Source organism: Notechis scutatus, chromosome 2, assembly GCF_049901735.1.
Source record: "Notechis scutatus isolate UNSWTSFEM ecotype Mainland chromosome 2, rNotScu1.2, whole genome shotgun sequence".
Taxonomy (NCBI): Eukaryota; Metazoa; Chordata; class Lepidosauria; order Squamata; family Elapidae; genus Notechis; species Notechis scutatus.
In genome coordinates, this window is record NC_142010.1 from 19,678,272 (window position 1) to 19,747,774 (window position 69,503).

A 69,503-nucleotide genomic window follows, 5' to 3' on the forward strand; every position below is an offset into this window, starting at 1 on the left:
GAAGAAAAAGGGCTTGAAGCTGAAATTCTCTGATAAAGACTTATTGGAAAAGCAGACTGACCCCAAGTGACTTTGACGTAAGATTTCACGTGATCTAGTCTAATGCCATGTTGCAAATGTGCATTTGAGTTTTCATTCCGAATATTGTTAGAGATGGGTTTGCACATTAAAAGGATGTGCTTATGTTGAAGGAGTGGGTAAAAGCATTTCAGGCAGGAATTTGGAATGAGGAAGAGAATATATTTTAGATCAAATTGAAAGAAAAATCGTATTCATAGTCTTGAATCTAAGTGGATTTGGAGTGGGGAGGAATTGCTGAGTTTTAGAATATAAACTCTTGAACTTGTAGATGGGAGCCAAAACTTGAACTGTAGAATGTATTATCAAGAAACATAACATTGTAGAGGGAGGCTTATGTATCAGACTTTGTTTTAGTTTTTATTTTATTAAATTTGGAGGCTGCCCAAACAGCTCTGAGCAGCTTCCAATTAAGAATAAGGGGGAATCCAAAATACATAAAACCAAATTTTTAAAAAGAGAACCATGTATGTCCAGCATACAATATAACCAGGCAGATCATCAAAGCCGTAAACCAGAAGTTCATTTTTTTATTCAAAAAAGTCCATAAGGGTTTCCAGGCATCAAATAAATGTAGATAAACATGTTTACCTTTTGCCTAAGCAAAGAAATTTATAAATCAGCAAAATCGGTCCGTTTCATCAACCATTCTTCCATGGCGGGTGGCCTCCAAACTTTTCATCTGGAAGCAATCATGTTTCATACTTTCGATCATTTGAATTGCTTGATGCCTTACCAAGGTGCCAAATCTCAAGGTGATTATGATGCAGTTACTGAGTGGGGAGAATCTTGCAAAATTTTGCTGGATCAGAAGGAAGAAAGCTTAAGGCTAGGATGGAGAAACACACCTGTACTTTTTAAAAAGGTAGGCAGGAGGTGCCTTACTCTCTCTGGGTGTCATGTTTTCTGGCCCAAGGGCCAGGTTTATCCTTTAACCGGTATTCTTCAAAAGCATGTTATTTATATTTACATTTCATTAAAATAAAATATAATTAATATGATGACGCACCCGGTAGGTGTTTGATCCTTTTCTCCTATCACCTTCAAAATTGTGCATTGGTAACAATGCCTGAAGCTCTTAAATCCATGGGCAGCTAACCTTGAGGGCCTGAATGGCAAATCTTTCTCCCAGAACAAATACAGTCCGTAAATTTCCAATTCTGAAAAATCTAAAATTTGTCAGAGAATTGGGACCAAAAAAGGGACATTTCTGCCCTTTAGAGTGGCCTAAAGAAAATAATTATTACACATTTAAAATATTAAAAAGATATATCCTCTGGAGAGATTAAAAGTATATAGCAAAAATTCTTAAATATATCTAAGGAGTCTTACAAGATTAAATTGAAACTGACTTACGGGCTTTTTTTTTTTTTTTTTTTAAATTTAGTGCAATGGCACACAAGTAGCTCCAAAGACTTCTAACTTAATTCATATTGATTTCTACATATTAGGAAGCCTGGATGTAACCTGTTGCATTGACTGTTCTAACTACTGCAATCTGATCTTCTCTTAGTGGCAGCTAGCCATTAAGTCAGACAGGTTTTTAGGCCGGATTTGGCATTTTTATCTACCTTTTGAGTCCTTCCCAAGGACCTGCAAGAGGCTGCTATTGATGATTGATGTTGCTGAAGTTATCACTGCAGGATGTTAACTGTTCCTAGTGTTGGAAGAAATATCTATCTGGTTCAGTTCCAAGTGGGGAGAAAGGCACTGGAAACATGGAGGCTGATTGGAAAGATGGTTTATTGATGAACAGGACCAGATGGGTTTGAGGTCCTGGGCTCAGCTGACCACATGGAGTGGAGAGTGAGGGTTATTTATACCCTCTCTTGGGCCTTTGCCCTTGAGCTTCCTGTTCCTGGGCAAAAAAAAAAATGTATTCTGTTGGTTGTTGTAAGGGTCACTGCTAACTTTGTAGGCTGTCTGAGTCCCAGGCTTGGTTGAAGCTTGCTGGGTGATGCAATGAAGGGGCTTGTTGTACCATATGGTGAGCTCTGCTGCTAGATGGTAGAGGGCTAATCCTATTAGGTCCTGAGGACTTATGGACATACTAGGAGTTGAAGGTCTTTTATTTTGTAGATAGACTGGTCCAGTCCTGCTGGGGCTATTAAGAAGGTGGGGGCTGCTTTCCAAGAGCATGTTTCTCCTTTAGGGAAATATAATATTCTGCTTTTTTTAATATTTCCCAAAACATTTCATTCTTTTAGGAGAGAGGTGGGTGCTAATTTTTTACACTAGTAAAGGTGGTTGGTTTTTTTTGTTTTTGTTTTTGCAATTGATTGTGATTTAGTTAATGCTAATTACTAATGGTACTATCTTTGCTTTCTTTTGCCAAAGTCATTTTATTTTTATTTGCAGGTCTAATAGCAGTCAATTATGAGGTTACAATTGCCATTTTAACCTTTTTTTGACACAACACTTTTGATTTACGTGCATCATAGATGTGGCCAACAGAAGGAGGCCGGTCTTCAACTGTATGTCCGGAGCTGCTGTCTTGACTTTCTTGCCCTCCCATGTATTACTTATGTATTCTTTATCATATTTGCTTGCTGCCTCATTGGGTGATGATTTTTTGGAGTGCCTTTGAGTCAGTAGTGACTTCTGGCAACTTTCTGAACAAGTCCCTACAAGTGGCCATTGCTTCCTTCCTAAGGCTGAAAGAGAGTGATGGGCTCAAGGTCACCCAGCTGGCTTTGTGCCTCAGGTGGGATTAGAACTCATGGTCCCTGAGTTCTAGTTTGATCCCTTAGCCACTACAGTACACCAAACTGGCTCTCCCAGTAGCTATACTAGCTTTCCTTAGTCAGCAAATGGTTGGCTATTCTGTACACGGCTTATAGCTTTTAAAATATCTTAGGTACAGAGAATTGCAATAATCTTGCTAACTAAGGGATGAATTATGGTCACAGGTTGAACACCTCTGCTATTCTCTCCTTCTGCTTCAGCCAAGAAAAATAAAAGATCTCTGTTTAGGTTTCTTTTTTTTTTTCATGAACACAGGTAGTCCTCCACTTACACAATTTGTTTAGAGACCATTCCAAGTTACAATAGTACTGAAAAACATGACTTATAATCCAGAGGTGGCATTCAGCAGGTTCTGACCAGTTCTGGAGAACCAGTAGCAGAAATTTTGAGTAGTCTGGAGAACCAACATATCCCACCTCTGATTGGCCCCGCCCCCATCTATTCTCTGCCTCCCAAGTCCCAGCTGATTGGCTGAGTCTTCTTTGGTTGCCCTGCACAGGAGAACAGAGCTGGAAAGCAGGTTAGTGGTGTGGGGAGGGAATGGGGATTTTGCAGTATCCTTTCCCTGCCACGCCCACCAAGCCACACCCACAGAACCGGTAGCAAAAAGTTTTGAATCCCACCACTGTTATGATTGTTTTTCAAAGTTACGACCTTTGCAGAATCCCTATGATCATGTGATCAAAATTTGGATGCTTGGAAACTGGATCATATTTATGACTGTTGTTGTGTCCTGGGGTCATATGATCGTCTTTTGGAATCTTCTGACAAGCAAAGTCAATGGGGAAGCCAGATTCACTTAACAGCCGTGTTACTAACTTGCCAACTGTAGTGATTCACTTAACAACGGTGGCAAGAAAGGGCATAAAATGGGGCAAAACTCACATGTCTCACTTAACAACAAATCTTGGACTCAATTGTGATCGTAAGTCGAGGACTACCTGTAATTACAATGCCAAAAAAAAGGTAAATTCCATTTTTGGTACAAAGGGACCAACTTATTTTAGTTGTGGTGGTGGAAGTGCTACCCCCCTTGCCCTCTCCAATATAGATAAACGATGCTTCTGTGATAATGCTACTATTCTATATTATTTCATACTCTGGGTATTATATCAAGTTTTGGTATGTGAAAGAAATACAGAGTTAAGAATCTTTTTCATTCCAGGGGTTAACATTTGATCATGAAAACATTTGGGTTGAAGATCCAACAATTGTCCTTGTCACCGTTCAACAAACTTGATGAATCACAAATCAGGGTTCAGCTCCCATCAGCGAGAAGAATTTCCTTCATTTTTCAATATTTTTGTCTCCGTGTTCAAAACAGGGAACAAGATTCCAGCGAAAGACTAAGCCTTGACCTAGAAAATATTCTTCTGGAACAAAGCAAAATGATAGCAAGGGAAACAGTTGAATTTCAAATCCAGAATGTAACGGGAAATCCTAACTTGCAAGTCAAAGAATAAACCCAATTAAGGCAGTTATTTCCTATGAAAGCAGAAGTGCCCCAGAGAGGGTTGAATCTCCAAATGTTGCAGAACTCAACTTCCTTGTAAGTGAAGAATGCTGGGAGTGAGTTGTAGTTTAGCAACATGTGGTAGTCCCACAATTAAATAATATGTCACCATTTTATTATAAGGTCTAGATTTGTATAGTACAAGGTGAAATATTGATAAAAACAAAACCACTCCATTTAAATCCATTGAGCGGACCACCCTGCTGTATCTATTTGTCTGCCAGTGGAAACACAAAGATTAGCCTGACTTCTAGTGGCTGGGAGCTCCAAAGCCTAAAAGCATGAGAAGGCCTGACTTTGTAATTCCTGCTAAATAATAAAAATAATGACTATTATTCATTTTTATATGCAATCTGATGCGTGGAAATTCAGAATGGCTATTAGCTCTGCTAACAGAACTAATAATTACTTCTGGAGAAGTGGGAAATTGAAATAATAGGAATTGCTCGCTCCTAATCTTGCGCTTTCCCTAGTGTGCTGCCTGCTTCACTTAATAGTTTCATGGCTTGTTTACACCACGTTGCTTTTTGTCATCTGCTCCAGAGAAAGCAGGTCAAGAGGTCTAGTGCATAAATAAATAAACAATATTATCTGGTCAGGTTTACTAACCTGTAATATTAGAAGTCATACATACAAAAGGGAGAGATAGATAGTCCTTGATTAAAGGTAAAGGTAAAGGTTCCGTTCGCGCATATGTGCTACTTGTTTCCGGCTCTACAAAGCTGAAGAGCCAGCGCTGTCATCTCTGTGGTCATGTGGCCGGCATGAATAAATGCTGAAGGTGCATGGAACACTGTTACCTTCCCACCAAAGTGGTCCGTATTTTTCTACTTGTATTTTTTGACATGCTTTCGAACGGCTAGGTTGGCAGAAGGTGGGACAAGTAACAGGAGCTCACTCCATTGTGCGGTGCTAGGGATTCGAACCGCCGAACTGCTGACCTTTCTGATTGACAAGCTCAGCATCTTAGCCACTGAACCACTGTGTCAATGACCACTCATTCAGGGACTGGTCAAAGATATGGTAGTGTTGGTTCTCGTGATTGCAGGGGTGTTATGACAGGCAACCATGACTGTGGTTTGGGTGACTGAAACCAGCTTACAATCAAATTTTGTCTGTCTGTCTCCCATCCATCCATCCATCCATATATTATCTATCTATCTATCTATCTATCTATCTATCTATCTATCTATCTATCTATCTATCATCTATCTATCTATCTATCTATCTATCTATCTATCATCACATCTTTGGACCACCCATCTCCCTCAGAAGTCATGGTGTTCGACACATCCCACAGTTATGTGATCATTATGTGAGAGCTTCCCTGCTAAGCTTCCTACAAGCAAAATCAATGGGGAAGACATCAGGAAGTCATGGGTGGTGATCATGTGATGTTGTACCTAATGACTGGCAGAATTCGCCTAACAATTGCAATGGAAACAGCTGGAATTGTGGTAAGTCAGCACAGTCAGGTCGTGCTGTATGACTGTGACATTTCGTGTTGATTGTTTCTGGCCCCAATTACCATCATCAGCCAAGGACAACTTGTATTACTATCAGGCTACACTCTGGTTTATGTCTCATAAATTTGAACACTGGCTCTGTATCAATCCATGAAGAACCTCCCATTGATCTGAGGAACGTTGGCTCTCCCGACTTACTTTCCAGAGGAAACAGCACCCAACATATCCTCCAATGAAGAATCCAGACACGGTTAAGCAGATGAGAATGATGGCCCAGAATGTCAGTGGTCGCCTTCCTGGATCTTGTGTTGTTGTCCCTATTAGCAGAAAATGAACACGAAGATTTCATTGAACTGGGTTGAGGAAGAGTAGAATGTAATTTTATTTTATTTTATTTAGTTCTATCATACCCAGCATGGTGATGTTGGCTCCCGTTGTACTGACTGCAGCTGTACTGGGACCACCTGAGCCTAATGAATGAGTGCTGTTGGTTGTCAGCAATGAAGCTGTAAGAACAAAACAAGACCTGTGTAAAATTTTGCCCAATGCCTACCTTTTCTGCAACGATATTTTTGTACCTGCTTTTGTACAGACAGCTTCTCCTCAAGTTACGACTGTAATGGCACCTGCCCGTTATAACTTGTGATGATTGTAAAACAGATCAGTCATGTGACCCAATTTTACAACCTTTTTTTGGCAGGCATTAAATAAAAGAAGGCACATGGTTTTGCCAAAAACAAAAAACAAAAACCCAGGAGTAGAAGTCAGGTTTTGGCAAAGCCTTCATAAAACACAGTCATGTGACTGTGAGACGCTGCAAGGTTGAGAAACATTTCAATAAACTAACCAGCTAGTTGGGTTTGTGTAGGAAAAGAAGAGGCTGAGCTAGCAGACGGGGTTAAATGTGTCACCAGTCATTGTGTTGTCACAAAAGACCTAAATCCAGCCTTCCCCACCTCCTGAACACTGTTGATCCTTATCTAGTGCCATTTTAGCTTTGACCATTAGTGACTTGTATTAGAGGTAGCAACAACAAGTTCTTCTTTGTGTTTGAATCCAACAAATGCTCTTAACTGATTACACCTGATTGTTTATACATTTGAACCGAAGACTCATGGGGAGGGCAAGGGCAGTGTGTGTGTGTGTTTGGGGAGATCTGTTATTATTCAATTGACCACCTCCATTGCACTGTTCCCTCATTAGGACACCAAGCTGACTAGCACAGCCACATCTTTAGGCCCTTGCAGAAACATAGGAGGGTTTGGACCAACCTCACACAGCTATCAGTAACCTACTTGATGGAGCAGCAGTTATTCTGCTGTGGTTTCCAGGGGTTGTACTGGTGATGTTGGATGTTCCAGGAACAGCAATCTTGATGGTCACTGTTGCTGATTCTTCTCTTGTTCCATTGGAGATGCTTGTGATGCTGACTGTTGGCATAGAGAGGTTCCTTGGGACCATTAAGGTGCTCCCCCTGAAGGGCAGCACTGTAGCGGCAGATGTATTAGTACCTCTAGCTGGTAATGAGAAGAGAAAAGGTATCCTTAGTACCAAGAGCAACCAAATATCAATAGCAACAGCACTTAGACTTATATACTGCTTTACAGTGCTTTACATCCCTCTCTAAGCGGTTTGCAGAGCCAGCCTATTGACCCCAACAATCTGGGCCCTCATTTTACCCACCTCGGAAGGACGGAAGGCTGAGTCAACCTGGTGAGATTCGAACTGCCAAATTGCAGGCAACCAGCAGTCAGCAGAAGTAGCCTGCAGTACTGCATTCTAACCACTGCGCCACCGCGGTTCATGGGGCTAATCATATCTTTCCAAGCATGGCTTATTTATATATTTAGCATATGACAAAAATGTTAAAAAGCACCTGACGATTTCATTCTCACTGAGCAAATATGCAACTATTTCCTCTGTTTACAGATCCCAAGGTAGACTATTTATATAGTCAATACATGATGGAGTTGTATGCAGCAGCGGTTCCACACTTTACAACTCGGTGGACCGATGGAGGTGGTGATGGAGGTGGATGGGAAGAGGGAGAGGGGATGTTTTTGTGCATGCAGGCATGCTGCTTTCACAAATGCGGCTTCACACACAACATGTATGTGCTCGCCCATCACTTCTGCAGCCCAGTTTCATATGGGCTGTGGCCCGGCATTGGGCCACGGACCGGGGGTGGTGGTTGGGGACCCTGGTATATAGAAAGTCTCTGGGGTTTTCTTAACATGCACTCAGCCAGGGCACTGTTTCACAATATGTAACACTCAGAGGTGATATTCAGCCAATTCTGACAGGTTCTGGAGAACTGGTAGCAGAAATTTTGAGTAGTTCGGAGAATCGGTAAATACCAACTATGACTGGCCCTGCCCTCATCTATTTACTGCCTCCCGAGTCCCAGCCGATTGGAGTCCCAGCTGATTGGCTGGATCTTCTTTTGTTGCCCTGCACAGGAGAACAGAGCTGGAAAGCAGGTTAGTGGGGTGAGGTGGGGAAGGAATGCGGATTTTACAGTATATCCTTCCTCTGGAGTGGCGTGGAAATGGAGATTTTACAGTATCCTTCCCCTGCCATGCCCAGCAAGCCACGCCCAGCAAGCCACAGCATACCCACCAAGCCATGCCCACAGAACCAATAGTAAAAAAAAAAATTGGTCACACTGCTCACACTGTTTGCTTTGGGGCACCCCAGATGCATTCTGAAGAGGAGACCTTGCCCCATTTATGGAGGAGACCAGCATACCTGCCATGTTGAGTCCTAATCCTATTGAGGATTGACCAAGTCTTACAGGGTAGATAGATTGAATCCTTTCGGTTCAGTTGAAAAGCAGGCAATATTGGGACACTCTGGAGAAGCAGTAGAGGACCCTCCTTCCGAGCATGGAAAAATGGCTTAAGAGCTTCTCATTCTACACTGATCTCTATTGGGATCATTCCCCTGCTTGATGTCCAACAATTTACTTCAGATACTAAATCTTTTCATCCCTGTATGTGCATACAGAGTTTAGCTCCATTTAAGACCCTTTTAAGAAATGAAAATTATCATATATTTATGTCTCTACACAGAATTGTCCTCTTTCTCTGACAACTCCTTTAATCTCAAACTAAACATTATTGACCTCACCCCATTCCTAAGAGGTCTGTAAGGGGCGTGCATAAGTGCACCATCGTGCCTCCCGTCCCTGTCCTATTGTCCCCATTTATTTGTACCTATTTCCTGTATTCTTACTCATGTTTATACTTATACCTATTATCTTGTAAGCGACTGACAATTCAAATAAATGAATAAATAAATAAAATGTTATCTAACTTAACCTTCTGAAGGACAGAAGAAGTCTGGGTATTTTTCAGACTTAAACGTTTTGTTTAAAAAGCCTAAACTATTATGCATTACAGCTCCACATCTTTTTTGGACAGCCATTTGTCTGGAATGGTATAGGATAGAGGTGCCAAACTGGATTTCATTGAGGGCTGCACATCAGGGTTGTGTTTGACCTTGGGGGCCTGGGGTGGGCGTGGCCAGGGTGGGCGTGGCCAGCTCAACACCACTTGTGTCGGGGGCGCCTGTGGTGGCCAAGCACTGAGGCTGGACTTCCCTCAGACCCTTCCTCACTCTCATTATAATCTCCTTCCTTCCTTCCTTCCTTCCTTCCTTCCTTCCTTCCTTCCTTCCTTCCTTCCTTCCTTCCCTTCCTTCCTTCCTTCCTTCCTTCCTTCCTCCCTCCCTCCCTCCCTTCCTTCCTTCCTTGCTTCTCTTCTCTTCTTTTTCCTTCCCTCTTCCTCCCACTCTTTCCTTTTTTTTTCTTCCTTGCTCTCTTCCCATCTTCCCTCCTTTTGCCTTGTCTTTCCTCTTTCTCTTTCTCCTTTCCTATCCCTGCTTACATGCTGAAAAGCAAAAGGGGAAATATTTCTCCTTTTTTTGGTTTTGTTTTGAGTTTGCTTTGCTAGCCCTCTGCCAGCAAAAATGGAGCTTGGTGGGGCCACGCACGGCCCTCCTGAGCTCCATTTTCACTGGCGGAGGCACCGTGGGCAGGTCCTTTGCTGCTTCCAGGGTGGCCCCACAGGACAGATCTGAGCACTCCACGGGCCGGATTAGCCCACGGGCCTTGAGTTTGACACCCCTGGTATAGGATCTCCTGCTCAAGCAGAGGATTGGACAAGAAAAGACATCTGAAGTTCCTTCCAATCCTGTTATTCTCCGTTCTCTGTTCCTTTTATGGTGCATAGAGAGACTGGGCTGGTTTAGGATTTGAACTGAGATGAGAGAGGGGATAGAAGAATAGAAAGCCTTGGATTTGTCTGAGCAAATCATCCTCTGGACAGCTGAGAAGCATAAGCCAATGAGTCTTCTGGTTACAGCCTTTTTTTTAATTATTATGCAGGTGTATCTAGTCAAGTCCATTTTATATTCTTTTCTGATAACTTTCTCCCTCTTTTTGGGCTGTTTAGTTTCTATTTTGATTTTTTTTTTGGCAGGGTCACCTCTAAAAGCTGGAATCCTATAGGGAGTAGCTTGGGAGCACATTCCATTCGGTAAAATGAGACTTAAGTCCAGATAAACACACATACTTTATCAGGTGACTTTGAGCCAATCCCTGAGTTGTCTCACAGGTTTTTCTATCAGAAGAAAACGTTTAGGGTAAGCCAACTGAAAAATGTGTAAATGAAATGTGCTCAAATTTTAAAATAAATTCTAAGTATTCTTATCTGAACTGTGAAGTAGTTAAATATGGATCAGCATAAATTATGCTTTATCTTAGTCCTGGGCTGGTTTATTTGGAAATGAGTACTGCTGAACTCACTTGGATTTACTTCCAGAACTGTACAGTCTCCAGAACTGTAAATCAGTCTTAGTGTGGCATGTATTGTAAGCCACAGATAAATCATTCTGTTATATAAACAAGCCCAATAAGGCAAAAGTGAATTAGTGGAATGGCTTGCATTAAGAAGTTCTGGGTGTTGAATCACTGGAGATTTTAAAGAAGAGATTGGATAACCATTTGTCTGAAATGGTATAGGGTCTCCTGCTTGAGCAGAGGGTTGGACTAGACGACCTCCAAAGTCCCTTCCAACTCTGTTATTCTGTTCTGTTATTAACCAGTTTGGTGTGGGGGTTAAGGCATCAGGCTAGAAACCATGAGAGCATGAATTCTAGTCAGGTCTGAGGCTCCATTCCAGCTGGGTAACCTTAGGCCAATCAATTTCTCAGCTCTAGGAAGGAGGCACTTCTGAAAATCTTGCCAAGCAAACTACAGGGACTAGTCCAAGCAATTGTCAGGAGTCAAAAATGACTCAAGGGCACAAAATAAAAGAAAAACACAAAATACAAACACCAGCAAAAAAAAATAAAAAATAGAATGACTGTGGCAAAAGAAAGCAAAGATAATACCAACTGTAACAGGTGTCTAGGGTCCAACCCCAAAATATCTGGAGCACCACGTGAACACCATTGGCATTGATTAAATCACCACCAATCAATTGCAAAAGGCAGCTTGACTTGGAACAACTTACATCCTGCGACTCACCTTTAACACCATCAGACAACAACTGCTTCTCCCAGGTCCCTGGGAAGGACTCGATAGGTGGATAAAAATGCCAAACCCAGTCTAAACATTTAGCTGATTGTGCAACCAATAATAATAATAATAATAATAATAATAATAATAATAATAATAATAATAATAATAATAATAATAAACAACAACAACAATAATAATAATAATAATAATAATAATAATAATAATAATAATAATAATAATAATAATAATAATAATAATACCGGGTCTAAAGGGCTATCTCGCTATTTGAAAATTCTGAATTTATCAGACTTGAATACCCTGATTCTACAAAAAACCCACCCTACTTGGAACAGCTTGTGTCTTCGGACGCTACCTGAACAGTTCCTGGTTCCTTGGTTAGGACTCAAGCTGTTGAGCTACCAACCAGCCCCAAAGGCTGTGAATCTCACCAAAGATTAACCATCATCACCACCACAACAATAATAATAATAATAATAGCAAAATACAGATTTACTTCAAACAGCTCACATCCTACAGTGATATTTATATGTTATATTATTATAAACAACATGTCCCAGGTTATTGGAAATGATCCAATAGCTGTACAGAAATATCCAATCTGGTCTAAACATCTGGCTGACCGTGCTCCAGCCATAATAGTAATTCATGTAAGTCTTTTCTGATGAGTGGAAGGAATCTTTATCTCTACTTAATTATTCCAAGGTTGACATCAGTTGGGGGGAGAGAGTATATAGGAATACATAGAGTCTAGGAAATATAAAGAGCAGAGACTATGTATTTGAGATGTTTTTGCAAGCTGCTATTCCTCCTTACTTCCTCTCATCAGGAATATTTGGATTTTTTTTAAAGATACTTGATAGGCATACCATTTCTGTTCTGCAAAATCCCATATGACCGTAGAGGGCAGCAAAGACATGCAGAAAACTCCCCCAGCTTTAATGGTCACCTGAAGGCCATTCAGCTCTTAGCAGCCAAGACATGGTACCCCTAAATTTTGAGTTTATTACAGAAAAAAAGTTAAAGCAGGGCAAACCGCTTTGGGTGTCCTCTCCCCTTGATTTTTTTTTCCCCCAGATAAAACTCACTGCTGCTCACTACAAAGAGGCTCAAAGTCAAATGGCCTTACCTGCTAGTAAGAAGACTGAAAGCAGCAGGAAGATTAAGCAATGGATGCCTGACTCCAAAATCCAAAGAAATTTCATTTTGCAGCTCTAAAGGTGTTGCCGTATCCACTCAGTTACAAATCCTCTCCAACTAAGGCAGCAGTGCCTGGGTTCTTCGATGCCTGCTCATGAGGGCTCGGCCCACATACTTTCAACCACTTGCCTCTCCTCAGGTGTGGCCCCTCCATGATGGATGCCAATTTTTTCCTTTTTTTTTTTTAATGTCAAGAACACATTGCGTCATCTCCCATCTAGAAAGGGATTTCTCTGCATGGAATGGTCTGTTCTGAGCTGTGATGTGACCACAGTAGGCAATGGTTGAGTGGAAGTGAGGCATGTTTGGCTCCCTCTGAAAAACACAGAAGACGGAGCTTGTTTTCTGGGGGTGTATGGCCTAGGAGAGAGGCTGAAGGGGAGGGAATAATGCCTTTAGTCCCCTGTGTCATTACTGACTCACAGAAAATTGTGAGGATGGCAGAAGTTACAGAAATGGCTAAATTAACTTGTCTGATTAGGGAAGGAGCAGTAACTATTTTTGTAAAAGACTGGAAAGCTTTTGTGGACATTTTATTGTAATTGGACAAAAATGAATGAATCAATCAAACGTTTATTGTCAATGCACAACATGTGTACAATGAAATTGAACTGGTGACTTCTGGAGTTGCATATGAGAAGAAGGGAACTATGTTTTGTAGTTTGGGAAAGTAGAAACAGTATTAACTAAATTTGTAAGTGCTACAAGATTGGAATTTTCCTTTCCTTTCCTTCTTCCCTCCCCTCCCACCCTCCCTCTCTTCTTTCTTCCTTCCTTTCTTTCTTTTTCTCTCTCTGTTTTCTCTCTCTCTTTTCTTTTCTCTTTCTCTCTCTCTCATATTCTCTTACTTGTTTTCTTTCTTTTCTTTCTTTCTTTTTCTTTCTTTCTTTCTTTCTTTCTTTCTTTCTTTCTTTCTTTCTTTCTTTCTTTCTTTCTTTCTTTCTTTCTTTCTTTCTTTCTTTCTTTCTCTCTCTCTCTCTCTCTCTCTCTCTCTCTCTCTTTAAAAATATATTTTAAACATTTTCCATATTCTTTTTTGTTTTTCTGTAACTTTTCACTTCGTAAAAAAATTCTTCAATAACAATTATATTAAAACAAAGAAAAGAAAATCTGAGTATGCCCCAAATTCTTCTACACTTCCTCCTCCTATTCCTTCATTTTCCTGGGTGGGTCACAGCCACTCACCTTTTCAACCTGAGCAGGAATATAGATTTGAAATTTTGTGTACCTGCCAAGCACAAACTTGCCTTCTCAATGAAAAAGGAAGAAAGAGATATAACAGGAAGAAGCTTCTAACTGGAAAATCAAGTTACATTAACAGCAGGTTTATCTTGCCAGCCCTGGGCCCAATCCATCGTACAAGCCTCCTCTGATCTGGATGTCCTCCAGTTGGGTGGATTTGCTTTCCAGTGAACATCCATTTACTGAGAAGTTTGGGAAGTAAAAGCCCACAGAACAGAAGGAGATCCACCCAGGGAAGACTGACCTAGAGCAAGAGAAAAAGGAGATTAAAGAGACCTGTAATTATCCAAAAGGTGCAGGACACAGAATTTAAGAGTAGCCACGTCTGAAAGAAGATTCTATTTCTTTTAGTGAAACTAAGGCAACTTTCTCATGTGGGACCCTTGTTACTCTCTGAGAGCTAGACTGATGTTGTTACCTACTTTGGGTAATGAAATATCTGCAAGATAACAACCCAGCCCAGAGGACCCCTCCTGTCAACTCGGAACTACAAATATTCTCCTTTATTAGCAACTTTCTCTGCTGAATGATAAATTACTAGGGGCAGGAGAGAGAATCTAGACTTAATGTCAGGTAAACATAGCAATTACGTAAAAAGTAAGGAACAAAAAGGAATTCCCGTCCCACTACCTCAGGGAAACCTTAAACACTCAAAGAGCCATTTGGACCCATTTCCCACCGAAAAGAAAACACTGGGAGCCAATAATTTAACAACCGGTGTGACTGGGTGGGCATGCCAACTCAATGTCACTCACTCCCACCCAGTCACCTGCTGCTCTGGAATATGGAGCGAGTTTCCATTCCCCTGCCATCACCCTTACCTTCTCAAGCCAGGTGAGGAGTCACGGGGAGGGGGGCAGCCAGTGGTGGGATCAGCTGATAGGGAGCCGCAGCAGAGGGCCAAAAGAGCCACATGTGGCTCCAGAGCTGCAGGTTGCAAACCCCTGCACTACCTGCTTCCTTTTAGTTTTTCTTCTTTTGCCAGTTGTATTTTGTTCTTCAGAGAGTTGTTCTTGCAGAGGTTTGTACAGAAGCATATAATTTAGAAAGCTTTGGCTTTCTCTGTCATTCAGCCCCTCCCTTCGTTTTGTTTCTTTGCTCCTTCTGGTTGATCTAGCCTTGTCTTATTTAGGTGCTCCAATGCCCAGAACTCTCTAGCATGGAAATCGCTGAGAATTCTGGGAGCTGAAGTTCATACAACCTTTTGGAATGCCAAAACCGGGGAAGGCCGATGCAGCCTCTTCACCTCAGCTCTCCTATGAAGATGGGGAATTGTTCACTTTGAGATTTGTTCTCATCTAAGCCCCTGTTCTTTTGGATATCACATTAATTGTTGTCAAATGCTTCATGGGATTTTCTGAGGATTGGTCTCTTGAACCGGTGAGCAGAATTTTCCTTTCCTTTTTCTTGGGCCAAAGTAAGCAACATGGGTGTCAAGCTTTGCAGGCTGCTTTCACTTTTGCTGCCTCTGCCAATGAACTATGGGGGGAAGGGAAGGAGAAATTGGAATGTGAGTTTTGAACATCCAGCAGTCCGCCTGTGAGAACCAAGGTCACTGCAGCAGGTGTTGGTCAGACTTTCAAGACATCTTCTTACAACAATATTGTGACACTGAATTGGGCAATGTGACCTCCACTAATAGGAGGGAGGGAGGATTCTATTCTTTAATTCTATTCAATTGCGTGGGAATGAGCCAGAGCTGGTTTTGCTTTCATTCTGTGCTGAAATGATGTACTCAATAAAGTTTTGCATTAAGAGATTGGATCATCTCGCCGGTGCTTGCTGGGTTGGGTTCGTCAGTCAGAACCTTGACTATGGGCTTGTACATCTTAAACGCAAAACCTGGCTTAGCAGATAATCAACCAGGCTATTTGAAGGACCACCTCTCCCCAATTCCATCCACCCACCCCATTGGGATGGGAAGAATGAACATATTGCAGGTCTGATTTGTTAGGGATGTACATCTGATGGAACCACAAAAAAGGTTCTTCTCAGTGGTGGCCCTTTCTCTATGGAACATCATCCCTGAAAGCCCCTGAAGATGGGGTCTTGTCAATGGGCCTGGGGATCATGAATGGAGATAGAGCTGATCAAGTGGTTGATTTGATTGCATCGCTGCTATCATGGGAGTGGATGGGTGGGAGGGCAGGGGCTATTTAGGAGTTTTTAAAGTTGCAGGTTTTTAATATTATATGCTGCCAGGAATCACCTATATGTGAGTTGGGCAGCTACGGTATATGCATTTGTTTAATAAATAAAAGAAAAATCATTGCTGCATATGCATAAAATATGTCATGAACACAGAAAAAAAAATTGTAATGCGATTGCTCAGCTCACACAACTTGTACAGACAATACCCAAGGTACTGCCGTGTGTGTGATGAACCATAAAGTACTTCATTCTGATGTATAATCTGCATGTTGTACAAATCCAACTTTTCTTAGTCATAAATTAACTTGGCTTTTGGTCGCTCCATTACAATAAGATTTGTTTTTCTTTTGAACACACAAAGTGCTGGTGTAGCCATCAGATACTGGATCTTTTAACTGCCTTCCGGGCAGGTGGCTTGGCAGTACCTAGTCAATTTTGGCTGCTCTCAAAAAATTAAGAAGGATCAAGCTGGTATTTCAATGGAAATCTACCAGGAAATCTGAGAGTTGAAAGCTAGACTAGGAAACTGAAAAAACACCGCAACAGGAAACCACTTCCAATCTGTAGCCCCCCAAAATTGCAAGGCCCTGATTTTGTTATCATAAGGAGCTGAGTTTGACTCAACCTTATAAGGGCATCTTAAATCCCAGGGCTTCAACATTTAGCTGTCATCTTTGGAAATCACCTGCTACACCTGGAGTGTCTTTCCTCCCTTCAGGCTCAGTATCTATCATCACTTTAACGCATTTGTATCACACCAGGGAAAGGAAACCTTTTAGAATGCATACTACTCCAGGGCACTAATTGCACACAACGAGGACTAATACTAATAGAGTACTTATTACTCTCCTCTGGGTAGTTTGACAAAGAGAAGAGAGATAAAAATGAGGCATGCTGGACAAGAAAATTCCACCTTTCTGCCCTGATCATAAAAATCCCAAGACTACGGTCATCTATGTGAGGAAGAAAGAAAGTTTCTTCACATCAGTGTGAACACCCAATTAACTTGCAATGAATATGCTACTGGGCCACAGCACATTTACATGAAGACCCCTGATGTCAGGCCACAAGAACAGAGAACAACACAGGGGGGAGGTGAGAGAAATGGAGCAGAGGCTGAAGATCTGAGGCAGAGGTGGTATTCAGCAGGTTCTGACCAGTTCTGGAGAACCGGTAGCGGAAATTTTGAGTAGTTTGGAATACCACCTCTGACTGGCCCCACTCCCATCTCTTCTCTGCCTCTGGAGTCCCAGCTGATCAACTGGGTCTTCTTTTATTTATTTTATTTATTTATTTTATTTGCCAATTGTTTACAAGATAATAAGTATAAGTGTATACATAGTTGTGAATACATGAAATGGGTACATATAAGAAAAATAAAGAAGAATAAGAGAAACAATAGGACAGGGACGGTAGGCACGTTGGTGCGCTTATGCACGCCCACAGACCTCTTAGGAAAGGGTGAGGTCAATAGTAGACAGTCTAAGGTTAAAGTTTTTGGGGTTTGGGAAGAAACTACAGAGTCAGGTAGAGTATTCCAGACATTGACCACTCTGTTGCTGAAGTCGTATTTCCTGCAATCAAGTTTGGTGCGGTTAACCTTGAGTTTGTATCTATTGTGTGCTCTTGTGTTGTTATGGTTGAAGCTGAAGTATTCATTGACAGGTAGGACATTGCAATGTATGATTTTATATACCATGCTTAAATCAGACTGAAGACGGCGTAATTCAAGGTTTTCTAGTTTTCTAGTATAAATTTTGTTGCCCTGCACAGGAGAACGGAGCTGGAAAGCAGGTTATTGGGGTGGGGAGAGAGGATTTTGCAGTAATCTTCCCCCTGGAGTGAGGAGGGAATGGGGTTTTTTCAATAATCTTCCTCTGCCATGCCCACCAAGCCACACTACCAAGCCACGCCCACAGAACCGGTAGTGAAAATATTTGAATTCTACCTCTGATCTGAGGTCTGTTCTTGCAGTTCACTAGAGCAGTTCCTTTCCACGCATTGAAGGGAGCTAAACTTCTCCAGCAGGGTGGAGAAGTGGAGCTCAGATTCTGAAGATCCGAGCTCTGTTTCTGTAGCCCAAGGGGTCGGCAGCCTTAAGCATTCAAAGAACCACAAAGAAGCCCCCCCCCCATTCAACTCTGGAGCCGACCAGAAGTCAGGTTCCCCCCACCATAGAGTCTTCTCCTAGCACGGCATCTTTTTTCCTCTACCTGTCCTAACCGAAAGCCCTATCAATTGTGGAGTCAACCGGCAACAGGGAGCCTCAGCAGAGGGATATAAAAGAGCCACATGCAGCTCCAGAGCTGTAACTTGATGGATTAGATTAGTTCCCTTCTGTGCACGGAGGGGGGCTGACCTTGTAGGCAGCTTTTTCATTCCTTCTGCTTAACCACCTAAGAGATCATTTAATGACTGCAACCAGGGAATGCTGGGATTGTAGTTGTGGAATAAAGCAGGCACATGAATGTCTCGCTTAATGACCACACAATGATTGAGATCATTGTGGTTGTAAAGTTGAGGACTACCTGTGTTGCTCAACTTTGGTCATTAAAAGAAGTGCATGGGCCAGAGTTTACATATAACTTTTCTACAAATTGCTGTAGGAAGGAATGCATTCCCAAAATTCCTTTTTTTTTTAAAATTTATTATGAGTAGTCACAAATACAATTGCACTATTAACCTCTCATTTCTCTGGGATGTCCCAGTATAGCAAGAACATCAAGTATAAAATGGTACACAATGGCAAAAACAGTTGAGAACACCAAAATAAAACCATCTGGAATGGCTGAAAAGCAAAATAGGACCGAATAAGCCCTAGCCTTGACCACAAAATTAAATAGTGCAAAGAGGTAAAAGCACTTTGAAAAGAAAGCACACATTTTTAATAATAATCTTTATGTTCATGGAAAAAAACCTATGTCTATAATATGGAACCCAGGCAAATATGGATACAGAAGATACTCTACAAGTTTAATTATTATTTATTCTTTCTTTAGCCATAAAAAGGCTCTTGCCTAATCTATAAGGAATAGCTGTGGACACCTAGATATGGGAAGAGATAATGTTAATATTACAGCTGCAAACGTTTTACAGTTTTCAAGGCTAAAACAAGTATTTTGAGAAGGCATTAAAAAGGGATAGATAATCAGTGCTGGTGGCTTTACCATCATTTGCTTCCAAACGATGACATAGAGAAGCAATCTGGCTAATTGTTTCAGATAAAAATTCCTGGATCATTTTTAAAGGCAAGCCTTATGTATCTCCACATAGCAATGGATAATTTCCCAGGAGGTTATGAAAACATTAGCAGAGACTAATGTTCAGGGGAATCATAAAAAAACAAGATATCATCTGTAATGGCATATTTATAGCTCACCCTGTTTTGATGTGCATTGCAGGGCTTTTGACAGTGTGGCTGCAGCCATCGATAGCTTTTTTTATCATCTATCAGTGGTGGTTTAATTTCATCAGAGTGGCAGCATGTATTGGATGCTGTGACTGTTGAATAGAGATGATGATTGATTTGTATTATTTCAGTTTGCAAATGTAACTAATATTTTTTTTGGAGTAGGATGTGAGAATAACCTTGAGGAAGTGTTGCAGACCATGGTTGGATAAGAGAAATCTGAGTTCAGAATAGAAAGGTAGCATTAGAAAGTGGATCAGATTTGACTCTTCTTAGTTCTCTTGAACCCAAAGGCAAGGGAATCTTAGTATTCCAGTGTTTGAGGGGCTGCCACAAAGAAGAGGGGCCCAACCTATTTTCCAAAGCACCACAGGGCAGGATAAGAAACAATGGATGGAAACTAATCAAAGAGAGAAGCAGCCTGGAATTAAGGACTAATTTTCTAACAGTGAGGACAATCAACCATTGGAACAGCTTTGCCTTCAGAAGTTGTAGGGGCTTCATCACTGGAAATTTTAAGAAAGGGATTGGAAAGCCATTTGTCTCAAATTTTATAGGATCGCCTACTTGAGCAGGGGGCTGGACTAGAAGACCTCCAAATTCCATTCCAGCTCTATTCTGATTGATTGAAGGGAGTGGAGAAGCACATTCAGACTTGCAAGATTCTGTTACTGCAACCGATACCAAAATTATTATTAGCTTTGATACCTTTGGCTTCCTGGTTTGGACTGCCTTGAAGGGCTGATTAATACTTAACTGACTCAGGATGAGCCAATATACTTAATGGCTAAGCAAGGATTTGAACCATAGTTTCCCAAGTTCTCAACTGGTATCTTCCTATCTCCACAATCTCATTGAGCTTATGCTTATCTCACAGTGCATGGTCCTAATTGTCTTTATTAGTTTGAAACAACAGAGGGAACCAAAGCATAATATATAAATTGGAATATATGAATCCACAACTATCTTCACTATTCCATGGTTGTCACCCAAACAAGAGGAAGGCTACAGCAGTTCTATCCTGAGGAAGAGCAAGTTGTCAAGAAGACCAGGAACAATTTCAAGAAGCTTATCGTAAGTTGGTGTAAGACTAAGATCAAGAAGATTGTTTCCTTCATCGACAGGAACTTTGGGGAATGTTGTGGGTCTGGTACATAGGGAAGCAGACAGGACTGGTGTTCCCTTGTCGTAAACAATAACAAAGCTACAGGAGAGATAGAAGGAAACAAGATGTGAGTGAGTTTAAGGGTAAAACAGAAATAACAGTATATACAATTCAAACTTCAGTCACAACTCTTCTGCAAATAGAGCTGGTTTCTCTCAAACACGTACATTTTAGTTTCTTATATATTGATCCTCCTGGTGGAAAAGAAGGATAAATTGATCCTGGGAAGATCACAGATACAGAGAGATCTGAAGACCCTCATCACAGGTCAACTATAGTTTGTGGACTTTCTTCTGTGCGGTTCCCAAGCTCCACAGTTATGTTCCACCCTGCCCTTTCTATGTTCTTGCAAGGAATTAAGAGACATTTCTTCTCTGCTGCTCCAAGCTGTCAGTAGAATTGTCAAAAGAGCTGGAAAAAATGGAATCATTCAACACCACGACTTTCAGTTTCCAGAACAGCTTTGTTTGGAATGACAAACTGTTTCCACTCTTCCCCAGGGATGCTGCAACAGGGCATCGCATGCCAAAACAATTAGATGCAGAGACAGATTTTTTTCCCCTCATGCAATCATTCTGCTGAACACCTCATTCCCACAGGGCTGTTTTATGTCTAAATATATTTAGCCATGTAGTATGGCTGTATTACTATTATCCTTCTCATGTAGTCCATTATTTTCTCTTATTGGTATCATTATTATGATTAGCATTACTTTGTTTATGCACCAGGGACAAATTCTAATCTAATCATACTAGGCCATTCTCTTCTCTTCTCTTCTCTTCTCTTCTCTTCTCTTCTCTTCTCTTCTCTTCTCTTCTCTTCTCTTCTCTTCTCTTCTTCTCTTCTCTTCTCTTCTCTTCCCTTCCCCTCCCCTCCCCTCCCTTCTCTTCTCTTCCATTCCATTCCATTCCATTCCATTCCATTCCATTCCATTCCATACCCTTCCCTTCCCTCCCCTTCCCTCCCATTCCCTTCCCTTCCCTTCCCCTCCCTTCCCCTCCCTTCCCTTCCCTTCCCTTCCCTTCCCTTCCCTTCCATTCCATTCCATTCCATGTCATGTCATTGCAGTATTTGGACAATTCTTAGGCTTTTGGAGAAAACCTGAATTGATCCTAAATCACAATGTAAATCACATTTACTGGCCATTTTTTAAGAAAAGATGATGATGATTTGATAGTGGTGGTGGTGGTGATGATGATAGTCTCATTTCATTTCTAACAGACAGCAACTGTTGTGGCTACACAACTGGACCATTCAGAGTCAATTCCAGAGGCTGTGCCACATGACAAAGTCATGGACAACAGGTCATTCCCCTAGCTGCAAGGTACACCTGGGGACTTTCCAGCAAACCCCTCCCCCCACAACCTCCTTCATATCCAGTTTCCAACTCTTTCCAACTCTTGGACAGAAATTTTCCCCAATCCCCCATTTCTTACCAAGTAACTGAAGCAAAGCATTAAAAGGACAGCTCCAACGCAGACTACGCAAATCAGAATAATAATCCAATAGGTGAGACCCGTTTCATCTCCAGGTTTAACGGAAACTATGGGGAACGTAAAAGGTTTCTGAGTTTAGTAAATCATGTTATGAAGATGTTAGGACAAGGAAATACATAGCAAGCATTCTCTATCTATATTGGAGATGAATATCTTGAATTCTTGGAATAAAAGTGACTGAATTCAAGTCAGCAGTGTGAGTGGCTACAGAAAAGGCAATATAATTTCAAGATACATCAACAAAAATATATTTGCCAAATTGTTGGCAAAATGATGGAACTTGCAGAGATGGTTAAATTAACTGCTTTCAGTAGAGAAAGAAAATTTTCTACATTTATGGTTGACTGGAAACCTCTTATAGATGATTTTCATGAAGCAGGGAAAATGCACTTATAATCTATGGTTTTGAGGTTTAGAAAAAAAAAAGGATAATAGAAAAAAGTGAGTTTTTAAATATAATCATATAGTAATTTTGTACTTGTGCTTATATTTGCTGCAAAGGATATCTTCTATTTTTTCCTTTTTAATATTTTTCCTTCATTTTTGTCTTCATCCTCTATTCTTCATTATTTCTGCTCTTTATTACTTCGTGTTAGTTTTTATGAGTTTTATAAACTTTAATTTAAAAAAATGTTTTAAAGTGTATTTATTTTTACTCATCCCATTTCTTCTATGCTGCCAATCTCACCTAAGTAATCAAGGTGGATTGGCTTTGCCAAATCAAGAGAGATCATATTTGCATTGTATTATTATGCATCAGCAAATATCCCAAATATTATGTCCAATCTGGAGCACCATTTTTAAACTAGGATTCAGACAAGCAGGTTCAAGGAAGGGCGATGAGGACTAGAAACAAAGCCCACCAAAGACAAATTGAAATTGGTGGGAATCAATAAAAGACAAATATTTGTAGCTCAGGATTGAGCTGTGGTAATGAACCTTTCGTTACCAAACTCAGTAATATCATGATGATGTTACTTAGTTTGGTTATTAAATGTCTGTAATAAAACAGCCAAGCTCAGAGAGCACCAAGTACCCCACATGGGTGAGAATGTTTATCACTGGCAGAATATGTGATAGCTGTTTTAAAAGATATGGAAGTTTGTCCTACAGAAGGTCAATATTTTTCTTTGTCCTTGCAGTCTATAGAATCCTTGATTTAAATTATTGGAAACAGATTCCAGCTGAATATCAGGGGGGGAAAAAATCTAACAGTAAAGGGAATTTAACAATGGATTCTTTGTAAACCAGAAATATTGTAGGCTCCTCTTTATTCAAAGGAAGCTAAAAATACAATTATTGGGAAAGCCTTAATTTGGGTTTCCTCTCCTCACTCCTTCTGGACAGAAAGCAAACCTTTATACAAATAGTCTAAGCAGCACTTTTATAGGCAACGCTGCTAACTTAATGAATATGGGATCACATCTGAAGGCATTTTTGTTTTGTAAGTTTAAATATGGTGGTATAAAGAAACAAACCTACCTGTGCTGTTAGATGTGGATCCTGTGGGTCCTGAACTTGAAGACCCGGTAGAGCCAGGTGAGTTGGTAGAAGTTGTAATGCTGGAACTAGGCTCGGGCAAAGGAGATATGGTGGTGCTTGACCCAGATGGACTTTGGGAAGGGTAGCTAGGTAATGTGGGAGGAGTGGAGAAAGTATTCACTGGAGAATTGTTTGTAGAAGTGCTAATTGGGTAAGAGGATGGACCTGAGTAAGTGGAACCAGAACTGGAAGACACACCAGGAAAAATTCCTGAGGTCGGGATGCTTGTTTGGAAGTTGGTCAAGCCAGAGTTCAAGGATACTGAATTGGTCAAGCCAGGATGGGTGGACAATACTGAGACAGGGACGCTGGGATTGGAGGAAATTGGGCCGATTGAACCAGGATTGACAGATAGGCCAGGAGAAATTCCTACGGTCGGGATGGTTGTTTGGACGTTGGTGTAAACTGGGTTCAAAGGTACTGAATTGGTCAAGCCAGGATGGGTGGACAATACTGAGACAGGGACGCTGGGATTGGAGGAAATTGGGCCGATTGAACCAGGATTGACAGATAGGCCAGGAGAAATTCCTAAGGTCGGGATGGTTGTTTGGACGTTGGTGGAAACTGGGTTCAAAGGTACTGAATTGGTCAAGCCAGGATGGGTGGACAATACTGAGACAGGGATGCTGGGATTGGAGGAAATTGGGCCGATTGAACCAGGATTGACAGATAGGCCAGGAGAAATTCCTAAGGTCGGGATGGTTGTTTGGACATTGGTGGAAACTGGGTTCAAAGGTACTGAATTGGTCAAGCCAGGATGGGTGGACAATACTGAGACAGGGACGCTGGGATTGGAGGAAATTGGACTGATTGAACCAGGATTGACAGATAGGCCAGGAGAAATTCCTAAGGTCGGGATGGTTGTTTGGACGTTGGTGGAAACTGGGTTCAAAGGTATTGAATTGGTCAAGCCAGGATGGGTGGACAATACTGAGACAGGGACGCTGGGATTGGAGGAAATTGGGCCGATTGAACCAGGATTGACAGATAGGCCAGGAGAAATTCCTATGGTCGGGATGCTTGTTTGGACGTTGGTGGAAACTGGGTTCAAAGGTACTGAATTGGTCAAGCCAGGATGGGTGGACAATACTGAGACAGGGACGCTGGGATTGGAGGAAATTGGGCCGATTGAACCAGGATTGACAGATAGGCCAGGAGAAGTTCCTACGGTCGGTATGGTTGTTTTGATAGAGCTGAGGTGAGTAGCTGTTGGGCTGCTGGAGATTGGATTGGTGCGAAATACTGAGCTGGTGGGGGAACCGAAGGATGACCTGGACGTCCTGTTTGATAACGTTGTTTCAGGGCTTCCTGTTGGAATGGCAAGAGATGAACCTGAAAATGGAGAAAATAGAAACATTTAGAAATAAGCAGCGGTATTGTTCAGATGGTGCAGGCATGATAGCAGGCCTCATCTTAGAAGACGAATCCCTGGCTATGTGAGGGAGAAAGAGGAATATGGCTGCTAAGATGAGATAGCCTGTATAGGTAGTCCTCAACTTACGACCACAGTTGAGCCCAAAATTCTGTTGTTAAGTGAGACATTTGTCAATTGAGTTTTGCCCCATTTTATGACTTTTCTTGCCACAGCTGTTAACTGAATCACTGCAGTTGATAAGTTAGTAACTTGGTTAATAAATGAATCTGGCTTTCCTGTTGACTTTGCTTGTCAGAAGATCGCAATAGGGCATGGGTGTCAAACTGGATTTCTTTGAGGGCCACATCAGTATTGTAGTTCTCCTCCATGGGGGTGGGTGGATGTGGGAGACAGGACGGATCGGATGCCTCCTACAACACCCTGCCAGCTGAAAATGGGATTGGGGGGGGCATGTGAGCCCCTCCCCCCCGTGGCCCATTTTCAGCCTCCGTGGCCTCATGCAGAACTCTGCTGGCTGAAAACGGGCCACGGGGCGGGGCATGCGAGGCCTCCCCACGGACCATTTTCGGCTGGCAGAGTGTTGCACAAGGCCATGGAGGCTGAAACGGGCGAGGCCCCCACACGGCCCATTTTCAGCCAGCAGGGTCACTGCGGGATGGTCCTTTGAAATTTCCAGGCCAGCCCCATGGGCCCGATCTGAGCACCCCACGGGCTGGATCTGGCCTGCAGGCCTTGAGTTTGACACCCCTGCAATAGGGGATCAAATGACCCAGGGACACTGCAACCGTCATAAAGATGAGTTAGTTGCCCTCCTGCACGGAGATACTGGCAAAAAGTCAGATTATGGTTAGAGGAAATAATGAAACAGAGAGTGAAATTTAAACCAGAAATCTTCTTATTAGGAATGTTAGAACCTAACATGTACAGAAAACACCAATATTTGATGCTCCATATCATAACGGCAGCCAGAATTTCTTTCGCCCAAAATTGGAAGCAAGCTACAACCCCTACAGAAGCCACAATTATTAATATTATATCAATGCACAGAGATGGATAGATTAACAAAATTATTGAAGGATAAAAAAGAAGGAGAATATTATAAAATATGGGATGTTTGGTACGAATGGATAAGAATAAGACACAAAAGCGTCAAATTAACTATGTAATACTTTAAAACTACAAAACTATAAGGTTTTTGTGTACATAAATATAAATAAAAATGTATATATGTATAAAATGCCTAGAATGACAAAGAATCAAATACAGAGAAGTATAACATGTCAGTAGAAGATACTTACAATGTAAACACTGCTATAGTAATGTTGTAAAGTGCAGCAATTTGTTTTTAAATATTAAAACGTTGAATAAATAATTTTTTTTTTAAAAAAAGATGAGTCAGTTGCTAAGTGTCTGAATTTTAATCATATGATCATGGGGATGCTGCGAAGGTCGTAATTGTGAAAAATGGTCATAAGTCACATTTTTCAATGCTGTTGCAACTTTGAACAGTCAATAAACAAACTGTTGTAAGTCAAGGACTACCTGTATAGGTTTTTAAAAAATATGTGTATTTAGGAATATATTTCATATCAATACATCTGCTATTTAATTAATCTGAGGGTTTTAAAAAATCAATCTAAAATGATTTAACTCATCAATTAATAGTACTTTTGATAATTATAACAATAGCATTTAGGCATATATACTGCCCCATAGCGCTTTACAGAACTCTGGAAAGTTTACAATGTCAGCATTATTTGCATATTGCCCCCAACAGTCCTTATTTTACCAACATGGGATGCATGGAAGACTGAGACAATCTTGAGCCAGTCAGGATTGAACTCCAAAGTGGGCAGAGTTTGCTTACAGTACTGCACCTTAACCACTGCACCATCAGGGGTCCTATTTTGGCACATATATTGGATTATGACTCAAGTTTCAATCCACACCCAGCCCATTGCTATGGAGTTAATATTTTTCACTGTTGCTTCCTCTTTCTTCCTTTATCGGTCACCCAACTCCAGTAGGATGTTGTTTGGAGGGTAAAATGGGTAGAGAGATTACTATGGATTTCACTTTGAGTGGAGAGCTTGAATATAAAGATAATGAATTGACACAAATCATTGATTAAATAATACAACCATAGTGTAAATTACATTGATCTGAACTTCATTGAACAGTGTATACTATCCCATAGCAGGGCTTCAAATTTGATTCTCAAAAAGTGAAGCTGTGTAAACATACTATATGTTTGTTTCTGAAAGGGGCTTATTATTTTACAGATTGTACTTCGCAGTACAATATAACACGATATAAATAGTGTTTTTACATTCATATTATGCCAAGCACGCAATTATTCTAGTATAGACTTTGAAATTATGATGTTTAGCCTCAGAACAGTCCCTGGACAGTCACAATCAAAGTTACATGAGACCCCAGGTCATCATTCTGCCCATCCTGGCCATTACTAGAAGGCTTTGGACTCTCCAGCTCCTCACATCTCTAACCAAAATGGAAACTCTGTGATCTATAGAATCGTAATATCTAGAGTGGGTCATGATGGGAAAGTTGCACAGTTGAATTTGAGAGTGATACAAGAGGACCTTTGAATTAAAATTGTGGAGATGCTGCCTAGTCATTTTCTACTCCCACATTTCCCATGTACAAGAGGCCAACTAAAGGATGAATGTAAGGAAAATGGGCTAAATAAAATTTCAGTCATAGTCCAGATGACATCTTCAATGTGTTTAGGACTCCAACTTATAGGGACATGAAATTGCATTCAACTGCATCTACTTAACAATAATTGTCTTTCAGGTAAGGTTGGGAAGACGGTGGGAATAGAATACAAAATAACAGACCTTGGAAGGGACCTTGGAGATCTTCTAGTCCAACCTTCTGCTCAAGCAGGAGATCCTATGCCATTACAAACAAATAGCTGTCCAATATCTTATTAAAAACCTCCAGTAATGCACCCACAGCTTCTGAAGGCAATCCAATTGTTCTTACTATTGGGAAATTTCTCCTTCGTTCTAGGTAGCTTCTCTCCTTGATGAGCTTCCATTTGTTATTTCTTGTCCTGCCCTCAGGTGCTTTGGAGAATAGCTTGACTCCCTCTTCTTTGTGGCAGCCCCTGAGATATTGGAAGTCTGCTATAGGCTGGTGCATGCAATCAGAGCTCGGTTCAGTTATGCATATTTAAATAGGGATGTACCAATAACTTCCTTGTAATTTTTCAGAGTTTTTTTTTTCTCTAACTACAAAAATAGCCTTCTGCTTTTCTGTCATGTTCTCACATGTTCTGGTATTTGGGAATCCCTTTCAATTTTCATGCATTCATATAACTCAGAGAAAGATCACCACACATGCCAGCCATCTGAACTTCATCAAAATTCTCTTCAAACTTCGAACTACACTTATGAAGTATAATAAAGGTAAAGGTTTTCCCTGTCCAGTTGTGTCTGATTCTAGGAGGTGTATGTGTGCTCATCGTGCTGCTTCTTAGTCGAGGGAGCCATGTTGTCCAAAGATATTTCCATGGTCACGTAGCTAGCACGATGATATACTAAGATGCAAGGAATGCTGTTACCTTCCCTCTGAAGTGGTACCAATTTATCTACTTGCATTTGCCTGCTTTCAAACTGCTACTAGAGGTGGACAGGAGCTCAGACAAGAAATGGGATCTCACCTTTTTGTGCAGCGCTGCGGTCTCGAACCTGGGCTGTCAGTTTTCCAGCTGACAAGCTGGACTGTCAGTTTTCCAGATGACAAGCCATTGTGCCCCCATAAAGCATATAATCTTTCACCAAATGAAGTAAATTAGAACCTTCCCCTTGTTTATCCTTTCTTGAGACTATGATCCTGACTCTCTTACCCTCCAACTGATATTACCTCTGAGATCAAATCTCCATTGAGTAAAGGAAGAAGGGGAAAGTTTGTGTAGTCTCCCACCCTTGATCTCAATTTCTCCATATGGAACTAACTCGTTATCCATAGGAATGATAAGCAAAGGACCTGATCTCTAAGTGACTTGAAGAATGGAAGGCAAAAGTCCTTACCTGTCAAGTGAAGGCACAAGGGCAATATAATCCATAAGAAATGTTTAGGTCTTAGTGCCCAGCTGTCCATTGTGGCTATACCAGGTCTAGTCAAGAGTGATAGTTCCTGGAAGTTCTCTTCCTACTTTTTATAGCTAGTTACCAAATGAGAAACCTTTATCTGACACCTGCAGGCATAATTATTAGACAGTCATATCTATAATAGTGGGTGAGGGCAACTAGGCCTCTTTGGATCAGGAAGGTGTGTCACAGTTTATTCAAGTTAATGGACCACAGAACATGGGCAGGGCTGAGTATGAGTGCTTCAAAGAGCGAATATGATTAATCACCTCTTCACTGTTTCATGTTGAAGATACAGAAACATTCCTCTTGACAAAAAAGGCAGATTAGTGGCTTAGCTTCCTAAAGCTAAGAAAATCCTCAGAAATAACTAACACAAACACATGCATAATAGACATAATCTCATGAGAAATGAAATGTCAGAGGCCTCAACCAACGCAAGCTACATACCAGGATGGAGACATCAGAAGAGAGAAGTGAAAGAATTTACCAAGATTGAAGGCTAGGCAAATCTATTTTGTCTTTAGTTTCATTACTACGTGAGCTCACCTTTTCTGTTTCACATGCACGTGTATTTGTGCACCCAACAGTATCCAGGGGCGATTTTAAAAAAAAGTCAGTTTTGGTTATGTCGCATTCTTTACACACTTATAGTAAGGTTTCGATCCTGTAGTAATCCTTGGCAACTTGACTTCCTGTGGACGATCCTATATTACCCTATGTATACAATCTGCTGTGCCTCTGGATTCCTTTAGATTCCAGGTAGAAATTAAATTTCCGTGGGATTGTGATCCTACTCATGCTACACAACCTTTTGGCGTAATTTTAGACTGGTTTTCCACACAGTCAAATACTCTCCACACTGAAGTTTCGGATTCTTGTCTGTAATAATGAATAATGAATTCCATAATAATGAATAATGGAATAATGAATTCCATAATAAAGATAAAGCATATTCCAAGCAAAGCAATATGTATTAAATTATGAAATGAATAAAGGCATCCAAGCAAAGCCAGAATGAACTCCCAAAGCTAAGTAGCAGATAGATCTTTCATATATATTTGAAACCTGAACACTTCTCCAAGATGTTGAATGGGATTAAAAAATATATATTGCATTATAAAATGATATCTTTTTATATGTTTGGCTGGGATATGTGTATTGCAGAAATAGTCATTCTGGTTCTATGTTGCTAACCTAAGTTGCAGGAATATCTTGGTAAATACATTTTTAGCAAGACAAATACGTTATTTCTCAGTTCTCTGCAAAAGATTTTTTGTTAAAGTCTTTACCTCATTCCTTATGTGCTTGTAATTTTCTACCTTAATTTATGGCAGTTTGTTGTTAAACCATTTCTAATCAACTGTTAATTCTAAGCATATATTTCTCATAACAAATACTTTCTAAAAATGTTAAAGTCTATTATTCTATTGTCTGAATTTTTTCTAGATGTGTAAAATATGTCCATATAAACTGACTATTGCCTAACTTTCTTACTTATTGTAAGCCCTTTGACAGCAAGACACATTATAGCACAACTGAAGAAGAAAATTGGCAAATTGGACTATTTCATCAATATTGAATGTGGACAATCTCAAAAGTCTCTTGTTATCCAGCAGGTTATCTGCATGGATCAACTTCTGCTTACGTTTCCGAGATAGTTTTAAATATAAATACAGATTCTTGTTTAGATAGCATATTAACATGCTCACAGATTTTTCTTTAATAAAATTTATTGAAAGAATAAGGAATAGATTATAGGTAAAGATAAAGGTTCCCCTCGCACATATGTGCGAGTTGTTTCCGGCTCTAGGGGGCAGTGCTCATCTCTGTTACAAAGCTGAAGAGCCAGCACTGTCTGAAGACATCTCCGTGGTCATGTGGACGGCTGACTAAATACCAAAGGCGCACAGAATACTGTTACTTTCCCACCAAAGTGGTCCCTATTTTTCTACTTGCATTTTTACATGCTTTCGAACTGCTAGGTTGGCAGAAGCTGGGAGAAGTAACAGGAGCTCATTCCATTACGCAGTGCTAGGGATTCGAACCGGCGAACTGCTGGCCTGATCGACAAGCCAGTGAGCCATCACGTTATAGGGTTGTAGAGATCTCAGCAATTGTATTCCTTTCACTTAAAAGTCACTTTCTCTTTCAGTTTGTTAGGGAAAACTTTAACAACATTTTTCATATTAGATTTCTTTTCAACCAGGAAGGTGGCTGCTCTTTTCCTAGATAATTGAAGAATATGCAGGTGGTTGTTTTATAAACCATCTCCAGAATTTTTATGAGGCTCCGAACAGACCATTATAGATACAGCAAAAGGATTCTGTAGCCAAAGGGAGGAGAAATTTATAAGATTATATTGTAGTAAAAATTTCAAATGTAACCTAATTCAGCAGTTTGAATCAAATATAATGTGCATGGATATACACAATTATATTTGATTAAAAAATAGAATACAATATACACTATATACACATATATATCTTATTTGATTTAAAATGTGTGTATTTGTGTGTGTGTGTATTATACAGGGGCAATACATAAAAATATCACGCACGCATGTACCACATAAGGGAAATACTGTATATGCCTAAAGTAAATAGGAATATTAGAAGAAATTTTCACCAACTCAGGGATACCCCAAATTATTATTATGTTGGTTTCAGGTAAATCAAAATGAACAGGCTTCTCACTTTATAGAATACCTTATTTGGCCAAGTGTGATTAAACACACATGGAATTTGTTTCCAATGTAGAAGCTCTCAGTGTACAGTAAGTAAGTATACAAATAAAATATTGAATTAAAGAAATAACAATTGACTAAAATATACTGAAGCTTACCATGAGTCTTCATTTCACTGTGCCTTCTTTTGTATTTTTTGAAAAACACAATTATATGTAGTGTATTTGGAATGGATCCAACATGTATTTTCAAGCCAAGGTGTCTTAGGATTTTGGCAACATTTATTTTAAAAGCTTCTGTGTTTCATGGTAATGGCAAAGTATACTATAACCAGCAATTAATAAAAATGGCTAAGAAGGAATCTAAGAACAGAATGGAGGTAGAGACTGCTCTTAATCTTAATTAAACAAGCAACAGCAACATAAAGATTAGGATAAATCTCTACCTCCATTCTGTTGTATATTGGTTCTTTCTTAGCCATTTTTATGAATGTTAATATTTATCGTTTTCATGTATTGTGGTTTTAATCTTCTTATAAGCCATCTAGAGTTGCTTGATGATGAGATGGGCAACATTTTAAATAAAAATATCATCCGGGGGTTTTTATTTATTTTTATTTTTTTTTTGTTTGCCAACAAAAAGTAGTTTAGTGGATACGAAGGGAAAGAAGGGGGGGGGGGGGGGGGGGGGGGGGGGGGGGGGGGGGGGGGAAAAAAAAAAAAGAGAAACAATAGGACAGGGAGGGGGGGGGGGGGGGGGGGGGGGGGGGGGGGGGGGGGGGGGGGGGGGGGGGGGGGGGGGGGGGGGGGGGGGGGGGGCGGGGGGGGGGGGGGGGGGGGGGGGGGGGGGGGGGGGGGGGTTTGGGGGGGGGGGGGTATGGCGTCGGGGGGGGGGGGGGGGGGGGGGGGGGGGGGGGGGGGGGGGGGGGGGGGGGGGGGGGGGGGGGGGGGGGGTGTGGTAAGGGGTTTGTTGGCTCTTCCTGCAATAAGGGCGGGGGGGGCATCTATTGAGTTGTGCTTTGTGTGATGGTGAAGATGGGCAGGACATGATATACATTTAATAAATAAATAAATATCATCAGGGTTATCAAACCTTCAAGGTGGAGGATGCACATGTACAAAAGAGGTGGGGTTTTGTCTTGACATCATGCCCGCCACTTGCAGATTTTCACATATACACAACTTTGCTGGATGCTCCTGGCTACATCCCAGCAAAATTTATGTGAATTAGAACGGTGAAGGTAGCAGACCTTCACCTACCTATAAGGGTTAGAAGTTCATTTTTTTTTTTTTTTAGAAAAGAGAGGTCACTCAGGAAACAAGCCTAATTAAACGTTGGCATGATTATTGCCTCACAGAATTGGGTGCCACCGAGGAGGCATGCCAGGTTTCTAAGGGGAAGTATATGCTATACATACTATGGTATGGTATTTTCCTTCTGTTCTGTAACTAGCTTGTCCTGATTTTTCTCATTTCAGCTTCTGACTCTTCTTGAAAGTTCTCCTTTGATGGTCAATCTGTTTGTCCTGTTTTACTACTTAAGCAAGGAAAAAGTTTCTCTCCGTGCACCAGTTTTCCGGTTCTTCAAATGTATGCCTTTTAATCAAATTTGTTAGCTGAAAGCTATTAGGTTGTTTCTGACTTTTTTTTTTACCATTAGATTAATATGGGTCTTCTACAATAGGGAGAAAGAGAGTGGAACACAACACCTAGTCAGCTTTCTTTGTCTATTTGCTCTTACCAGATGAATTTTTTTAATGATTGCTGAATTTTACTATACTATAATTTAATTATATTATAAATTATATAATTTCATTGTTTCTGCTTTAAGATGTTAGTAACAAGAATTGACAGTTTTCCAGTGTTTTCCATAAAGATTCTGAGAATCTTTTTTTTTGAATTAGAATAACAGAGTTGGAAGGGACCATGGAGGTCTTCTAGTCCAACCCACTGCCTAGGCAGGAAACCCTACTGGTGTAGGGACAAATGGTTATCCAACATCTTCTTAAAAACTTCCAGTGTTGGAGCATTCACAACTTCTGGAGGCAAGTTGTTCCACTAATTCATTGTTTTGTCAGGAAATTTCTCCTTAGTTCTAAGTTGCTTCTCTCCTTGATTAGTTTCTATCCATTGCTTCTTGTCCTGCCCTCAGGTGCTTTGGAGAATATTTTGATTCCCTCTTCTTTGTGGCAACCCCTGAGATATTTATGTTATTTGTGCCTATGTATTCAATATGGTTCATTCAAAGTAGCAGATCTTATAGTCTGGATGTATTGTAAGGGTTAGTATCCTGTACTAATTTATCTTTTGAAGGGAATTTTTGATGGAGAGAATCTCAACATTCAATTTAGCTAGCATGGTGCTTCCTGGGATACTGGGAAGCCCATGGTGCCCTTTAAGTAGTTTAGTACATTAGTCATATGTGAGTGCAGATCTTGCAAATTGATTGATTAAATGTCATCATATTCGGATTGATTCCTGACAACCATAAAGATAGATTTTCTCCATGATGATCTGTCCTTAACCTGACTAAGTCTTCATTTTATTTATGTATTTTTATAGATGACATGGAGGTTTTAAAATATTTTTAAAAATTTAAACATTTTGATAGATGACATAGAATAATAGTTATTAATTACAGTACATTTCCTCCCATTTTTTCCTAAGGACAAGAAATATCAGCCTTCTAAACTTTTCCTTTTCAATCATCTTGATGTTACATATTAGGTGGAGCTGTGGGATTGTGAATGTGTATATTTATAAGAGAGAAAGAGACAAAGAAAAGGCCTATAAATAGGAATAGCATTATGGCTATGTATGTACCTAACTCAGGGGTGGGCAAACTACGGCCCGCGGGCCACATCTGGCCCGCTGGTCTTTTTAATCCGGCCCGCCAAAGATTGGTACAGAATTAAGGTTTGATGTGAATGATTGAATGATTGCATTAATTTGATTTTGACTTGTAATGAAAGGCATTTCGACACCAGGTAGCGCATTAGGCGCAGTGACTTGATTTTGTGGAGATTTTGCAGTTTTTTATATGTATCGTATCTTGTGCTGACCCGGCCCGTCTGTCAAATTTTAAAAGTCAATGAGGCCCCCGAGCCAAAAAGTTTGCCCACCCCTGACCTAACTCCATTATAGGAACTTTTCAGATCCATGCCAGTTTTATACCATGGGAGGTTTTATACCATTTCAGTTCTTTGAACTTTATTTTTATTTTTATTTTTAGATGTATTTATTTTATATTCATTCATTTGTTCAGTTTCTATAGTTGTCCAACTCAATCAAGTGATTCAAGATTAATTATTCTGCCTGTTCTCTGTACAACTCAAAACAGCATACAGTACATAATGAGACAATTTCCTTGTGTGTCTAATCATACTTGGCCAAATAAAGTATTTCTCTTCTCTTCTCTTCTCTTCTCTTCTCTTCTCTTCTCTTCTCTTCTCTTCTCTTCTCTTCTCTTCTCTTCTCTTCTCTTCTCTTCTTCTCTTATCCCGACCCGTTCCATTCCATTCCATTCTATTCTATTCTAAATATTTTTGCTTCCTATTTTCCCCACAACACTATAAAATGGTTGGGCTGAGAGAAAGGAACCCAGATGGCTTTTATGCCTAAGGAAAAACTAGAATCTAGTAGTCTCCTGGTTTCTAGTCCAGCTCCTTAACAACATATCAGAGTGTCTTCTTTTCAATTATTTCTTCTACATCTTTTGGATCATCTATAAATTTCATTACTCTGGGGAGTCTTCCAGTTATTTTTCTCAAAGCAAAGTATCCCGGGGTCATGTGATCACCTTTTGCAACCTTCTGACAAGCAAAGTCAATGGAGAAACCAGATTTACTTAACAACTGTGTTACTAATTTAACAACTGCAGTGATTTCACTTAACAACTGTAGCAAGAAATGGGACAAAACTCACTTAAAAATGTTTCAGTTAGCAACATAAATTTTGGGTACAATTGTGATTGTAACTCAACACCCTATCTCAACCATACTTAGACTTCCTACATCTCTGTAAAATGAGGATAATATTAGGACAATAAATACAAATCACTTTCAGTATACATTCTTTACTTTATAGAGGAAGTAAAGAAAGTTAAGTAACATATACCGTCACTGTCGTTATGGTTTCAGTGAAATAGTAGACGTAATTAGATGCATATATTAACCCTGAAGAAGAGAGCTCTTTTTATTTCATAAAACAAGACATACATTCTGTCATGCCCCTGGTGGAGATTGACTCTGAGGGAAAGGAGGAACAGCCGACAGGGAGTGGAAGTATGGCTCCGGAGGTTGTGGAGGAGGCTGGGGAAGGGCAGAGGCCGACTGGGCAGTCAGAGGAGGACCCAGGCCCATCCTAGGGCACGCAGGCAAGAGAGGATAAGGAGAGATGTGGTCTACTCAGGAGGAGAGGGACTTGATCCTCTTCATGGGCTGCAGCTGTGACAACTGAATAAGAGGACGGACATGCGTACGGGCGAGCGCTGGAAACAAAGGTTGGAAATATCTCTAGTTTATGGTTCCTCTCTGAGTTTGGCATCCTTCCCAGTGTGTGTTCTGTGGACATCCTCCAGCCCTTATCTTGCCTGGTTTGTATTGTTTTTTCCCTCCTTCTTGTAACTGTTTGTTGGGGGGGGGTGTTGCTTTTCGTCAAGGATATCTGGAGTTTGGAAGCAAAGTGAAGGAATAAAAGGGGCTTCACCGGGTTTTTGTGACTGTGTTTATTTTGTATTCCCCTGCCCCCCGGGTCATCACACATTCTTTTTTCCAACTACAGTTCAAAAAGATTCATTTTCTGGATTCAGTAGGATTTGTTTTGAGAGGGTAGGTGAACTTAGTCTTTCTTAGTCCATGTAAATTTTTCAGTCAAATATTTATTCCACCCATTTTCCATATCAACAAAAAAATCCATCATATAACAACTGCCATCACTGTAATAAGTTTGGATGTTCTTTTTTTGTCAGGGAATTGTGCAGCAGGTGTCCAAATGAAGTCAAAGTTGCTGACACAAACTTGTAGTTTTATATCAATAAATACATTTGCATCAGAGGTGACATTCAGCAGGTTCTGATCAGTTCTGGAGAACTGGTAGCGGAAATTTTGAGTAGTTCGGAGAACCAGCAAATACCACCTCTGACTAGCCCCTCCCCCATCTATTCTCTGCCTCCTGAGTCCTAGCTGATCGGCTGGGTTTTCTTTTGTTGCCCTGCACAGGAGAACTGAGCTGGAAAGCAGGTTAGCGAGGTGGGGAGGGAATGGAGATTTTACAGTATCCTTCTCCTGCCACACCCACCAAGCCATGCTCACAGAACCAATAGTAAAATTTTTTGAATCCCACCACTGATTTACATCTATATTTACAGCAGACAAATAGTCAGGTACATCACTACATCATGAGGTAAATCGTTGGCTAGATCTCAGAACAGCATACAGAGCACCCACAGAAGAAAAAGGCGGGAAAAAAGGAAACTCCCCTTTACATCCAGCAACCAATCATAACATGGATTGCCTCATGCAGGAGCCCGCACTCTCCAACCAATCAACTACCACTGAGTGTTCTGGCCCATTATCCACTTTACTGTTCCAGCTATTAAATAAAATATCTTAACATGTTTTCCCCAGTTACAGTCGTAGGAGATCTGAAAGGTCTGTTGACTACTGTTTCATAGCATATAATGACCATTGTTTTCAAGCATCTCTGGTGGATCTGTTGGCTACTGTTTCTTCATTGGCTGTCATTCTGGAACCCTAGAGGATATTTTGGCTTCTTTTCACATCATCATTTACAGGAACACAGCGATAAAATTTCACACAGTAGACCATCTGTAGGAGATTGGAAAAAAGAAAAAAATGAGGCCAAATGGAGAGCAGGATGGCGATCATTCTGGTGGCAACCACTGCAGAAGATTAAGTATGAGTCATGTTGACTCAGAATAAAGGACTTTCTGTATTGGTGCTAATTATATTTGCTACAAGCTATCTCTGTAATCATGTAACCCAACATCTGTAGTCATATACCTGTATTAGAGATTCAGTGATGTCTCTGGCCTAAAATCCACTTGTTTTGTACTGAATTATATGGTTGATTTTACTAATTTATTATCTACTACACTAAGAGCTATCCAAGTTCTTAGGCAAGAGCTGGCCTGATCCTTTGATGTTTTGGAACATAAGAAGGTGTCTTAGACAGTCATCTCAGTGGTTACATTGACTACTAACTGTTCTTCAAAAGTCAGGAGTCTTCCTGGAGAGTCAGAGACTGTCCTAGGGAGTTTCTGGGTGCAAAGCAAATGCATCATCATTGGATCAGTGAGAAGAAAGTTCAGAATCTACTTCTTCTAGGAACTCTTGCAATCTTTACAAAGGATATGTTTTGATTTATGGGAATGTCTTCTCCATCACAGGACACGCCTTCCTTTACCTGAATAACATGTGCACTCGTGTTTAGAGGTGGAAAATTCAGAGATCAGTTGGGGAGAGAAATATGTGATTGGTGACAAAACAGACTGGAAATACCAAAGAATCTTTTCTATGGATCCTGGAAATCTTGAAAGTTCTGTACAGGAATTTAAAAATAAAGCTAAGCGGCAAAAGCTGAGGCAGTAAAAAAGTGGATTCTGGATCTTGCGGGAATTCTAGTTCAGGCTGGGTATATTCCTGCCATCTGTGCTCCCTGGGGAATTCTGGGAGTTGAAGTCCACGTAATTTAAAGTTGCTGAATTGGGAAACACTGTTTTACAGTTTACCCTTATCCTTCCTTTTCTGAAGTTAATATTTGTCCTGCTTAATAACTATGTACTATGGAGCAAAGTTCCTGAGCTTAACTAAATTTATAGGACTACTAACTTGATACCCATGCTTTGCTATGAAACTATGTGGTCGGGTTAGTTTTTGTGGAGGAAAATAAGGGGGGGGGAATTCTGCCTCTGTCTACCAGCATCCATTGGTATTAATCTGGCTAGTGTCCTGTCAGTGTGTGAGAGAGTTGAGGGCTGTTTGGAAACTGAAACAGTATGTCAGGGCTCCAACAATCCACTCCCATTGGTATCATGAGTCTCTAGCTGCATCTCTCAGAGTTAAAAAAAAATCATTTATTAGGAGTAGTCTTTTAGAGTTGTCACAGTATTTGCTGTGTGAGCAAGAAGGAGACAGCAAGGAGCCTGGGCGTGGCTTAGCTCAATTGTTCTGTACTAAAGCTGCTTGGTGCTGTGAAACTGAAACTGAAACTGAAACTCCTCTCCTCTGCCTGTGTTTTGCATTTGGAACAGATTTCTTTTCAGGTGGGGAGCAGGAGTAGAACTCCTTAGCATCAGAGCGTGTTAATAATAATATATGAAATACTAATGCTCTGATGGTCATTTTGAAGAATCCTTTCTTAGTGAGCACCTAGAAGCCAAGAGGAACATATGTGCCAAATTTCAAGTTTGTAGGCTTTACGGTTCTAGAGATTTTGTGATGATGCGTGAGTGGCATTTCACTTTTATATATATAGATTTGAATGATTCATTGGCAATTTGATTTGGGATATAATGCCAGGATTGCCTAGTGTTTGTTCCCTGCATCTCAAGATGGGGAATGAGTCAACCCCTTTTGAATATCACTTGGAAGTTCTCCAAGGTTCAATTGGAGTTGACAATTCCCATAAAAGCTTAGCTCTTTGTTCCCTTTCAGCATATGAGAATGGCAGCTTTTCCCATTCTTACCAAGCAGCCAAGACACATCAGGAGCAGGAAAGACCCTGTGACCGTGATGGAAAGGAGGATGATAAAAGCCCATTGTGGAACTCTGTCTCCTGCAGGGTTGAAGAAAAAGGAAGACATGAACACAGGCATTTTGGACAGGATCTATGCAGTTCTATCATTAGCTCAAGTCCTAAAGGTTGTAAGATCCATTGGCTACCTTTGCTCAACTTTTTTCCTCTTTATTTAAGTTTTATTATCTTTGCCTTTTTTATTATCAGCATCTTTTTATTAGCTTATAGTATAAAATACAAAAACACAAAAACAAAAATAGGAAAAGTAGGGGAGGAAAAAGGAAAGAGAAACGTGTAGAGAAGAAGGGGAAAAGAAAGAAATGGCATTGATTTCCAACTCCCTTTGGTGCAGTAGAATAAGAAGTAACATCGAACCTCAACGTTTTACTTTTACATAATAGTATAAACTAGCCATTTTTATAGCAACAGATCTATCCAATTAGTAAACCCAAAATCAAGGTTTCATTTTTTTTCACCTCAAGAACAAAGTCCAAAATGGTTTCCAAATAGAAACAAAAGTACTTGTGTATTTTTCTTTTATCAAAGCAGTCAATTTAGCCATCTCTGCTAACCCTGTCAACTTTTGTAACCATTCAACCATTGTGGGGATTAAAGTATCCTTTTATTTTTGTGCATAAAGTAATCTTGCTGCCATCAACATATATAACATCAAAGTTCCAATGTTTTTCCAAGTCTTCTTCTATTAAACCCAAGAGAAAAGTTTCTGGTTTTATCTTTGTATTCGCTTTGAGAATCTTCTGAATTTGAGTTTGATCCTACTCTAATATTTCTTTGTTTTATTATACATCCACCATAAATCATAAAAAGTCCCTTCTTTACATTTGCACTGCCAACATTCATTTGAAATACCTTTATATATTCTTGATAGCTTATCTGGTGTTAAATACCAGTGATACATCATCTTCTACAAATTTAATGTACAAATGTACATTTTAAACATTTTTGTCCCCATATTCTCCCATTCTTCAAGCTTTATATTATATCCAAACAGAATTGCCTACTGAATCATATGCTTTACATATTCACTTTCCAAATTCAAACTCAATAACATTTTGTAGATCCTAGCAATAATATGTTAATCACTACCACACAATAGGGTTTCCAATTCATTTTTAACAGAGTCAAACCCATAGCTCTTTTTATCCAGTTAAAATCTTTCTTTCAGTTATAAATATACAAACCAGTGGCAGGCATGCCCTTCTTATTCTAGCTCTTCCTTAAACTTGAGGATAGGACCACCAACGTTAAAAATTATTATTTTACCATAAGTCTACCAGTCTAGCTTCACCACCATTTCTTTTCTAAAAAAAAGTTTCCTGGGGGGGCATCCTCATGGAAAACTTTATTTTATATTTATTCCAAACTCTTAGAACAGCATGTCTAACAAAGTGATTGTTAAAAATCAACATTTACTTTAATCTTGTCACACCATAAATAACCGTGCCACCAGAATCTTAATTCATGACCTCTTCATTTATGTTGGACAAAAACTTCTTTCTATAAAGATCAAATATAGCCACCAGAAAAAGCAGGATTTGGAAAAAGCAGCGAATGACATCTCCAAGCAGATGCAGAGTCTTTCTTAAAACGTAGGGTATCACAAAAAGGTGCCCACTCCCATTTCACTCAGTTTCGTTCCTGAAGTATTTCTGTACTGAATATTAGGTGTAATATGGATATTCTGCTTCTTAATTGATTTTTTTTTAAAGAACATCATATAATCAATCTGAGTGTAGTGCAGGCAGTATGCTTATTTTCCTTGGAAATCCAGAATAACAGAGTTGGAAGGGACCTTGGAGGTCTTCTAGCCCAACCCACTGCTCAAGCAGGACAACCCTACATCAGACAAATGGTTGTCCAATCTCTCCTTAAAAACTTCCAGTGTTGGAGCATTCACAATTTCTGGAGGCAAGTCGTTCCACTGATTAATTGTTCTATCTGTCAGGAAATATCTCCTTAGTTCTAGGTTACTTCTCTCCTTGATTAGTTCCCACCTATTGCTTCTTGCCCTGCCTTCAGGTGCTTTAGAGAAAAGGTTGACTACCTTCTTCATTTGTGGCAGCCCTTAAATATTGGAACACTGCTACCATATCACCCCTGTCATTCTTTTCATTAAACTAGACATGCTCAATTCCTGCAACTGGTACATAAGTGCTATTGCTATTGTGCCCTCTCTCCGATGTGAGATCCACACCCATACTTCTGAGTTTAAAAAAGGGTCTGAAGATCTGGCTCTGCCAGCTGGCCTGGGGCCTCAATGGTAGAATGGCATCTTGGAGATGGCGAACGTATTACTCACACCCACTTCCTCCCCATGCCCACTCTACTCACTTTCTTTCCATCATTGTTAATTGAAATATATCTGATTTTCTAAAGGTATGGTTCCTATTTATCATTTCAACATTTTAATGTCTTACAACCCTGACTGTCCTTTGGAAGGACAGATACTGAGCCTGAAGCTCAAATACTTAGACCACCCAATGAGAAGAGATGACTCACCGGAAAAGACTCTGATGTTGGGAAAGATGGAAGGAGAAAGGAGAAAGGGACGGCAGAAGATGAGATAGTTAGATAGTGTCATCAACGGAATGAACATGAATTTGGGCAAACTCCAGGAAAAAGAGAAAGACCGTGTGTGTGTGTGTGTATATGTGTGTGTGTGTGCATGCGTGCTACAGTCCATAGGGTCATGGAGATTTGGACACCACTTAGCAACTAAAACAAAAGACCTTTTCCTGAAAATTGTACAAGTCAAATTTGTTTCTATTGAGAAAATTGAGTCATAAAACTTGTATATGTTTAACTGGCAATGTTTACATTAAATAAGATAAACTTACCACTAGATGTAATGATTGGTTGAGTTGTCTTTGAATTAGTTGTAATAATAGAAATCAACAATGAATTTCTGGTTGTGGTAGAGACTCTACCAGTAGATGTATTTTCTCTTCTTGGAGCCATAGACTTTGTGAAAATGGTAGCTGATGTATGGGTGATGGAAGGTGCTGCTGTTGCAAGACTTGTTGAAACATTGAGTGGACATGTGGCTCCTAATGTTGTCCCAGAGGTTGCTGTTGGGAGATTCAGTGAAGAATCCACGGTACCTTTCAAGAGAATGTTCAGGAAGAAAGAATTCAACAGGAAGCAAATTTGCCTCAGATACTCAAAGATATTGAAATAATGTTAGAAAGTAACATAACAATGATGGAATTAACAGAAGCTTTAAAAAAGCAAAACACTGGGAAAGCACCAGGTCCGGGCGGTTTGCCAGTGGAATTTTATAAGACATTCTAGGAAACATTGAATCTTCACTTATTAGAAATTATGAATGAAGTTATGACAAAGAAGAGAATACCCAAATCATGGTCAGAAGCATATATCACATTTGTACCGAAAGAGGACACAGACCCACAGCAAGTTAAAAACTACAGACCTATATCACTATTAAATTCAGATTATAATTTTTTTGCTTCAATTCTGGCAGAAAGACTGAAAAGATACTTAAACAATTTTATTCATCCTGATCAAATGGATTTCTGCCAGAGACAGATTAAAGATAATACGAGAATAATTTTAGATACACTGGAATACTATGAGGCACATCCTGAAAAACAAATGGCTCTGATGTTTTTAGATGCACAAAAAGCCTTTGATAATGTGAATTGGCATTTTATGCTGTTACAATTGGACCAAATGGGCTTTGGTAAAAAATTTACTCAAGCCATAGAAGCTATATATCATAAACAAACTGCAAAGGTTATGATAAATGGAGGGATAACAGACTTTATAGATAGAAAAAAAGGGACCAGACAAGGCTGTCCACTGTCGCCTCTGTTGTTTGTGTTAACACTGGAAGTGCTGAATAGGAACATCAGAGAAGAAAAAGATATAAAAGGAATGAAAATTAAAAAAGAAGAGTATAAATTGCAAGCTTTTGCAGATAACCTGGTATTTATATGAAAGGATCCATTGGAGTCAGCACTTAAACTGATAGAAAAGATAGAAGATGGGAAAGTAGCAGGTTTGAAAATAAATAAAGATAAAACAAAGATTTTAGTAAAGAACATGTTAGTAAGATGAAAGAAAGAATTGGAGGAAGTTTTGGAGATCCAGGTCACAAACAAGGTTAAGTATTTAGGGATACATATAACACCAAGATATAGCACACTTAAGGAGGACAATTATCTCAAACTTAAACAACAGATTGCGACAGACTTGATAAAATGGGAAAATTTACAATTATCACTGATTGGGAGAATATCTACAATTAAGATGAATGTATTGCCTAGAATCTTATACTTATTCCAGACAATTCCAATCAGATTAGGGAAAGAATTTTTTGAAGATTTAAACAAAATAGTGCTAAAATACAGTACATTTGGCAGGGGAAGAAAGCGAGAATAAAACTTAAATTGCTACAAGATGCAAGAATAAGAAAAGGATTTGCTTTGCCCAATTGGGAATTATACTACCAAGCGACGAGTCTGATGTGGGTAAAGGAATGGATAACACTAAGGAATACTAGACTTTTGAATTTAGAAGGACACGACTTGCTGTTAGGGTGGCATGCCTTCCTTTGGTATAAGGGAACTAAAACGCAGGGGTATTTTAGAAGACATTATATTTGAGAAGCATTGTTTCTAAACTGGGAGAAGATAAAAAAGCAATATTATTTAAAAATTCCACTATGGTTATCTACTATTGAAACTTTTTCCTATCCAATAAGATATAAAAAGGAACAAACAGTTAGATATGGTGAGATATTGAATGAAAAGGGTGAACTTAAATCTATGCAAGTGTTGGAAGAACAAGGTGTAAAAATGAATTGGTTCTCATATTTGCAAATACAATGTAGATTTGAAAAAGATGTTAAAACAGAAGGTATCTATGATAAGTTGACTGATTTAGATAAAATTTTGACAGGTACTGATGAAAAAGTAATCAAAAAACTTTATGGATGGGAATTCCGGTTTGCAGGGCTTCGGCGGCAAGCAGGAATCCGCGATCGTGCGCAGTTTCTGCCTGGGCTCGCCGCTGGAGCGCCCCGAGCCAGCTGGCTTTGGGGCTAAGCCACCCCGTAGAGGTGGTGAAGAGGGGGGAGATCACCAGCAGGGTTGAGGAAAGCCGCATCTTTCCTCCTCAGCTTTCCCGAAGGCGGTAAGAGTGGTGGTCAGAAATGGCCACCTTAAAGAAAACCGGAAAAGAAAATGCAGGAGGAAGATAAGAAGTGAAAGTTTTGGCTGACCGGGATAAAAAGCAACAACTAAGGTACCCTGGAACTTAAATTTTACAAAAGATAACATCGCTCCCAAAGAAGAGTCGGAAGCAGCAAAAGAAAGTGAAAAGGGAAAGTTTTTTTTCTTCACTCTCCTTCCTCGCATTGACAATGAACTGAGCTGAATAAGAAATCGGAAAAATCCGCTTTGGCACCAATAGGTAATTAAGCTGAAAATAAAATTTGCCAAAGGGACAATTAAGATTTCTGGACACTAAAAAATCCTTTTTTTTTTTTTTTTGTTATAAGCAGGAAGGGAGAGGAAAAGAATAAGGGCAGGATTTGGAAGGAGGAGACTACCTGGAATTTAAAAGAATCTAAAGTTAAATCTCAATAAGACTTCTAAAGGATATATTTTAACCGGAACTTTGTAACTAAATAGTAACCCCAGGAAGAGAAAGTGAAAAAAGAAGAAAGTGTAAAAAGAAACAGCTTGTGTGTATTTGGATTGCTTGGTGACTTTGGGATTTTTGGAAGACTAAAAATAATTGGGTGGTTGTTTAAAAAATTCTACAATGGCATTACTTTTTGATGAACTGAAAATGGAATTTAAAAAATACAAAGAAGAGGCACAAGAAGGGAAGGGCTCCTTTGGCTCCGTTTTTCAATTCTTAGAAATGGCGATCTGTGTCTACAAGAAACAACAAGAAAAGACTGCACAACAAGAAGATTGGGACAAAGAAGAAGCCATCTTTAATAAACAAGTAACTCTATCTGGGGAAGAAAGGGGAAAGCGGGGAAAGAGAATGGAGAATTTAAGACTTAAAAAAACAGCCAAAAAAGGGAAAAATAATGTGAAAAGTGGATATAATGTTGGAAAGCAACAGAAGAGGGGAATACAGAAGAGGGAAATGGAGGTGGAGAGACAGGGGGTAAAAAGGGGAGAAAGAAGAAGAAAGGCAAGAAGGAAGGGAAGAGAAGTTGCAAAGGTTTGGAGCAAGATGTAAAGAAACAGGACTTATTCAGAGATAATGGGTGAAAATTTAATTGAAAAAGGGATTCTGTAAAGGTACATAAGATTGTATTGTTATATTTGTAATAGAAATAATGTTAGAAAATTGGAAACAACATATGATTAAAAAGTGGGATAAAATACTTAGTGTAATTTAGTGAAACTTTTGTGAACAAAATAAATAAATAAAATAAATGAGAGAATTGAATTAGGAAGGAACGGGAACATTTTAATTACTCAATGTTTTATAAAAAATAAGTGGTGGTGGGGAATTAACTATGGAAAGTTTATGAGTGTTCCCATAGAAGTATGATACTTATTTGAAAAGTAATGTGTAAAATGTTAAGATTTAAATGAATATTAATATTAATGATAGAATTGAATTGGTATGGATTCTTGTTTTAATTATATTATATATTTATAATTTTTTCTTCTTTCAAAATACAGTGTGTCGTTTTAGAATGTACCAAGCAGAATCCGAATGGAAGTTATGTATTATATTAAGTGTTATAATTTTAGGGGAAAGATATAAAGGCATCATATTCCAATCAGTGATTGCAGGATAAATTTTGTTTAATGAGAAAAGATAGTAGACAGTGGAAACAGGACAGACAAAGAATAAAAGTACAATGATTTGAATTGAGATGAAATAAATAAAATAAAATTAAGAAAGTTAAAAGAGGGGAGAAGCTATATAGAAAATGTAGAATAGTATTAAGATATGGAATGGAATATAAAAATGAGCATGGATTTGAATTTGTGTCTGTACGAAGAGATGTAACACGGGATCATGCTGCTTTCAAAAAAGATGTTTTTATGTTTTATGTTTTGTTTGTTTATGTTTGTTTTTAAAAACCAATAAAATTTTCAAAAAAAAACCTTTATGGACATTTGCTAGAGTTTAAATTAGAGGAAGAACAAGTAAAAGAAACAATGATTGCATGGGGGGGGGGGGGATTTCGGATATGGGATTGACTTAGATAAATGGCAAAAATTGTGGTGTCAAAATTATAAAATGACTATGTCAACTGCATATAAAGAAAATTTGTATAAGATGTTTTACAGGTGGCACTTGCCCCTGACGAAAATTGGAAGAATAAATTGGATAAATGTTGGAAATGTCATCAGATACCTGGTTTATATTACCACATGTGGTAGACATGCTCGAATGCAAAAAGTTATTGGACTATAATCCACACATGGTTGGAAAAAATGACAAAACAACACATAGACTTTAAAGCTGAGATATTTTTATTGGGAATTATACCGGAAATATATTGTAAAGAATTGAAATATTTGATTGTAAATGTTTTAACAGCTAGAATTGTATCTGCTAAGAATTGGAAAAATGAAAAAATACCTATGCAGGAGGAAATTATTAAGAAAATCATGGACTGTGCCGAAATGAGTAAATTAACATTTGAAATTAGAGAACAAGAGGATAAACAATTTTATATGATATGGGATTTATTTTATCAATTGTTAGATAAAATGACACAGTAAAGAAATAGATTAGTAAGCCTTACAATAAAAGTTAATAGATTGATATAGAATACGATATAAAATATATAACCATTGGATGAATGTATAAGATTAAATCATAATGACAATTAGAATATCTCGTATAAAATGATGGAAAAAAAGTCAAATGAATGTTTAATAATTGATATATAAGCACAAGCTAGATCGATAAGGTGAGAATTTATATAACTTGTGAGTAATAGTAAAAAAAGGGATAGCACAAAAGATTGTAACCAACTGACACACTGTATGTATATAATTGAAAGATGGTTTTATGTTTTTATGTTTTGTTTATATGTTTGTTGTAAAAAATAAAAACTGTGTTTAAAAAAAAAAGAATCCATGGTACCTGTGGCTCCAGGACGTGCACTTGAAGTGGTTTCAGAAGATGGTGTTTTAGAGGTTGCTGTTGGGAGCTTGGATGAAACAGGAAGTGAATCTGTTGACCCCGAATGTGCATTTGAAATGGTTGCAGAAAATGGAATCCCAGATGCTGCTGTTTGGACACTTGATGAAGCATCCAATGTCCCCGAGGCAGCTGAAAGTGCACGTGAAGTGGATTGAGATGACTGTGTCCCAGAGAATGATGTTTGGAGACTTCTTGAAGTATCCAGTAGCCAGGTAGCTCCTGAAGCTGCACTTGAAGTGGTTTCAGAAAATGGTGTCGTAGACATTGCTGTCAGCAGAGTAGTTGAAGTGTCCGCTGTACCTGTGGCTCCAGGAGGTGCCCTTGAAGGGGTTTCAGAAGGTGGTGTCCCAGAGGTGGCAGATGAGACTCTTGAAGAAACATCTGGTGTCCCTGAGGCACCTACATGTGCAGTTGAAGTGGTTTGAGAATATGTTGTCCCAGACATTACTGTTGGGAGACTCAATGAAGAATCTGCTGTATCTGTGGATACAGGAAGTGCACTTGAAGTGTTTGCAGAAGATGGTGTCATAGAGGTTGCTTTTGGGAACTTTGTTGAAACATGCAGGGTCCCTGTTGATGCTGAACGTGCACTTGAAGAGGTTTCAGAAGACGGTATCCCAGAAGTTGTTGTTGGTGGACTCGATAAAGAATCAGTTTGGTGTGAGGTTCCAGGAGGTGGACTTGAAGTGGTCTCAGGAGTCCTAGAGGTTGCTGTTGAGATTCTTGACAAAACATCTGGTGTCACTGAGGAACCTAAATGTGCACTTGAAGTGGTTTTGGAAAATGGTGTCATAGACATTGCTGTCAGCAGAGTTGTTGAAGTGTCCACTGTACCTGTGGCTCCAGGAGGTGCCCTTGACGTGGTTTTAGAAGATTGTGTGGTATAAGTTGCTGTTGAGGGAATATCTGGTGTCATTGAGTAACCTACACATGCAGTTGTAAAGGTTCCTGTCCTAGAAGTTGCTGTTGAGACTCTTGAGGAAACATCTGGTGTCACTGAGGAACCTAAATGTGCACTTGAAGTGGTTTCAGAAGAGGGTGTCCTAGATGTTGCTGTGAGCATAGTTGTTGAAGTCTCCAGTGTCACTGTTTCTCTTGAAGTTGCACTTGAAGTGGTTTCAGAAGAGGGTGTCCCTGAGGTTGAAGTTAGGAGACTTGATGAAGAATCGGCTGTACCTGTGTCTCCAGGAGATTCAGTTGCAGTGGTTTCAGAAAATGGTGTCCTTTTGGTTGCTGTTGGAAACTTGGTTGAAAGATCCAGTGTCTCTTTTGACCCTGAGCCACTTGAAGTGGTTTCAGAAGATGGAGTTTTAGAGGTTGCTGTTGAGAGCTTGGTTGAAACAGGCAGTGTCTCTGTTGACCCTGAATGTGCACTTGAAGTGGCTTCAGTTGTCCTAGAGGTTGCTGTTGAGACTCTTGAGGAAATATCTGGTGTCGCTGAGGAACCTACACGTAAACTTGAAGTGGTTTCCAAAGATGGTGTCCTAGAGGGGGCTGTTGGGTGCCTTGTTGAAACATGCAATGTCCCTGAATATGTACTTGAAATGCCTTCCCAAGATGGTGCTCTAGAAGTTGTGGTTGAGACTCTTGAAGAAGCACCTGGTGTTCTTGAGGCACCTACATGTGCAGGTGTAGTTGTTTGAGAATATGTTGTCCCAGAGGTTGCTGTTGGGAGACTCGATGAAGCATCCACTGTACCTGTGGATCCAGGAAGTGCACTTGAAGTGTTTGCAGAAGATGTCGTAAAGGTTGCTGTTGGGAGCTTCGTAGAAACATGCAGGGTCTCTGTTGATGTTGAAAGTGCACTTGAAGTGGTTTCAGAAGATGATATCCCAGAGGTTGCTGTTGGCGGACTCATTGAAGAATCAGTTGGGTGTGAGGTTCCAGGAGGTGGACTTGAAGTGGTCTCAGATGTCCTAGAGGTTGCTGTTGAGTGGTTTGTGAAGTGCAACAGTGGTTGAAACAGACAGTGTCTTTGTTGACCCTGAATGTGTACTTGAAGTGCTTTCAGAAGATGGTGCCTAGATGTTGCTGTGAGCAGAGTTGTTGATGTGTTTGGTTGCACTGTGTCTCCTGAAGTTGCACTTGAAGTGGTTTCAGACGAGGGTGTCCCGAGGTTGCTGTTGGGGCACTCGATGAAGAATCCACTGTACCTGTGGATCCAGGAAGTGCACTTGAAGTGTTTGCAGAAAATGGTGTCGTAGAGGTTGCTGTTGAGACTGTTGAAGAAACATCTGGTGTCACTGAGGAACCTACGGGTGCACTTGAAGTGGTTTCAGAAGATGGTGTCCTAGAGGTGGCTGTTGAGCGCTTTAATGAAACATGCAATGTCTCTGTTGACCCTGAACGTGAACTTGAAGTGGTTTCAGAAGATGATATCCCAGAGGTTGCTGTTGGCGGACTCATTGAAGAATGAGTTGGGTGTGAGGTTCCAGGAGGTGGACTTGAAGTGGTCTCATGTGTCCTAGAGGTTGCTGTTGAGACTCTTGAGGAAACATCTGGTGTCGCCGAGGAACCTGAATGTGCACTTAAAGTGGTTTCAGAAAATGGTGTTCTAGAGGTTGCTGTTGAGTGGCTTGTTGAAAGATGCAGTGGCTCTGTTGACCCTGAACGTGCACTTGAAGTGGTTTCAGAAGATGGTGTCCTAGAGGTTGCTGTTGAGACTCTTGAGGAAACATCTGGTGTCGCCGAGGAACCTGAATGTGCACTTGGAGTGGTTTCAGAAAATGGTGTCCTAGAGGTGGCTGTTGAGTGGCTTGTTGAAAGATGCAGTGGCTCTGTTGATCCTGAACGTGCACTTGAAATGGTTTCAGAAGATGGTGTTCTAGAGGTTGCTGTTGAGACGCTTGAAGAAACATCTGGTGTCCCTGAGGCACCTACATGTGCAGTTGAAGTGGTTTCAGAATATGTTGTCCTAGAGGTTATTGTTGGGAGACTCAATGAAGAATCTGCTGTATCTGTGGTTACAGGAAGTGCACTTGAAATGGTTTCAGAAGACGGTGTTTTAGAGGTATCTGATGAGACTCTTGAGGAAACATCTGGTGTCGCTGAGGAACCTAAATGTGCACTTGAAGTGGTTTCAAACTTTGGTTTCCTAGATGTTGCTGTGAGCATAGTTGTTGAAGTCTCCAGTGTCACTGTTTCTCTTGAAGTTGCACTTGAAGTGGTTTCAGAAGAGGGTGTCCTAGAGGTGGCTGTTGAGTGGTTTGTTGAAAGATGCAGTGGCTCTGTTGACCCTGAACGTGCACTTGAAGTGGTTTCAGAAGATGGTGTTCTAGAGGTTACTGTTGAGAGTCTTGAGGAAACATCTGGTGTCCCTGAGGTCCCTACACTTACAGTTGTAGTGGTTTGAGAATCTATTGTTCCAGAGGTTGTTGGTGGGGGACTCAATGAAGAATCCACTGTACCTGTGGATCCAGGAGGTGCACTTGAAGAGGTTTCAGAAAATGGTGTTTTAGATGTTGCTCCTGGGAACTTGGTTGAAACAGACAGTGTCTTTGTTGACCCTGAATGTGTACTTGAAGTGCTTTCAGAAGATGGTGCCCTAGATGTTGCTGTGAGCAGAGTTGTTGATGTGTTTGGTGGCACTGTGTCTCCTGAAGTTGCACTTGAAGTGGTTTCAGACGAGGGTGTCCCCAAGGTTGCTGTTGGGGCACTGGATGAAGAATCCACTGTACCTGTGGATCCAGGAAGTGCACTTGAAGTGTTTGCAGAAAATGGTGTCGTAGAGGTTGCTGTTGAGACTGTTGAAGAAACATCTGGTGTCACTGAGGAACCTACGGGTGCACTTGAAGTGGTTTCAGAAGATGGTGTCCTAGAGGTGGCTGTTGAGCACTTTAATGAAACATGCAATGTCTCTGTTGACCCTGAACGTGAACTTGAAGTGGTTTCAGAAGATGATATCCCAGAGGTTGCTGTTGGCGGACTCATTGAAGAATGAGTTGGGTGTGAGGTTCCAGGAGGTGGACTTGAAGTGGTCTCATGTGTCCTAGAGGTTGCTGTTGAGACTCTTGAGGAAACATCTGGTGTCGCCGAGGAACCTGAATGTGCACTTGAAGTGGTTTCAGAAAATGGTGTCCTAGAGGTGGCTGTTGAGTGGCTTGTTGAAAGATGCAGTGGCTCTGTTGACCCTGAACGTGCACTTGAAGTGGTTTCAGAAGATGGTGTTCTAGAGGTTGCTGTTGAGACGCTTGAAGAAACATCTGGTGTCCCTGAGGCACCTACATGTGCAGTTGAAGTGGTTTCAGAATATGTTGTCCTAGAGGTTATTGTTGGGAGACTCAATGAAGAATCTGCTGTATCTGTGGTTACAGGAAGTGCACTTGAAATGGTTTCAGAAGACGGTGTTTTAGAGGTATCTGATGAGACTCTTGAGGAAACATCTGGTGTCGCTGAGGAACCTAAATGTGCACTTGAAGAGGTTTCAAAATTTTGTTTCCTAGATGTTGCTGTGAGCATAGTTGTTGAAGTCTCCAGTGTCACTGTTTCTCTTGAAGTTGCACTTGAAGTGGTTTCAGAAGAGGGTGTCCTAGAGGTGGCTGTTGAGTGGTTTGTTGAAAGATGCAGTGGCTCTGTTGACCCTGAACGTGCACTTGAAGTGGTTTCAGAAGATGGTGTTCTAGAGGTTACTGTTGAGAGTCTTGAGGAAACATCTGGTGTCCCTGAGGTCCCTACACTTACAGTTGTAGTGGTTTGAGAATCTATTGTTCCAGAGGTTGTTGGTGGGGACTCAATGAAGAATCCACTGTACCTGTGGATCCAGGAGGTGCACTTGAAGAGGTTTCAGAAAATGGTGTTTTAGATGTTGCTCCTGGGAACTTGGTTGAAACAGACAGTGTCTTTGTTGACCCTGAATGTGTACTTGAAGTGCTTTCAGTAGATGGTGCCCTAGATGTTGCTGTGAGCAGAGTTGTTGATGTGTTTGGTGGCACTGTGTCTCCTGAAGTTGCACTTGAAGTGGTTTCAGACGAGGGTGTCCCGAGGTTGCTGTTGGGGCACTGGATGAAGAATCCACTGTACCTGTGGATCCAGGAAGTGCACTTGAAGTGTTTGCAGAAAATGGTGTCGTAGAGGTTGCTGTTGAGACTGTTGAAGAAACATCTGGTGTCACTGAGGAACCTACGGGTGCACTTGAAGTGGTTTCAGAAGATGGTGTCCTAGAGGTGGCTGTTGAGCGCTTTAATGAAACATGCAATGTCTCTGTTGACCCTGAACGTGAACTTGAAGTGGTTTCAGAAGATGATATCCCAGAGGTTGCTGTTGGCGGACTCATTGAAGAATGAGTTGGGTGTGAGGTTCCAGGAGGTGGACTTGAAGTGGTCTCATGTGTCCTAGAGGTTGCTGTTGAGACTCTTGAGGAAACATCTGGTGTCGCCGAGGAACCTGAATGTGCACTTGAAGTGGTTTCAGAAAATGGTGTCCTAGAGGTGGCTGTTGAGTGGCTTGTTGAAAGATGCAGTGGCTCTGTTGACCCTGAACGTGCACTTGAAGTGGTTTCAGAAGATGGTGTTCTAGAGGTTGCTGTTGAGACGCTTGAAGAAACATCTGGTGTCCCCGAGGCACCTACATGTGCAGTTGAAGTGGTTTCAGAATATGTTGTCCTAGAGGTTATTGTTGGGAGACTCAATGAAGAATCTGCTGTATCTGTGGTTACAGGAAGTGCACTTGAAATGGTTTCAGAAGACGGTGTTTTAGAGGTATCTGATGAGACTCTTGAGGAAACATCTGGTGTCGCTGAGGAACCTAAATGTGCACTTGAAGAGGTTTCAAAATTTTGTTTCCTAGATGTTGCTGTGAGTTGTTAGTTGTTGAAGTCTCCAGTGTCACTGTTTCTCTTGAAGTTGCACTTGAAGTGGTTTCAGAAGAGGGTGTCCTAGAGGTGGCTGTTGAGTGGTTTGTTGAAAGATGCAGTGGCTCTGTTGACCCTGAACGTGCACTTGAAGTGGTTTCAGAAGATGGTGTTCTAGAGGTTACTGTTGAGAGTCTTGAGGAAACATCTGGTGTCCCTGAGGTCCCTACACTTACAGTTGTAGTGGTTTGAGAATCTATTGTTCCAGAGGTTGTTGGTGGGGGACTCAATGAAGAATCCACTGTACCTGTGGATCCAGGAGGTGCACTTGAAGAGGTTTCAGAAAATGGTGTTTTAGATGTTGCTCCTGGGAACTTGGTTGAAACAGACAGTGTCTTTGTTGACCCTGAATGTGTACTTGAAGTGCTTTCAGAAGATGGTGCCCTAGATGTTGCTGTGAGCAGAGTTGTTGATGTGTTTGGTGGCACTGTGTCTCCTGAAGTTGCACTTGAAGTGGTTTCAGACGAGGGTGTCCCGAGGTTGCTGTTGGGGCACTGGATGAAGAATCCACTGTACCTGTGGATCCAGGAAGTGCACTTGAAGTGTTTGCAGAAAACGGTGTCGTAGAGGTTGCTGTTGAGACTGTTGAAGAAACATCTGGTGTCACTGAGGAACCTACGGGTGCACTTGAAGTGGTTTCAGAAGATGGTGTCCTAGAGGTGGCTGTTGAGCGCTTTAATGAAACATGCAATGTCTCTGTTGACCCTGAACGTGAACTTGAAGTGGTTTCAGAAGATGATATCCCAGAGGTTGCTGTTGGCGGACTCATTGAAGAATCAGTTGGGTGTGAGGTTCCAGGAGGTGGACTTGAAGTGGTCTCATGTGTCCTAGAGGTTGCTGTTGAGACTCTTGAGGAAACATCTGGTGTCGCCGAGGAACCTGAATGTGCACTTGAAGTGGTTTCAGAAAATGGTGTCCTAGAGGTGGCTGTTGAGTGGCTTGTTGAAAGATGCAGTGGCTCTGTTGACCCTGAACGTGCACTTGAAGTGGTTTCAGAAGATGGTGTTCTAGAGGTTGCTGTTGAGACGCTTGAAGAAACATCTGGTGTCCCGAGGCACCTACATGTGCAGTTGAAGTGGTTTCAGAATATGTTGTCCTAGAGGTTATTGTTGGGAGACTCAATGAAGAATCTGCTGTATCTGTGGTTACAGGAAGTGCACTTGAAATGGTTTCAGAAGACGGTGTTTTAGAGGTATCTGATGAGACTCTTGAGGAAACATCTGGTGTCGCTGAGGAACCTAAATGTGCACTTGAAGTGGTTTCAAAATTTTGTTTCCTAGATGTTGCTGTGAGCATAGTTGTTGAAGTCTCCAGTGTCACTGTTTCTCTTGAAGTTGCACTTGAAGTGGTTTCAGAAGAGGGTGTCCTAGAGGTGGCTGTTGAGTGGTTTGTTGAAAGATGCAGTGGCTCTGTTGACCCTGAACGTGCACTTGAAGTGGTTTCAGAAGATGGTGTTCTAGAGGTTACTGTTGAGAGTCTTGAGGAAACATCTGGTGTCCCTGAGGTCCCTACACTTACAGTTGTAGTGGTTTGAGAATCTATTGTTCCAGAGGTTGTTGGTGGGGGACTCAATGAAGAATCCACTGTACCTGTGGATCCAGGAGGTGCACTTGAAGAGGTTTCAGAAAATGGTGTTTTAGATGTTGCTCCTGGGAACTTGGTTGAAACAGACAGTGTCTTTGTTGACCCTGAATGTGTACTTGAAGTGCTTTCAGAAGATGGTGCCCTAGATGTTGCTGTGAGCAGAGTTGTTGATGTGTTTGGTGGCACTGTGTCTCCTGAAGTTGCACTTGAAGTGGTTTGAGACGAGGGTGTCCCCGAGGTTGCTGTTGGGGCACTGGATGAAGAATCCACTGTACCTGTGGATCCAGGAAGTGCACTTGAAGTGTTTGCAGAAAATGGTGTCGTAGAGGTTGCTGTTGAGACTGTTGAAGAAACATCTGGTGTCACTGAGGAACCTACGGGTGCACTTGAAGTGGTTTCAGAAGATGGTGTCCTAGAGGTGGCTGTTGAGCACTTTAATGAAACATGCAATGTCTCTGTTGACCCTGAACGTGAACTTGAAGTGGTTTCAGAAGATGATATCCCAGAGGTTGCTGTTGGCGGACTCATTGAAGAATGAGTTGGGTGTGAGGTTCCAGGAGGTGGACTTGAAGTGGTCTCATGTGTCCTAGAGGTTGCTGTTGAGACTCTTGAGGAAACATCTGGTGTCGCCGAGGAACCTGAATGTGCACTTGGAGTGGTTTCAGAAAATGGTGTCCTAGAGGTGGCTGTTGAGTGGCTTGTTGAAAGATGCAGTTGCTCTGTTGACCCTGAACGTGCACTTGAAGGGGTTTCAGAAGATGGTGTTCTAGAGGTTGCTGTTGAGACGCTTGAAGAAACATCTGGTGTCCCCGAGGCACCTACATGTGCAGTTGAAGTGGTTTCAGAATATGTTGTCCTATTGGTTATTGTTGGGAGACTCAATGAAGAATCTGCTGTATCTGTGGTTACAGGAAGTGCACTTGAAATGGTTTCAGAAGACGGTGTTTTAGAGGTATCTGATGAGACTCTTGAGGAAACATCTGGTGTCGCCGAGGAACCTGAATGTGCACTTGGAGTGGTTTCAGAAAATGGTGTCCTAGAGGTGGCTGTTGAGTGGCTTGTTGAAAGATGCAGTGGCTCTGTTGATCCTGAACGTGCACTTGAAATGGTTTCAGAAGATGGTGTTCTAGAGGTTGCTGTTGAGACGCTTGAAGAAACATCTGGTGTCCCCGAGGCACCTACATGTGCAGTTGAAGTGGTTTCAGAATATGTTGTCCTAGAGGTTATTGTTGGGAGACTCAATGAAGAATCTCTGTATCTGTGGTTACAGGAAGTGCACTTGAAATGGTTTCAGAAGACGGTGTTTTAGAGGTATCTGATGAGACTCTTGAGGAAACATCTGGTGTCGCTGAGGAACCTAAATGTGCACTTGAAGTGGTTTCAAAGAGATGTTGCTGTGACATAGTTGTTGAAGTCTCCAGTGTCACTGTTTCTCTTGAAGTTGCACTTGAAGTGGTTTCAGAAGAGGTGTCCTAGAGGTGGCTGTTGAGTGGTTTGTTGAAAGATGCAGTGGCTCTGTTGACCCTGAACGTGCACTTGAAGTGGTTTCAGAAGATGGTGTTCTAGAGGTTACTGTTGAGAGTCTTGAGGAAACATCTGGTGTCCCTGAGGTCCCTACACTTACAGTTGTAGTGGTTTGAGAATCTATTGTTCCAGAGGTTGTTGGTGGGGGACTCAATGAAGAATCCACTGTACCTGTGGATCCAGGAGGTGCACTTGAAGAGGTTTCAGAAAATGGTGTTTTAGATGTTGCTCCTGGGAACTTGGTTGAAACAGACAGTGTCTTTGTTGACCCTGAATGTGTACTTGAAGTGCTTTCAGAAGATGGTGCCCTAGATGTTGCTGTGAGCAGAGTTGTTGATGTGTTTGGTGGCACTGTGTCTCCTGAAGTTGCACTTGAAGTGGTTTCAGAGCGAGGGTGTCCCCGAGGTTGCTGTTGGGGCACTGGATGAAGAATCCACTGTACCTGTGGATCCAGGAAGTGCACTTGAAGTGTTTGCAGAAAATGGTGTCGTAGAGGTTGCTGTTGAGACTGTTGAAGAAACATCTGGTGTCACTGAGGAACCTACGGGTGCACTTGAAGTGGTTTCAGAAGATGGTGTCCTAGAGGTGGCTGTTGAGCGCTTTAATGAAACATGCAATGTCTCTGTTGACCCTGAACGTGAACTTGAAGTGGTTTCAGAAGATGATATCCCAGAGGTTGCTGTTGGCGGACTCATTGAAGAATGAGTTGGGTGTGAGGTTCCAGGAGGTGGACTTGAAGTGGTCTCATGTGTCCTAGAGGTTGCTGTTGAGACTCTTGAGGAAACATCTGGTGTCGCCGAGGAACCTGAATGTGCACTTGAAGTGGTTTCAGAAAATGGTGTCCTAGAGGTGGCTGTTGAGTGGCTTGTTGAAAGATGCAGTGGCTCTGTTGACCCTGAACGTGCACTTGAAGTGGTTTCAGAAGATGGTGTTCTAGAGGTTGCTGTTGAGGCGCTTGAAGAAACATCTGGTGTCCCCGAGGCACCTACATGTGCAGTTGAAGTGGTTTCAGAATATGTTGTCCTAGAGGTTATTGTTGGGAGACTCAATGAAGAATCTGCTGTATCTGTGGTTACAGGAAGTGCACTTGAAATGGTTTCAGAAGACGGTGTTTTAGAGGTATCTGATGAGACTCTTGAGGAAACATCTGGTGTCGCTGAGGAACCTAAATGTGCACTTGAAGTGGTTTCAAACTTTGGTTTCCTAGATGTTGCTGTGAGCATAGTTGTTGAAGTCTCCAGTGTCACTGTTTCTCTTGAAGTTGCACTTGAAGTGGTTTCAGAAGAGGGTGTCCTAGAGGTGGCTGTTGAGTGGTTTGTTGAAAGATGCAGTGGCTCTGTTGACCCTGAACGTGCACTTGAAGTGGTTTCAGAAGATGGTGTTCTAGAGGTTACTGTTGAGAGTCTTGAGGAAACATCTGGTGTCCCTGAGGTCCCTACACTTACAGTTGTAGTGGTTTGAGAATCTATTGTTCCAGAGGTTGTTGGTGGGGGACTCAATGAAGAATCCACTGTACCTGTGGATCCAGGAGGTGCACTTGAAGAGGTTTCAGAAAATGGTGTTTTAGATGTTGCTCCTGGGAACTTGGTTGAAACAGACAGTGTCTTTGTTGACCCTGAATGTGTACTTGAAGTGCTTTCAGAAGATGGTGCCCTAGATGTTGCTGTGAGCAGAGTTGTTGATGTGTTTGGTGGCACTGTGTCTCCTGAAGTTGCACTTGAAGTGGTTTCAGAGCGAGGGTGTCCCGAGGTTGCTGTTGGGGCACTGGATGAAGAATCCACTGTACCTGTGGATCCAGGAAGTGCACTTGAAGTGTTTGCAGAAAATGGTGTCGTAGAGGTTGCTGTTGAGACTGTTGAAGAAACATCTGGTGTCACTGAGGAACCTACGGGTGCACTTGAAGTGGTTTCAGAAGATGGTGTCCTAGAGGTGGCTGTTGAGCGCTTTAATGAAACATGCAATGTCTCTGTTGACCCTGAACGTGAACTTGAAGTGGTTTCAGAAGATGATATCCCAGAGGTTGCTGTTGGCGGACTCATTGAAGAATGAGTTGGGTGTGAGGTTCCAGGAGGTGGACTTGAAGTGGTCTCATGTGTCCTAGAGGTTGCTGTTGAGACTCTTGAGGAAACATCTGGTGTCGCCGAGGAACCTGAATGTGCACTTGAAGTGGTTTCAGAAAATGGTGTCCTAGAGGTGGCTGTTGAGTGGCTTGTTGAAAGATGCAGTGGCTCTGTTGACCCTGAACGTGCACTTGAAGTGGTTTCAGAAGATGGTGTTCTAGAGGTTGCTGTTGAGACGCTTGAAGAAACATCTGGTGTCCCGAGGCACCTACATGTGCAGTTGAAGTGGTTTCAGAATATGTTGTCCTAGAGGTTATTGTTGGGAGACTCAATGAAGAATCTGCTGTATCTGTGGTTACAGGAAGTGCACTTGAAATGGTTTCAGAAGACGGTGTTTTAGAGGTATCTGATGAGACTCTTGAGGAAACATCTGGTGTCGCTGAGGAACCTAAATGTGCACTTGAAGTGGTTTCAAACTTTGGTTTCCTAGATGTTGCTGTGAGCATAGTTGTTGAAGTCTCCAGTGTCACTGTTTCTCTTGAAGTTGCACTTGAAGTGGTTTCAGAAGAGGGTGTCCTAGAGGTGGCTGTTGAGTGGTTTGTTGAAAGATGCAGTGGCTCTGTTGACCCTGAACGTGCACTTGAAGTGGTTTCAGAAGATGGTGTTCTAGAGGTTACTGTTGAGAGTCTTGAGGAAACATCTGGTGTCCCTGAGGTCCCTACACTTACAGTTGTAGTGGTTTGAGAATCTATTGTTCCAGAGGTTGTTGGTGGGGGACTCAATGAAGAATCCACTGTACCTGTGGATCCAGGAGGTGCACTTGAAGAGGTTTCAGAAAATGGTGTTTTAGATGTTGCTCCTGGGAACTTGGTTGAAACAGACAGTGTCTTTGTTGACCCTGAATGTGTACTTGAAGTGCTTTCAGAAGATGGTGCCCTAGATGTTGCTGTGAGCAGAGTTGTTGATGTGTTTGGTGGCACTGTGTCTCCTGAAGTTGCACTTGAAGTGGTTTCAGACGAGGGTGTCCCCAGGTTGCTGTTGGGGCACTGGATGAAGAATCCACTGTACCTGTGGATCCAGGAAGTGCACTTGAAGTGTTTGCAGAAAATGGTGTCGTGAGAGGTTGCTGTTGAGACTGTTGAAGAAACATCTGGTGTCACTGAGGAACCTACGGGTGCACTTGAAGTGGTTTCAGAAGATGGTGTCCTAGAGGTGGCTGTTGAGCGCTTTAATGAAACATGCAATGTCTCTGTTGACCCTGAACGTGAACTTGAAGTGGTTTCAGAAGATGATATCCCAGAGGTTGCTGTTGGCGGACTCATTGAAGAATGAGTTGGGTGTGAGGTTCCAGGAGGTGGACTTGAAGTGGTCTCATGTGTCCTAGAGGTTGCTGTTGAGACTCTTGAGGAAACATCTGGTGTCGCCGAGGAACCTGAATGTGCACTTGAAGTGGTTTCAGAAAATGGTGTCCTAGAGGTGGCTGTTGAGTGGCTTGTTGAAAGATGCAGTGGCTCTGTTGACCCTGAACGTGCACTTGAAGTGGTTTCAGAAGATGGTGTTCTAGAGGTTGCTGTTGAGACGCTTGAAGAAACATCTGGTGTCCCGAGGCACCTACATGTGCAGTTGAAGTGGTTTCAGAATATGTTGTCCTAGAGGTTATTGTTGGGAGACTCAATGAAGAATCTGCTGTATCTGTGGTTACAGGAAGTGCACTTGAAATGGTTTCAGAAGACGGTGTTTTAGAGGTATCTGATGAGACTCTTGAGGAAACATCTGGTGTCGCTGAGGAACCTAAATGTGCACTTGAAGTGGTTTCAAAATTTTGTTTCCTAGATGTTGCTGTGAGCATAGTTGTTGAAGTCTCCAGTGTCACTGTTTCTCTTGAAGTTGCACTTGAAGTGGTTTCAGAAGAGGGTGTCCTAGAGGTGGCTGTTGAGTGGTTTGTTGAAAGATGCAGTGGCTCTGTTGACCCTGAACGTGCACTTGAAGTGGTTTCAGAAGATGGTGTTCTAGAGGTTACTGTTGAGAGTCTTGAGGAAACATCTGGTGTCCCTGAGGTCCCTACACTTACAGTTGTAGTGGTTTGAGAATCTATTGTTCCAGAGGTTGTTGGTGGGGGACTCAATGAAGAATCCACTGTACCTGTGGATCCAGGAGGTGCACTTGAAGAGGTTTCAGAAAATGGTGTTTTAGATGTTGCTCCTGGGAACTTGGTTGAAACAGACAGTGTCTTTGTTGACCCTGAATGTGTACTTGAAGTGCTTTCAGTAGATGGTGCCCTAGATGTTGCTGTGAGCAGAGTTGTTGATGTGTTTGGTGGCACTGTGTCTCCTGAAGTTGCACTTGAAGTGGTTTCAGACGAGGGTGTCCCCGAGGTTGCTGTTGGGGCACTGGATGAAGAATCCACTGTACCTGTGGATCCAGGAAGTGCACTTGAAGTGTTTGCAGAAAATGGTGTCGTAGAGGTTGCTGTTGAGACTGTTGAAGAAACATCTGGTGTCACTGAGGAACCTACGGGTGCACTTGAAGTGGTTTCAGAAGATGGTGTCCTAGAGGTGGCTGTTGAGCGCTTTAATGAAACATGCAATGTCTCTGTTGACCCTGAACGTGAACTTGAAGTGGTTTCAGAAGATGATATCCCAGAGGTTGCTGTTGGCGGACTCATTGAAGAATCAGTTGGGTGTGAGGTTCCAGGAGGTGGACTTGAAGTGGTCTCATGTGTCCTAGAGGTTGCTGTTGAGACTCTTGAGGAAACATCTGGTGTCGCCGAGGAACCTGAATGTGCACTTGAAGTGGTTTCAGAAAATGGTGTCCTAGAGGTGGCTGTTGAGTGGCTTGTTGAAAGATGCAGTGGCTCTGTTGACCCTGAACGTGCACTTGAAGTGGTTTCAGAAGATGGTGTTCTAGAGGTTGCTGTTGAGACGCTTGAAGAAACATCTGGTGTCCCCGAGGCACCTACATGTGCAGTTGAAGTGGTTTCAGAATATGTTGTCCTAGAGGTTATTGTTGGGAGACTCAATGAAGAATCTGCTGTATCTGTGGTTACAGGAAGTGCACTTGAAATGGTTTCAGAAGACGGTGTTTTAGAGGTATCTGATGAGACTCTTGAGGAAACATCTGGTGTCGCTGAGGAACCTAAATGTGCACTTGAAGTGGTTTCAAAATTTTGTTTCCTAGATGTTGCTGTGAGCATAGTTGTTGAAGTCTCCAGTGTCACTGTTTCTCTTGAAGTTGCACTTGAAGTGGTTTCAGAAGAGGGTGTCCTAGAGGTGGCTGTTGAGTGGTTTGTTGAAAGATGCAGTGGCTCTGTTGACCCTGAACGTGCACTTGAAGTGGTTTCAGAAGATGGTGTTCTAGAGGTTACTGTTGAGAGTCTTGAGGAAACATCTGGTGTCCCTGAGGTCCCTACACTTACAGTTGTAGTGGTTTGAGAATCTATTGTTCCAGAGGTTGTTGGTGGGGGACTCAATGAAGAATCCACTGTACCTGTGGATCCAGGAGGTGCACTTGAAGAGGTTTCAGAAAATGGTGTTTTAGATGTTGCTCCTGGGAACTTGGTTGAAACAGACAGTGTCTTTGTTGACCCTGAATGTGTACTTGAAGTGCTTTCAGAAGATGGTGCCCTAGATGTTGCTGTGAGCAGAGTTGTTGATGTGTTTGGTGGCACTGTGTCTCCTGAAGTTGCACTTGAAGTGGTTTCAGACGAGGGTGTCCCCGAGGTTGCTGTTGGGGCACTGGATGAAGAATCCACTGTACCTGTGGATCCAGGAAGTGCACTTGAAGTGTTTGCAGAAAATGGTGTCGTAGAGGTTGCTGTTGAGACTGTTGAAGAAACATCTGGTGTCACTGAGGAACCTACGGGTGCACTTGAAGTGGTTTCAGAAGATGGTGTCCTAGAGGTGGCTGTTGAGCGCTTTAATGAAACATGCAATGTCTCTGTTGACCCTGAACGTGAACTTGAAGTGGTTTCAGAAGATGATATCCCAGAGGTTGCTGTTGGCGGACTCATTGAAGAATGAGTTGGGTGTGAGGTTCCAGGAGGTGGACTTGAAGTGGTCTCATGTGTCCTAGAGGTTGCTGTTGAGACTCTTGAGGAAACATCTGGTGTCGCTGAGGAACCTGAATGTGCACTTGAAGTGGTTTCAGAAAATGGTGTCCTAGAGGTGGCTGTTGAGTGGCTTGTTGAAAGATGCAGTGGCTCTGTTGACCCTGAACGTGCACTTGAAGTGGTTTCAGAAGATGGTGTTCTAGAGGTTGCTGTTGAGACGCTTGAAGAAACATCTGGTGTCCCGAGGCACCTACATGTGCAGTTGAAGTGGTTTCAGAATATGTTGTCCTAGAGGTTATTGTTGGGAGACTCAATGAAGAATCTGCTGTATCTGTGGTTACAGGAAGTGCACTTGAAATGGTTTCAGAAGACGGTGTTTTAGAGGTATCTGATGAGACTCTTGAGGAAACATCTGGTGTCGCTGAGGAACCTAAATGTGCACTTGAAGTGGTTTCAAAATTTTGTTTCCTAGATGTTGCTGTGAGCATAGTTGTTGAAGTCTCCAGTGTCACTGTTTCTCTTGAAGTTGCACTTGAAGTGGTTTCAGAAGAGGGTGTCCTAGAGGTGGCTGTTGAGTGGTTTGTTGAAAGATGCAGTGGCTCTGTTGACCCTGAACGTGCACTTGAAGTGGTTTCAGAAGATGGTGTTCTAGAGGTTACTGTTGAGAGTCTTGAGGAAACATCTGGTGTCCCTGAGGTCCCTACACTTACAGTTGTAGTGGTTTGAGAATCTATTGTTCCAGAGGTTGTTGGTGGGGGACTCAATGAAGAATCCACTGTACCTGTGGATCCAGGAGGTGCACTTGAAGAGGTTTCAGAAAATGGTGTTTTAGATGTTGCTCCTGGGAACTTGGTTGAAACAGACAGTGTCTTTGTTGACCCTGAATGTGTACTTGAAGTGCTTTCAGAAGATGGTGCCCTAGATGTTGCTGTGAGCAGAGTTGTTGATGTGTTTGGTGGCACTGTGTCTCCTGAAGTTGCACTTGAAGTGGTTTCAGACGAGGGTGTCCCCGAGGTTGCTGTTGGGGCACTGGATGAAGAATCCACTGTACCTGTGGATCCAGGAAGTGCACTTGAAGTGTTTGCAGAAAATGGTGTCGTAGAGGTTGCTGTTGAGACTGTTGAAGAAACATCTGGTGTCACTGAGGAACCTACGGGTGCACTTGAAGTGGTTTCAGAAGATGGTGTCCTAGAGGTGGCTGTTGAGCGCTTTAATGAAACATGCAATGTCTCTGTTGACCCTGAACGTGAACTTGAAGTGGTTTCAGAAGATGATATCCCAGAGGTTGCTGTTGGCGGACTCATTGAAGAATGAGTTGGGTGTGAGGTTCCAGGAGGTGGACTTGAAGTGGTCTCATGTGTCCTAGAGGTTGCTGTTGAGACTCTTGAGGAAACATCTGGTGTCGCTGAGGAACCTGAATGTGCACTTGAAGTGGTTTCAGAAAATGGTGTCCTAGAGGTGGCTGTTGAGTGGCTTGTTGAAAGATGCAGTGGCTCTGTTGACCCTGAACGTGCACTTGAAGTGGTTTCAGAAGATGGTGTTCTAGAGGTTGCTGTTGAGACGCTTGAAGAAACATCTGGTGTCCCCGAGGCACCTACATGTGCAGTTGAAGTGGTTTCAGAATATGTTGTCCTAGAGGTTATTGTTGGGAGACTCAATGAAGAATCTGCTGTATCTGTGGTTACAGGAAGTGCACTTGAAATGGTTTCAGAAGACGGTGTTTTAGAGGTATCTGATGAGACTCTTGAGGAAACATCTGGTGTCGCTGAGGAACCTAAATGTGCACTTGAAGTGGTTTCAAAATTTTGTTTCCTAGATGTTGCTGTGAGCATAGTTGTTGAAGTCTCCAGTGTCACTGTTTCTCTTGAAGTTGCACTTGAAGTGGTTTCAGAAGAGGGTGTCCTAGAGGTGGCTGTTGAGTGGTTTGTTGAAAGATGCAGTGGCTCTGTTGACCCTGAACGTGCACTTGAAGTGGTTTCAGAAGATGGTGTTCTAGAGGTTACTGTTGAGAGTCTTGAGGAAACATCTGGTGTCCCTGAGGTCCCTACACTTACAGTTGTAGTGGTTTGAGAATCTATTGTTCCAGAGGTTGTTGGTGGGGGACTCAATGAAGAATCCACTGTACCTGTGGATCCAGGAGGTGCACTTGAAGAGGTTTCAGAAAATGGTGTTTTAGATGTTGCTCCTGGGAACTTGGTTGAAACAGACAGTGTCTTTGTTGACCCTGAATGTGTACTTGAAGTGCTTTCAGAAGATGGTGCCCTAGATGTTGCTGTGAGCAGAGTTGTTGATGTGTTTGGTGGCACTGTGTCTCCTGAAGTTGCACTTGAAGTGGTTTCAGACGAGGGTGTCCCGAGGTTGCTGTTGGGGCACTGGATGAAGAATCCACTGTACCTGTGGATCCAGGAAGTGCACTTGAAGTGTTTGCAGAAAATGGTGTCGTAGAGGTTGCTGTTGAGACTGTTGAAGAAACATCTGGTGTCACTGAGGAACCTACGGGTGCACTTGAAGTGGTTTCAGAAGATGGTGTCCTAGAGGTGGCTGTTGAGCGCTTTAATGAAACATGCAATGTCTCTGTTGACCCTGAACGTGAACTTGAAGTGGTTTCAGAAGATGATATCCCAGAGGTTGCTGTTGGCGGACTCATTGAAGAATGAGTTGGGTGTGAGGTTCCAGGAGGTGGACTTGAAGTGGTCTCATGTGTCCTAGAGGTTGCTGTTGAGACTCTTGAGGAAACATCTGGTGTCGCCGAGGAACCTGAATGTGCACTTGAAGTGGTTTCAGAAAATGGTGTCCTAGAGGTGGCTGTTGAGTGGCTTGTTGAAAGATGCAGTGGCTCTGTTGACCCTGAACGTGCACTTGAAGTGGTTTCAGAAGATGGTGTTCTAGAGGTTGCTGTTGAGACGCTTGAAGAAACATCTGGTGTCCCGAGGCACCTACATGTGCAGTTGAAGTGGTTTCAGAATATGTTGTCCTAGAGGTTATTGTTGGGAGACTCAATGAAGAATCTGCTGTATCTGTGGTTACAGGAAGTGCACTTGAAATGGTTTCAGAAGACGGTGTTTTAGAGGTATCTGATGAGACTCTTGAGGAAACATCTGGTGTCGCTGAGGAACCTAAATGTGCACTTGAAGAGGTTTCAAAATTTTGTTTCCTAGATGTTGCTGTGAGCATAGTTGTTGAAGTCTCCAGTGTCACTGTTTCTCTTGAAGTTGCACTTGAAGTGGTTTCAGAAGAGGGTGTCCTAGAGGTGGCTGTTGAGTGGTTTGTTGAAAGATGCAGTGGCTCTGTTGACCCTGAACGTGCACTTGAAGTGGTTTCAGAAGATGGTGTTCTAGAGGTTACTGTTGAGAGTCTTGAGGAAACATCTGGTGTCCCTGAGGTCCCTACACTTACAGTTGTAGTGGTTTGAGAATCTATTGTTCCAGAGGTTGTTGGTGGGGGACTCAATGAAGAATCCACTGTACCTGTGGATCCAGGAGGTGCACTTGAAGAGGTTTCAGAAAATGGTGTTTTAGATGTTGCTCCTGGGAACTTGGTTGAAACAGACAATGTCTTTGTTGACCCTGAATGTGTACTTGAAGTGCTTTCAGAAGATGGTGCCCTAGATGTTGCTGTGAGCAGAGTTGTTGATGTGTTTGGTGGCACTGTGTCTCCTGAAGTTGCACTTGAAGTGGTTTCAGACGAGGGTGTCCCCGAGGTTGCTGTTGGGGCACTGGATGAAGAATCCACTGTACCTGTGGATCCAGGAAGTGCACTTGAAGTGTTTGCAGAAAACGGTGTCGTAGAGGTTGCTGTTGAGACTGTTGAAGAAACATCTGGTGTCACTGAGGAACCTACAGGTGCACTTGAAGTGGTTTCAGAAGATGGTGTCCTAGAGGTGGCTGTTGAGCGCTTTAATGAAACATGCAATGTCTCTGTTGACCCTGAACGTGAACTTGAAGTGGTTTCAGAAGATGATATCCCAGAGGTTGCTGTTGGCGGACTCATTGAAGAATCAGTTGGGTGTGAGGTTCCAGGAGGTGGACTTGAAGTGGTCTCATGTGTCCTGGTTGCTGTTGAGACTCTTGCTGTTGCTGTTGAGACTCTTGAGGAAACATCTGGTGTCGCCGAGGAACCTGAATGTGCACTTGAAGTGGTTTCAGAAAATGGTGTCCTAGAGGTGGCTGTTGAGTGGCTTGTTGAAAGATGCAGTGGCTCTGTTGACCCTGAACGTGCACTTGAAGTGGTTTCAGAAGATGGTGTTCTAGAGGTTGCTGTTGAGACGCTTGAAGAAACATCTGGTGTCCCCGAGGCACCTACATGTGCAGTTGAAGTGGTTTCAGAATATGTTGTCCTAGAGGTTATTGTTGGGAGACTCAATGAAGAATCTGCTGTATCTGTGGTTACAGGAAGTGCACTTGAAATGGTTTCAGAAGACGGTGTTTTAGAGGTATCTGATGAGACTCTTGAGGAAACATCTGGTGTCGCTGAGGAACCTAAATGTGCACTTGAAGTGGTTTCAAACTTTGGTTTCCTAGATGTTGCTGTGAGCATAGTTGTTGAAGTCTCCAGTGTCACTGTTTCTCTTGAAGTTGCACTTGAAGTGGTTTCAGAAGAGGGTGTCCTAGAGGTGGCTGTTGAGTGGTTTGTTGAAAGATGCAGTGGCTCTGTTGACCCTGAACGTGCACTTGAAGTGGTTTCAGAAGATGGTGTCCTAGAGGTGGCTGTTGAGCGCTTTAATGAAACATGCAATGTCTCTGTTGACCCTGAACGTGAACTTGAAGTGGTTTCAGAAGATGATATCCCAGAGGTTGCTGTTGGCGGACTCATTGAAGAATGAGTTGGGTGTGAGGTTCCAGGAGGTGGACTTGAAGTGGTCTCATGTGTCCTAGAGGTTGCTGTTGAGACTCTTGAGGAAACATCTGGTGTCGCCGAGGAACCTGAATGTGCACTTGAAGTGGTTTCAGAAGATGGTGTTCTAGAGGTTACTGTTGAGAGTCTTGAGGAAACATCTGGTGTCCCTGAGGTCCCTACACTTACAGTTGTAGTGGTTTGAGAATCTATTGTTCCAGAGGTTGTTGGTGGGGGACTCAATGAAGAATCCACTGTACCTGTGGATCCAGGAGGTGCACTTGAAGAGGTTTCAGAAAATGGTGTTTTAGATGTTGCTCCTGGGAACTTGGTTGAAACAGACAGTGTCTTTGTTGACCCTGAATGTGTACTTGAAGTGCTTTCAGTAGATGGTGCCCTAGATGTTGCTGTGAGCAGAGTTGTTGATGTGTTTGGTGGCACTGTGTCTCCTGAAGTTGCACTTGAAGTGGTTTCAGACGAGGGTGTCCCCGAGGTTGCTGTTGGGGCACTCGATGAAGAATCCACTGTACCTGTGGATCCAGGAAGTGCACTTGAAGTGTTTGCAGAAAACGGTGTCGTAGAGGTTGCTGTTGAGACTGTTGAAGAAACATCTGGTGTCACTGAGGAACCTACGGGTGCACTTGAAGTGGTTTCAGAAGATGGTGTCCTAGAGGTGGCTGTTGAGCGCTTTAATGAAACATGCAATGTCTCTGTTGACCCTGAACGTGAACTTGAAGTGGTTTCAGAAGATGATATCCCAGAGGTTGCTGTTGGCGGACTCAGAATCAGTTGGGTGTGAGGTTCCAGGAGGTGGACTTGAAGTGGTCTCAGGTGTCCTAGAGGTTGCTGTTGAGACTCTTGAGGAAACATCTGGTGTCGCCGAGGAACCTGAATGTGCACTTGAAGTGGTTTCAGAAAATGGTGTCCCAGAGGTGGCTGTTGAGTGGCTTGTTGAAAGATGCAGTGGCTCTGTTGACCCGAGCGTGCACTTGAAGTGGTTTCAGAAAATGGTGTTCTAGAGGTTGCTGTTGAGAGCTTGAAGAAACATTTGGTGTCCCTGAGGCACCTACATGTGCAGTTGAAGTGGTTTCAGAATATGTTGTCCTAGAGGTTACTGTTGGGAGACTCAATGAAGAATCTGCTGTATCTGTGGTTACAGGAAGTGCACTTGAAATGGTTTCAGAAGACGGTGTTCTAGAGGTATCTGATGAGACTCTTGTGGAAACATCTGGTGTCGCTGAGGAACCTAAATGTGCACTTGAAGTGGTTTCAAAATTTTGTTTCCTAGATGTTGCTGTGAGCATAGTTGTTGAAGTCTCCAGTGTCACTGTTTCTCTTGAAGTTGAAGAAGGTTTCAGAAGAGGGTGTCCCTGAGATTGTAGTTAGGAGACTTGATGAAGAAATGGCTTTACCTGTGTCTCCAGGACATTCAGTTGCAGTGTTTTCAGAAAATGGTTTCCTATTGGTTGCTGTTGGGAGCTTCATTGAAACAGGCAGTATCTGTGTTGACCCTGAATATGTACTTGAAGTGGTTTTTGAAGATATTGTCCCAGAGATTACTGTTGAGACTCTTGAGGAAGCATGTGTTTTCCCTGAGGTACCTGCACGTGCAGTTGTAGCGGTTTGAGAATCTCTTGTCCCAGAGGTTGCTGTTGGGGTTCTCGATAAAGAATCTGCTGTATCTGTGGTTCTAGGAGTTGCAATTGAAGTGGTTTCAGAAGATGGTTTTTTAGAGGTTGCTGTTGGCAGCTTGGTTGAAACAGGCAGTTTCTCTGTTGACCCTGACCGTGCACTTGACGTCGTTTCAGGTGTCCTAGAGGTTTCTGTTGGGACTCTTGAGGAAACATCTGGTGTCACTGGGGACCCTACACGTGCACTTGAAGTGGTTTCCAAAGACGGTGTCCTAGAGGTGGCTGTTGGGTGCCTTGTTGAAACATGCAATGTCC

The 69,503-nt window shown here is 41.8% G+C and overlaps 1 protein-coding gene across 2 annotated transcripts; it reads right to left on the reverse strand.

Annotated features, from left to right (window-relative positions):
- Positions 1–2,349: 2,349 nt before the first annotated feature.
- Positions 2,350–12,770, reverse strand: LOC148131877 (uncharacterized). 2 transcript variants are annotated; one of them, XM_087954068.1, is made up of 5 exons: positions 12,474–12,770; positions 7,098–7,319; positions 6,213–6,308; positions 6,001–6,119; positions 2,350–4,196 (listed from the first exon to the last, which is right to left on the reverse strand). In XM_087954068.1, exons 1-5 carry the CDS (start codon positions 12,547–12,549, stop codon positions 4,182–4,184), a joined length of 528 nt encoding a protein of 175 aa, XP_087810194.1. In that variant the 5' UTR covers positions 12,550–12,770; the 3' UTR covers positions 2,350–4,181. The 2 variants fall into 2 exon arrangements, with proteins under 2 accessions (XP_087810194.1, XP_087810195.1); XM_087954069.1 differs by having other exon boundaries at positions 4,046–4,193; positions 12,474–12,658.
- Between the last annotated feature and the right edge of the window lie 56,733 nt (positions 12,771–69,503).

What these genes read in the sequence shown, in the direction of transcription:
- LOC148131877 (XM_087954068.1), bottom strand. Translation starts at nt 12,549, where the DNA reads ATGAAATTTCTTTGGATTTTGGAGTCAGGCATCCATTGCTTAATCTTC. An exon ending in TTCAGTCTTCTTACTAGCAG is followed by an intron (nt 7,320 to 12,473) that starts GTAAGGCCATTT and finishes TCTCATTACCAG; the next exon opens with CTAGAGGTACTAATACATCT. An exon ending in AGCCAACATCACCATGCTGG is followed by an intron (nt 6,120 to 6,212) that starts GTATGATAGAAC and finishes TTCTGCTAATAG; the next exon opens with GGACAACAACACAAGATCCA.